Here is a 62,404-nt window from a genome sequence, read left to right on the forward strand (position 1 = left end):
ACATTCGCGACCGATCCGAGTCTTTTGAACGGCTCTTTCGTATGAACGAAGGGATCCGAGTCGTGCTCGAGAGCCATTCATTTTATCGTTGCACCCAAATTTCGCTGCATGCCTTTAGTTCAGTCCGTATAGCATAGTGGGGGTTGCTGGCTTGACCCCTGCTGAGAGAGAGAGAGATTTTCCCCCTCCGATTATTTAATGGTGTTGTAAAGCACAAATACACAATGACATCAGATCTGGCAATACGAGTATCATTATACGATATGATTATTTTGCAGATAAATGTAGCAATCCCCACCCCCTAAAGGAATGATGAGCCCCCTTTCTCCCCCCCAACAGCTCTCGGAAAGGAACAGAGCCATAAGATCCAGCTCCCTTCAAAGAGCCATTACTCCCATCACTACCAGCTGTATTTAGTCAGGCCTCAATCAGTCAGGTGTGGCTCATTATCCAATCAACTGGTTCCCTTACAAATTGCCAACAGGTGCACATAATTAACCAACTATTGACACACAATTGACAATGAGTTGCCCAATTAACAATTTACAATTGGCATTTAGTCCTTAGGGAGAGGTGGTGAAGGCTCTCCTTCACACAGTGACTAAGAGATTTGTGTTGTGTTTGTCACCTCTGACCATTTACCTTTTCAGATACACATTTCCTGATGACACACAGGCACCTCTGACAGCCTGTGGGGCCATTTACACCTGTTAACTGCATGTTCTGCATACTTAGTGGGCAGGGCAGTGATAATGAGTCATGTTAAAGGGCACTTAGAGGAAAAAAATGACCTGGAATTTATCTACAGTTATCATTTCTTATGTATACATAATCTAAACCTGATTTTAAATGTCAGTAAAAAGTACAGCTGTTGGAAAAAAACAGTATTGAAAATGAACCCCGAGGGACATTTTAAGAAGCATGTATTGATCCAGGCACAAGTCAATGTCTCTCTCATGGCCGATTTCTAAACACTTCATCTGTCCAGTCAAGACATGGACCCTGGATTGTATTTCCTCTAACAGCAGCCCTAGGGTGGCTTTTAAATTGTGCCTCAGATTAGATATTCTGTGTGTAGAGTCTAAGGGGACAAACAGATCACAAGCCATCTCACACAATTACGGGTTCCACACGTATATTGCCAACAGTCCATTACAAGGAAGCACTTCCAAGTGAACGTATATTTTCGCTGAGAGGCATTTCAAACCAGCCCTGTCCTCAGGCAAATTGTTGAAACATCCGCTGAGAGTGTAACGACACCAAAAACCAACCCAAAAGCCCGCTTAAAAAGAGAAATAGCAGCCTTCCGAGATGGGAAGTTTCTTTGCAATTCAGTAGTGGAAGAGGGGGAGGGAGATTGGGTGGGTGCTGTGATGTCATCATCCATTTGGGTGGCCAATCAAGCCAGAGAAAAAACATCCTTTTAACTGGGCATTTTGCGAGGTGCATCGCAGGTCGTCCGCTGCCTTTGATGAGCACCCATTGTGTTCTTGCCTACCTCTCCACCCAGGGCAGAGTGTGATTAGGGAGATGTCCTCCTCAGACAGATGATTGCGACCAGGTCTCCAGAGAGCCCAGTCACGGGGTGCAGGCAGTGTCACTGATGACCCAAAACGCAAGACAGGATCTGTGACTTGATTTGCAGCCTGTTCACTGAAAAAGCATATCTGGCTGGCTGTGAATAAGGACAATTTCAGATCAGTGTATGAGATGCTCTGATCAACTATATATATATATTTTAATCTGTGAAATGATAGCCAGTGTTTTAAAGCTCATGCATGTGACTTACACAGATGGAAAAAAAAAAAACTTCAGCAATATATCACTTCACAAAACTCTTGTAACATTTCTTGAAAATGTACTACTCTCTGAGCATTTCCACATTGAAGCGCAGCAGATATTTTTGACTGCCAAAGAATAGCATTCACTGTGCTTGCTTTCCGGTAAAACCTGAGAGATGCATATAAGCGTGATTTATTTCGACTTGTACTCACTGCTCATTTTCTCTCCTTCTTCTGAATCTACAATTCCTTTATCCCTGTGAAGAAAGGACGTTTATCTTTGTGTGACGTGACTTTGGACACCGAAGCAACTAAAGTTCCAGACAACAAACCCAACCCACATTGTTACTCTCAAGTTTGCTCTCTCCAGCAATACATTTTATTTATTAGTAATTTACTTTATTTATTAACAAACACAATAAACAATTTACTTTACTAAATTCCTCATTGTTCATCGGAGTTGATTCCTCTTCTCTAAATGGTTTTCTTGTTTCTGTATAAAGCAATGTTCCTCTCCCCTGTCTCCTGCTCATTTACATTGGACAACAGAAAACTGTGATCCTTTAAAAACGTAATCCCACTTTCTCCCGGTTTCATATTTAACACACTTGCAGTAATATGGCATTTTCTATTTATATTGCAGTAACCTGAATATGGGGTGATTTAGATGGTTTTTTAAGACCTCAGGTTGTAACACCACACAACAGCAGTCTGGGAAACAACCCCACAGCCCTCATTCCACTAGCACAGCTGCGTGAGACTGAACATCATCTGAACTGAACGATGTGGGCACGAGCCTGGCACCGTGGACAGAAGAAGATTTCAGAACAGAGGCGTGCCTCCGCCATTGACAGCTGTCCAGCGGTCCAATCGGAACACAGCAGAGCCACAGCTCCCCGCTGCAAGGTCGCCGCGATTCCACAAATCAAGGGACAGCGTATAGTCAGCCGCTGAACGCTGACAGCAGAACAGAAGGCGGTGTTTACCAAATGCAGCGCGAAGACCGTGGGCGCCTGTTCACAAGCCTTCTCACACCAGAATATCAAAGTGGAGATTAACCGCAGGTCAGACGGGAGAGACCGTCCACGGCAACCGGGTCTGGCATGGACCAGTCGCAAGTCTGAAACGATGGGGGTCGATGTTTTCCACCTTGCGTATTTAAAAATGAACATGCTGACGCAGTATACATTAAACACAACAATATAGATGACAAAAAATTATTCTGAAAGGATCACTGAATGTCCTAAATACAATCACACTGTGTTGGCAAGTCATTCAACAAACTAAGCACCTTTAACAGATATCCTGTCCTTCCCATTCTGAACAAAAACAGCACATTAACATCGAGGTGAAAGAAAAAACACAATTCCTTTCACCACTCCTGGCAGAACTAATTACTCACTAATGCATGGCTCTACAAATCAGGCTCCGATAATGCAGGTCTCCATAACTCAAGGAGCTCCAGACTCATAAGTGCATTTTCTCCTAGCAGTGCAAAACAACACAGGCCATTCAGTGAAAAACCGTCTGCTAATGAGAAAATAATCTGTTGATTTTACAAATAAATCAAATAGCTTTACTCTCTAATAGCGTTCTCATACTTAACAGCGCAAGACCTCTTACAATCTAACTTTAACGCTAAGGAACAAATTTTGGAAAGGCCTGGTTTTATTTTTTTTTTTTTCATTCATTGCAGATTTTTTTTCCTTTTTAGTTTGTGACCCCAAAATGAAAAATATTGTATACAGCAAGAAATGTGAAAAGAGGTCACATGTATTACTGAAAGAGATAAAGACAAAGCACATTCTAGTTACACTGAACCAAGGCATTAGTTAAAACTGGGGTGAGGAATGTCTAGTCCTGTTTGGTTTCATGGCTCAATGCCACAGGAGGGACTCTTTCTATCATGTCATCCACCCTGTCCTTCCCACATACCATTTAAAGGCTACATCCTTTACCACCTTTACGTTTAGCATCTCTTCCTACCAGCACTAGGCTGCCACCCAACTTTACACTACCTAGTAAGTAGCCTCTGACACACAAAATGGACAAAAAGGAGGCTTCTCCGTTACCTTTTTTAATTACCCACAGCAAAAATATGTTCTTTTAAAAAACTACTTTACCAGCTTCACCCTGATTTTTTGTTCGTGTCCAGTGTATACTTCATGTGGATCAGCTGCAAAACGTGACTCAGTGCCCCAAGCGCCTCTCTGACCAGACTCTCGGAATAATAGGTCATTCTGATTACCGTGCTCATCAGGTCCATTCGACGCCAGAGGGAGGTGGCAAAAAGACTGAGCAATCTGTGGGATAAATGGCCAAGAAAAGGGCCTTCCATTTATTCCATTATTGTGGATGAGGAGGACAATTACGGTCAGACTTTCCCTCAGTCAGAGTATTACGCATCACCTGCCTTGTGTTTTGATGTCCACAGCGCCGCTTTGACAGGCCGGAATGGGTTTCATGACTGATACCCCTCTCTCACAGTCTCCATGTTAACAGGCAGCCGCCAGTCCACTCCATTCAGTTACAAGTGGGCAGTGAGGTAAGGCAAGGGTGCCCTCTTTCACCTTTGTTATATTTACATCCTCAGCCCCCGGGAGCCAATGTGTAGGCTATTAGGCAAAGCAGAGTAATCACCTTAATTACAATACTTTGATCTGAGCACGACACAGATTATGTCCTTGTCTTTTCCTCTAATGCAGTTATTAGTGTATACATGAGAAAATCAGTAAATCAACAATGCTTTCATGCACATACATCAAACATAGTTGACCTGAAGTCTAGCTCTTCCAGACTGTCTCTGTGTTACAGCAAAAAGGGTTCCATATAAACTACCTGCTGGCATTTGTAAAGTTCTCAGCACATGTGGTTATGAACGCAAAGAGTAAATATGTGTGAAGAATAAATATGCGAGGCAGAAACAAATAATATGGATGGTATATTAATTAAATAATTTATTTTTGTATTTCTGTCTTCAATATGATGATGCAGTAGGGTGGTCTTACGAACCATTGCTTTATCATACACGCAACGGTATGCTTGATCACACATTGAATTGCTTTGGAGTGGCAACTGGCTAAGGCACACATTATGCAAACAGTCACTAAAGACTTGTGTTTTTTAGGGAAGGTAGCAGAGAACCATGTAACCAGTGACTACATCCTATTTGACATGGAGAGCTTCATATAAGATTAAGGGCAGTTGTTGAGATGGATGTTATTGGGGAAAAATACAACAGCCGCACAGATTACAAAAGGCAAACTTTCAAAAGTCAGAAGTGAATACACGTAGAAGTATGGAAATAAATTCACCAAATGGTTTATTCATTTAGTTCCATGTTTGTTCTCAAGATTAATTTATTCATTCATTTATTCTCAACACTTAAGAATTTGTTTATTTTAAAATGTCAACTTTCATCCTACATAGCTTCCATACCTTTTGTCTTTTTTAATTTGTAGTGTAGTTTTTCTCTGTTTTATGTTACATTTTGCTAAATTGTTATTGTTCTGTGTAACTCCTGTATACATCTTTCACAGGTAGACTCAAACCAGAGATGAGCTAATTTAGGACTGAACAAAAAAACAAGGTTTGCAGCACAAAATTCAGCTGTTCAGGAACACAGCAAGCTCACTGAAACAAGCCATTCAAAATGCTATAATAGACGTTTAAAATGATATGTTGGCAAAAACACTATGTTTGAAACATAAATCACCTACTAGAGGAACAGTTACAGCTACTGATGTAGCAGGCAGCAGTCAGTCAGAATGTCAGCAGAGGAACTTACGGTGATTATACTGCTGCTAAAACCTTTTCAATACTCCTGGCTCGCTGAGGGTCAGGTAACTGAGAGACTGAGGTAAACTACTTTGGGATAAACAGACTTTTTGGAGAGCAGGGGCTACGTTTTTAAAGAGCTAGCAGTAGTTATGGTTGGGTGTTTGTCATTGAAAATATTGCCAAAAGTCACGGAACAGTCACAGAATTTTGCAGAAAATCACAGAAATCAAAGCAAAAATGGGCAAAAGTCAGAATATTGTATCAAAGGGGTGTAATAACCTGTTCTAGGTTAAACAATTATCATATTTGTGAGTTATGTCGGTGGGTCTGGCAGCTAGCTAGCCAGCCAGCAAACTGGAGTGGTTTTAGTTATACTGCAACTACTGTATTAACCACAGATCTGCCTTGCCAGCAAACTATTAAATAAGTTGTACAACCACAGATGACTATTTAAATAACCCGGTGGTTTTTATCTACACACTTATTTCTAAATTAATAAAGATAGTGTTTAATACAGTTTCCTGTTCTTTTTTTTTGACACATGGAACAGTGTCAATACGGAATGTTTACATTAAATACTTAAGTACTGAGTCAAGCTATTGCATTGGACTCCTGGGTATTACCTGGCAATTTGTTATGTTGGTTGACGAAACTCAATCAGAGTAGGGGAGGAAAGGACTGAGTATGAAAAGAAATGCTTATTTAAATACATTGCCTGTTGGATTTGTAGCATCAAATTAACAGCTAAATAGATATGTGTCCGGAATGGCCTTGCTGTCACACCTGCTCGGATTACATGAAGGGGGGCACCTGTGGAAAATCCACACTTTCTGTTCTTGTGTGTGTCTTGTAGCAACAGGACAAGGAAACAAAGGACTGGAAAGAGGCATCAGACTACCCACAATTCTGTGCAATTTACACAGGTGCATCAGAGCACTGGGAGGCAAATGCTGAGAAAAAAATGAATGCAAAAAAGTACAAAACTAAGAAGCATGTCTTTGCATAATGTATAATTCCAGCGTCTTTATTTATCCATTGAAAATTTTCAGTAGGTTTTATGGCTTATTTTCAGTCTACACTTTCTTTCACCATTTGGCTTGGGTACTTCTGCGTAAACTGCAAAGAGTTGTGGGTAGTGTGATCTCACTACCCATTCCATCTTAGTGGCAGAGGCAGACCTGACACCTCCTTGCATGATGGGTATCTGTTTCACTGACAACTCACTGCCTTGTTTCTTAAGTGTTTATTATCATAGCAGTGAACCATTGCTATTATTAATGAAGTGAGGATTTATTCATTGAAACTCATTTATTTGCCTACCAAATAGCCTTTCCCAAGATGGCTTAAAGAGCATACATTTTTTAACATATTATACACTTATGCAGCTGACTTTTTTACTATAACAAATACACATGGGATTAATTACTCAGACCTTCTACTTCCCAAACCACTGTATCATGTCTCTATTGATAATCTAAAACTGAGGAGTTCACCCCAATCCAACAGTAAAAGCAGATGAACATTTATACCTCACCATGATGACTCACTGGCCAGTGCAACTCCTCAGTTCCGGTCATGTTTTGCTTACCAAATTATCTAATCAATCATTGAACTGAGTTGGAAATCATGATTTGAACCTAGGCTTGAAATTCCACCTTTGCAAACGACAAGCTACATGTATTGTTTAAACAGTCAGTGATGTACAGTCACCACTTTAGTATCAGGGAGACTTAGGCAGCCTTTGAAAAAGGTGGTTGACAACATAATTCATTCTGTAGATTCATTCATTCATGTGCATCTGGATTTTTTTCACTGTTTCTGAACATAGCCCTTCCCAAGCAATACTGTGAATTGTGAAGAAAGCTGACATCAAACACAAAGGGCCAGACCAATTACATTGCAATGCCAGGTCCACAGGGCAATGGACCACAGCGGCAGGCCTGGAGTGACGAGCACAAAAGCCATGTCATTCAAAATGGAAACCGTACTCCATATAACACTGCCTTAAATTAAATGCTCTGCATGGTAGGTATGGAACTGGACGAAGTTGCAGTCTAATTTCACTTCATCAATGGAACAGGATCCCACATTTGTATTAGACAGATCAATGAGCCCCTTTTGAGTTTGCAGAGCAATTCAACACAGAGCACATCACAACCAATTGCATGGTGATACACAGCCTGAGTCAGGCTTCCAGCAACAGGTGGGATGCTTTTTCTTGCATCGCCTTAGATGTAAGAAGAGTGCTGTAATTCCAGCCCTGAAAAAAACTTCATTGATCTGCCTGAAATTCAGGGAAATAGAGGAACAAAGAATGAAAATAAAATGTCACTAATGATAGATTTAGCCCTGGCAATGCAATATCCCCGTTTGCACTGAGGTTTTAAGGGTCGGAGGCCCACAGGTAACACAGACTAGCTCACTGGGGTCTTATATTCTTTACAGCAAATATTAGTGGGAGCTCAAAGGTTATGTCCCATTTTTGTGAAGTGGGTCTTTTCTGAGACCCAGCTATTTTAGTGAAAATATAACTCATCACACCATTGTGGTCTTGCAGCAATTTGAAGGAGTTGTTACAATGGTTTATATGATAAGAGCAGTGAAATTTCAGGGCAGATGTTTCCCTTATGCTCTCTATATGTCTTTTCAGTAGTAAATTCTGTGATGTATACAGTAGAGCAGACACAAGTAGAAGAAATTACGAATACTAGTTAGTTTATTACAGTTCCAAGACTTCCTCTATGTTTCTTCATTTTACTGTGGTTCACTTTTCGCATGTTCGACAGTATACTAAAACAAATTTAATAGCTTTAATAGCATTCAGACACTGCAGGTGGGGCTTTGTCTTCACATAGGATGATTGTAGAAATTAAGTTAATTTCTGCATTGTTTCCTGGTGTATTGTGTGGTGTAACTGACCATACTCCTAGAAATATGAACAATATAGCTTGGACAAATGCTCTTAGATCTGAAGGTCTACAGTTTAATTCTTTTTTCTTTTTTTTTTTTTTGGTATTTCTTCGTGTAAAAGAAGAAGAGGCTTTCGGATGAGATTTTAAACTGAGCTCTTGGATCAAGATAATCCAATATCATATCCTGGAAAGAACAAGTCTTTTACTAGGTGTTCTTGTTTAACTTTCAGTCTGTCTCTATCAAAACTGGCCCACTGCTCACCTGTTAGATAAACATGAAACCATGACTCTTGCCTTAAACAGCAATAAACATTATATGAGGTGAGGATCTGTGTGCGAAATGACTGATGGGGCAGTATGTTGGTAGTGAATGAGCGGAGTTATCCTTTTTATTGTCAGGTGCTTGGAAGTTTCCTGTACACCATTTACAGACAGAGAGTTTATCAGAGTAACATACTTTCCTCAAAGGTTCCACAACAGGGTTTCAGATTCGTGGTTCTCCGATCGAATGTTCCAGTCAAATCTATTCAATACCCAAATCGAGGACAGACAGCACAGACTCTGCATTAGACAAGAGAGCGGTAATAACAAGAATAATAATATACAGCAATATTCGCTCAGCCGAGGGACGGACAACAAGGAGGAGATAGCGCACGGAAATCAAACAAACCATTAAAATCCCGCAACTCATAAGACGTGCGGTCGAATGACAGTCGGATGAGTAACATAGTGTTAATAAAGTAACAACCCGGAATCGACTGAGAGAACCGTCAGGTGGTGTTTACCTTGACCCTCATTAATCATTTCATAACCAAAACTCGTGTCTGAGTGATTCTAAGAAGAAGAGAGCCTAGGGAAGAAAGGAGGGGGCTCAGATAATGGGAGGAGATCGGGGGCTGCCTGTCTATAAATACGGCTCGGACTTGGTGGAGGCTACCAACAAGAATACACCGGTAAATCGAGAAATTAACGTCAAGTCCATTTTCTGTACCGATTCATATGCATTTTTTTCTGCTAAGCTGATTCAGCTATTTATACATTATTTGAACTTATTTGAGTTACGACGATATTGTCAGTACAATACTTCTAACTGTCAAACAGAGATGGAAATTAAACTATTGGTTTTAGTAGTTGTTCTCCTCGTGCAAGTTTACTGCGCTCTGGGATCGTCCGTGAGCGATGATCGGGAATACTGGCCATCCGAAAGCTGGCAGGTATAGTCCTTTTTTAAAGCAATCTGCAGTCAGAGATTCTTTATTAACTGATTACAAGAGTACAGGGAATAAATGAACGGCATATTTTATGTAGCATTTCAGCACCAAGGAGAGCATATGTGTTAGCTGGAGTCTTTATTAAAGATAACGTAAACTACATGTTAGGTGCCATCAGAAGCATGCCAAAACGAGAACAGTTTACGTAAGTCGAGTTGTATCATTGGATGCGTTTGCAAATGTGTTGGATAAACTGTAAAAAAGAGTTTTAGAATGGTCCGTAAACAAAGGCAAAAGGAGTGACAAATGCTGCTTGCTGTTGCAGGACGAATCTTTGGAGAACAGCTTGGCAAATCGGGTGGCAGATCTGATGAAACGATCGAAATCACAACAGTTCCATGCGCTGATGGGCAGACGTTCAGGTAAGACGGAAAAGGCTTCTCTTGAAAAGTGAAAAAGAGAGCACTGAATGACGTTTGGCTCTAAGTACTAGACACAGGCTATCGGTGTCATCTTCTATCTAGGTCTATCATCATGGATTTTTAAATCAAAGCGCTGCTTAAACACGCACGCGCCCATGCACACATGATTAGATTCGATGACTGGAATAGTGAAATATACAAATGATAAATTTTAAAATAATTTTGATTAGAGTTTTTTCAGATCAATGGATATTTCTGTGCACTGTTAGACTGTATTACGAGGCAAATGCACCATAACATTAAAGGACAAATCAGATGTCATAAATCCATTACGCGTGCGCTACTTAAGTCATTATTAATGGACATCAGAGTGGAAATGTCTTGCTAAAATGATAATACTGTTTAGTGTATCTGCCGTTTTTTACCTATTCTTCACCATACATTTGACCGTATCTGCCGTTTGTCTTTTTCAGGAGTTCCTCAGCCTGTGCGACTTGGTCGAAAAAGTAAGTACGGAAAGAATATACTTTTCTGTCAGGAAAAATACACAGTTTGACCCAGGGTTCGATAGTTGTAAAAATGATATCAAAAGTTAGTGTGCATTATAGTTTTATGGATACGAATTTGGCGTTGAAAGCGTACGAAGAAGTCTTGTTGTAGATAGACAAATCATTGAAACCCTTGCTTGTGGTGTGCGTTTATTTATTCTTTCTCTATGAGCAAAGTGTAACTTTTTGACTTCAACAGGAAACAAGGGTGAGATGTTTGTTGGACTCATGGGAAGACGGTCATCAAGTGGAGGTATAACCCCGCCTTTTAGTTTTATTTCTTGTTAGTTGAGCAGCGGTGTAGCATAGTGCTTAGGAGGATTTGATTCCCCACTGGGACACTCTGCTGTACCCTTGGGAAAGGTACTTAACCCACAGTTGCTTCAGTGAATATCCAGCAACATAAATGGATACCATGTAATAACTGTAACCTATGTGAATTGCTCACATCCGATCATCTGCTATAAGTCAATATACTTTTCTGTTTGACAGAGCTGCAAGAGGAATGGGACAAACCCGACTTTTATTAAAGACAACATGAATAAACGTCTGAATGTTTATAATCACCTTCTGCAATTTTTTTTTCTGTCTCTGTTAGAAAATAACTGCAGGACTCTCTACAGCCATAAATGTCCTCTATGTCTTTTCACACATTCGTTTTCTGTTTGTGGATACACGCCACGCCAAACACCAGCTAAACTTCAAACTGAAGAACAGACATTCTGTTCAGCAGCGAGTGTGCTACATTGCATTGTTTTGTTAAGCCTGCTCATTACTCTCGTATGCATTTTGGAAGTATTCCAGTTCAGATACATATGAGCTGCAAACTGAGGAATATTTTACCTGGTACTTGAAAACAGAGTGTTTTCCTCTGCCTGCATTGCATTGTAGCAATCACAGGAATTGATTCCCCTGCTATACTGCTGTCAGTGTGGAAACAGAAGAATTTTTTGTAAAGAAATTCATCCGCAACCATTTGAATACCATCCAACTGAAAGGCACAGCTAAATGCAGGAGAGAAAGCCTCCATTACGGGCAACAGTATGGAGTAGTGGGCTTGCAACCCAAGGGTCGAAATTTTGAATCCAGACAGGGGCACTGCTGTTGTAGCAATGTTTCAGGATTTGTTACCCAAAAGCAGTTTATATACTTGCACCTAGGTTAGCTGTTGCTACAAACAATCACTGTTGTAATAAAATGACTGTAAGAATATAAAGTTTTTGTTCCAATTGATTTTGTTTGACCTATGGTTATTCTGCCATTTTAGGTGTGTTGTTTCACACACACAAACACACACACACACACACACACACACATATCACACACACCATCATAAAGGGCAATAAACCCGTTATTCAGTCTGGTATAAATGGGAGATGATCAGCCATGACACTGAAGATTGCATTGCCCCATATGACTGACAGTACAGATAGCTGAATTGCCTCTCCAGTCAGAGGATAACCCCATCCCCATGTTCCATTCCAGCTGCACTGTGATCCTTTGGGATTTGTATTTGTCATTAGAAACATGCAATCTCCAGTGAACAGTCTGCTATAACACCAATGGGATATCATGATTCCTGTGTTGACACTGATGACTGTATTTGGTAGCTGCTCCCTAAACCCTGACGAGATTGCCTCTGAGCCATGTCTCCCTGGGACGATTACTCTTCGTTGTATTACTGCTGGGCTGTCACACCCGCTGGCTGACATTGGCTAGCTTGTCTTTCAAAGGTGATTATTTGTTGAATGAGTTGTACAGTGTTTCTCAATCCTACTCCTGGAGCCCCCCTGTCCTGCATATCTTCTATCTATCTTTGCTCCAAACACACCTGATTGAAATGACTAACATGCTCTTGATTAAATCAGGTGAGCTCAGCTAATCAAAAGTGCCACTGTTGAGTTCAGTCAGGTAGGTAGAGCAGGGAAAGATGGAAAACGTGCAGGGCAGGGGGGCCCCAGGAGCAGGATCGAGAATCAGTGAGTTAGAGCAATTCACTTTTCAGCATTCAAACCTAACTCAAATTAAATCAACACCAAATCAAATTAAATTAGTTGAATGTTCACCTGGAAAAAACCAACATCTATGGGGAGTTGCCAGGAGGTTAGGCCCAATATCCCTAGTTGAAAAGAAATATATTCTCATTTCCAAAAGCAGAAATTCACTCATGCAGCTAATGATTGGGTCCAAATTGCATCCTGATTAATTGCAAATGACAGCAATGAGGTCCACTCCCAAGTCCTGGAGATCTATAGTCCTGATGGTTTCAGAGATGCTTGTTAACCAGTGGCTGACTTGACCGCAGGAACAGCATCCAGTCAAATGAATGGCTAATATTGATCCATTAAGAAACCAATGGGAATGAAGGCCAGGACCATGTGGACCATTTCTGCCAAGAGCTAAATAAAGGTTCAATTTAAAATAAGTAAATAAATATATTGAATATATAAAATGAAAGCTTAAGGGTGTAGGGCTAAAAGCAAGCTTGACTATGAGACTGAGTCTGATGGTATGAATGTAAGTGTGATGCACTATGTTCTACACTACGTTTTCCAAAGGAAAAAAACAACAGTGGAGGAATCATGCTGCATTGAAAAATGTAAATAAATGACATACATAAAACCTCCTTTTCAAAAAGTGGTGCCTGAGCGAAAGTCTGGGTTTTCCTAGATGACTTTAGCAACTGGTGGAAAGAAACATTACAAGCTTGTCATATTTTGCCATTGCAACAAGTGGACAAATTAACTGGTAGACTTGCACCTATGGAAACAAGGGTCAGAAACCCCGAATATGTGTTCTAATGTGACAGAAGGAATCAGGATTTAGCTTTCCATCAACACCACACCAACAGCCACTCGCCTACACACACACACCTACATGTACACGTGGGTGTGTGTGATATTACGTGTTTTGTGAGAGTACTTATCGTTTTTGTTAATACTGTGTGTTCTTCCTATATCAACAATGTTTACGAATTAGAGGAGATCATGCCTTTATGTTTCTTCACACACTTTTCATAAATGTGCAATGTCCAGTATATTTGCCTGGTGGCTAAGCTGTTACTCATCCATTACATGCAGGTAAATGAGATGACATATTGACATAGAATTTATCAATGCTTAAAATGTGTATGTTGTAAATAATTAATTGACTGTGTTCAAGGGATGCAATTATTCTTGGTGCCTCTAGAATGTCACAGTGCCATAGGGAATTCAAATGGCCCCCATATCTGCATTCAGAACAGATACGGGAGCACTCCAAAAACTGGTATGTTTTCTGCAGAACCAGAAAACAAATTGACATTTACTGCTGTAAAAATGGATGCATGCTTTGTGTAATGTTAAAAAGTGGTTATACATTTAAGTTGTTAATTGTGTCAGAATTGTCTTCACATTGAAAATCTCAGTGGTAACTGTTGGATGCAATTTTTGGATGGCCTGTGTGTACTGTTTAAATAGTTATTGTTACTGACATAAAATACTTTTTTCCCCTTTAATAAGCTGATGGAGGCCAGACAGCAAAAGTAATGCAAAAATATTCCATATGACAACATCTCTTAACCAAATCACAATAATGTAATTTCACACAGAATGTTTTAGAACAGTCACAACTCTATTGTCTTAGCTGCAAGTATGTTCCACACAACACTGGAGGAATTCTGTCTTAAACGAGGTAGCAAACTCTAAGTATTACTGTTAAAGTGCAAATCACATACATGTACTGACAGATTTTAGTATGTTTAAATTTCCAGCTACCTCACCTGCTTGTTACAATAAAGTCACTGAGATCAATCTGTATTTATTAGGGTTTTCAGTTTTTCTTCCTGGTTTCATGCTCTTACTGTATGTAGTGTATTCGACAGGCAAAAACAATTTCCACTCCATTCATTTAGTATGTGGTTTATTTCTGCTCGTTCTGTTAGCATCCAGGAGGAAAATTCACAACGTCCAAGTTTTTATTGTGCCAAGAGACAACACTACCTTCAGATACAGTTTAAATGTCCTAAGCTCACAAATGAGTGCTTCTGCACACTACATAGCCACCGGGAAGGAGAGGAACATCCAGCACAAAGGCAAATAGCATCAAGTCTCAGTACAAAGGAACAAATGAATCCTCAGTCAACATAACCAAATACATTTGGGGAAAGTCAATAATTACGTCGTATTATGTCGTGTAGGGCAGTACAACAGAAGCGTGAGACGGGGCTTCTTCCACAGCCCTGGGTACCACACTGTTCCATTCAGCGCACTCCTAATGCGCTTCACAGACCCAACAATTCAGCATTTTCCAAACACTGTCATCACTCACAAAAGTCTTCTGCCTAAAAATAGCAACAGAAAGAGAGGTGCTGGCCAACAGTGGCATACACTATTTTGCAAGGAACAGAGGGGGTGCAATCCTAATAGACGAGAGACAGCACAGAGCCAGGCTTGAGGAAGAGCAGGGAAGGTCTGAGTCAGCTCTTCCAAATGCAAATAGGTTCCACACCGTAAGTACTTCAGCCTGATATTGGGTTAATGAGGCGAAAAGCCTCTGATGAACGAGATCTTTAAAAAATGTATGACGTTTCTCAGAGCATAATCTTCTAATCAATACAAATGGAAACGTGCCCTACTCCCTTGAGTGCAAGCCTACAAGCAATCAATATCCATTGAGAAAAACTCAGTGGTAAACTTGTGTCATGTATTTTAATGGGGGGAAAAATGGAATAAAGGTTCTTTAAGATCAATGGTATTATTAGTCTTATCTGAAATGTCACACCATTCACCTACTTCGACCGGATACATTCCCTATCTACCATCTTTTATAACACAGTTCTCTCAGGCAGATTGTCTTTTACATATTTCTATGTATCCTTTCTCTTCACTGATGAAAAGTATTTTGCAACCAGCACAGGTTATGTATGCAGGTTAGGTATTTTGGGCTGAGTGATGAGGCTGGTGAGGATGACTTCATTAGTGGCATATTGCAACTCAGACTGTGTGCCTTAATCTACCAGCTGCGACCTAGTGACGAGTCACACAGCACAAACTAAACACTGGCAAAAGTATCGCCTGATGACATGGGGGGGTCACAACACAAGAAGAGTGCTATCCTTCGAACAAATAAAAATACAACTGCCACCTCAGTCTCGGTCTTAGATGTCTGAAATCTGTCAAAGTACTTGCCTCATATTTGTCTGTTTCATAACACTGACAAAGAAAATTAACATTTCCATGTTAGCTTAAAAGTAATTGAAAATTAAACAAGTCCAATCAGGTCAAATAAACATGCACGAACAACAATTAAGGGTCAGGGGTACGACCCAAAAACTCATCTTGTCAATGTCAGAGGCATTCATCAAGATGTGATAAAATAAATTCAGTCTAAAAACATCCATTTCCCTTAAATGGCTGAAAATTAGTCCTTTCCGATTCATGAAGTGCTCCTCCAGGTTAAGGGTTCTGATTTATTGTGCCCTGGCAGCTCTTTGATATTTCAGTTAATCTAGAAAAATGTTTCAAGGCCAAAACAGGTACCTTGTACGGTTATGTATATTTAGCTTGCACACAGGAGAGAAGAAACAGGTGTAGAACACAGGGAATTTTATCTTACTTCTCCTTGTTAGGGGAGGAATAATTTGAATTTTAAACTCGCAAAACTGGCAATCTTAAAAACGGTTTTAAAAAATCTGAAACGCAACTAAGTGAAATGGGTAACCGAGAAACAAAAGCAACTGAGGAAAAATAGACTGTGGAAGGTTACATATTAAAAAAAGGTAAAATAATAAGTCTTACAATCCACAGAAAGACAGGAAGAAACAAACAAAAACAAGAGAGATCCCACTCCCTTGGTCACGCCCCTAGTGACCGGTGCGGTCGTCTTGGAGATGTCCCTCCCTCCCGGTGGCTGCGGTGGCTCTATATCTACTACTGACAGGATTGCAAGCGGAATAACACTGTTTCATTGAGGTGTTCTGCACGGGGGAACCTGGCGGCTGGGGGTCTATGTGCCTTTGGGCGGGGTCCATTTTAGAGAGGTGGGGTCGATGGTCTTGCTGCTGCCTCGCTTGGCCTCCTTAGCTTTCCAGTCATCGATCAGGTCCTAGACACAACAGCACATTTGCTTTAGTGAACATCTTCTCACAGACGGATTTCAAAGTAAATTTTCAATCCAAAAAATAACAGCCTTTACTGTTAGCGCTGCTGAGTGAATTCAGTTATGCACCCAAAGCTTAAATGTGTTTTTACTGATTAATGTCTACTGGCCAATAATAAAGCTAAGAGGAAACGTGTGCAATTCTGTTGTCTACATTCTGGTGAAAAAACAACAACCACATTTATGATGCAAATGAATCTTGTCAAGCTATGCGGTACCTGTCTCTTTAAGACCAGGTGCTTCCCCTTCCAGTACTTGAGCATCTGGAGGGACTGCAGGGTGCTGACAATGTCGACCGGGTTCACTGCCGTCTCCTGGCTGATCTCTGTTGAAGGAGATGGCACCACTTGTTACTAAGGCACTTTGTTCAGGAACTGAGGGAATTGAGGGCAATTGAGGCCTCTCTGTGTAATGAGTGAATGAATGGATTAATTAATGTCATACAGCACTTAACACTCCTTTCAAGGATCTCCATGCACTTTATAGTGAAAGCAGGGTGAGTCACCTGAACTGCGATCAATCGGCAGCAATCACCGAGCATCAATTGACAAGGAGAGGAAAGGTATTATTTTGCTGATTCAGGTGTAGGATAATTAGCTGGCCAGATTGGGACATTAGGGAACTGCATCTCTTTGACGTTAGTACCATGCTGTCAGGACCACAGCGTAACCCTGAATCCAGGCAAAAATGTTTCTTACAGTGCAGCATCCCCATCACTGCGCTCAGGACACTGGTTTTTCTGCTCAGTGCAGAGGAAATATTGCAACCCACTTGCCCAACAATTCCACTTGAAGCAGCAACCTGGCATTGCCACGCGATCTCGATCCAAGTGCTAACAAAGCCCAGCCAAACTTAGCTTCACGGAAAGGCTGGGTGCGCAGGAAAAGGCTGCAGCTAGCCTGGGAGTGCGTGCACGTGGGCACGCTCACCTTTGATGGAGATCTCTTTGCCCTGGAAGTTGTGCAGGTAGCGCAGCAACACTTCCTTCCAGTAGCTCCTGTAGCTGATGAGGCCCAGGTCAGAGAGGGGCCGCTCAGGGGAGCCCACTTTCTCCTCCACCTTGGACAGCAGGTAACCTGGGGAGAAAAACCCAAGACAGAGGGTCACACCACATCCTGAAGGAGAGAATTATCCCACTGAAACTGGCCTGATGAGAAGGAATTAAACACAACAGCAACTCTATAACTTTGATCTTTTGTTAAAAAGGTGTGTCACAACTCTCAAAATTAATAAAAAAAAAACTAATTCCAGATGGAAACCCACAGAGAGTAACAGATTTTAACATCTTTTTGCAGATTTCAGCCCATAGTAACAGACTATGCATTGTAACAGAAGTCCATAAATCATTACAAAATCTGGCCATGGCTCGTTTATGGCATCACAATCTACTGTCAACCACTGCTATAGAGAAAACTTAATTGAACTTTTACATTTACATAAACAATTCACACAAGCAACTGACAATGTGAAAAACATGCAAAATTGCTGAGCCCGATTCAGCACTCCACTGACACACAACTACACACAGCATGACACATACCCCCCCCCCCCCCCCACACACACACACACACACACACACACACACAGGGCCCCCCAATGGGAGGCACAGCAGCAGAACTCACTGAAGTCGATCAGCATCTTGCCGTAGCCCTGCCTCATGTACTGAGGCATGGTCAGGATGCAGGAGACATTGTAGTTCAGGAAGGAGTTCTTCTCCTGCAAGGAGAAGAAGAAAGAAGAAAAACATTACTGTACACCATTCAAACTGGCTAAAATGCACAACAGATTTGAGTGTTCATTTTCACATCATAGTAACAGCAGGCTTTTATGCACCTGACAACCAGCAGGGTATCAAACTATTTAAATTGTCAACTCCCCGCCAACTTAAGACATTTCAAATAAAATCTGCCCCTAAAAAGTGCACTACATTAAGGTATGGGACCTGCAGGCCCCCTGAGGTACAACTAAACCCCCTTTCCTAGCATAGCATTTAAAGACAGCAGGCATGAGCCTTTACAGTCCAGCCACTAATCATAAAAGCCACTTTACACTTGACTGGCAGATGATGGGAGCTCAGAATATACTTATAAAAAAGGGTCTACTGTACTGGTAATAAACAGATGAAGTACATAAATGAATAGTTTTGTCTGATGCAGAGTGAAAGTATGAACATTAATTTCGCTGAATGTGCCATTTGGAAATAAAGGAATCTTGTTCAATACTTGCACATTGCAAAGTGTTAATTAATGTTCATGTAATTAAAGTCAGTTGAATAATTTGGTCTGTTTGCATTCAAGCATGCATGGTCCATTATGGAAAATGTTTTAAAGTGACATCACTTCCATTAGACTACACTGTATTGTTGTGGCCCACCCAGTGCACTGCAAGATCATGTCTGGGATCTCAAAACTCATACAAAAGCTTTTCCTCAAGTGGGTATAACCTGCTGTTGTTTCTCATTACCTTGGAAAAGTAACCAACAAGATGGCAGCCCGTGTTGTCCGCTTCGGTCATGACATAGAAGAGGAAGGGCTCCACATCGTAGTAGAGTGTCTTGTGATCGAGGAACAGCTTGGCTAGCAGGCACAGGTTCTGGCAATAGATCTGCAGGGAGAAGAAAATAAATCTCTTGGAGACAACAGAACCCTGCCAGCCAAGCTGCTCTTTGCTGCCATCTGCTGGGTAAGAGGCAGCCCTGCATATTTGTTTATGTGCATGCAGTACTCATGCGCTATTCTCCTATTCTCAAGGTTCACATAACACAAGATACCATGTACAATGATGATGATACAATCACAGGCAACAATGACAACAAAAAAAATGTATTATCACTTTAAAATGGTAAGCGTTCAATCCATGATTTATATCCTACAGTCTGTTTCTTGCTAGATGGTTGTGGTGTAAATGCTACTTTTTAAGAAAAAATATGGACATGGAATCTTCAAAGAGGAAATGTTTAAATGCAACATTTCTCACTACTACAACACAGTTGTCGTCATCCAATTTGACCGCATATGGTGAAATAAAACTCCTCTGGCCTTGGGCCTAACACTGCCCCTCCCCTGCAGCCTTCAGGAGACTGGATTAGGCAGAGCCACTCGTTTCCCACCTTATTCTTCTTCCCATCCACCTCAAAGACAGAGATGGCTCCCTTTCGGTAGATCTCGTCCCCAGGAGGGTGCTTCCACACACACTTCGCCTGAAAGAGACAGGAACACAAGTGCCAGTGAGGGCCGTGCTTCACTGGGTCACTGCTGCCTGTGTGAAACTACCATACCAGGGGGTTTTGGGATTTCAAATCTGCAGTTATGCTGGTCCTTCCCTTCAGCTGCCCCTGAAAACCCAGCTGTATAAAACGTGTCTCCATGAATAAAAGGCACAAAGTAGTGCAGTACTGTGCAAGAGCAAAAAAGTTCCAGTGTCTTCCTTGGCAAAGTGGCGAAAACACACATACGATGTATGCAATTACAATATGCTTCATAAGAAGACTGGATATCAACAGCCTGAAAAAACCACAGAGAGAAAGATTTTAAACTCGTGTGTGGCGATAAACTGTTGTTTCAAAACTGTAAGAAAGAATGTTTCTTTCAAGTTTTGGAATGTTTAACATTTGAATGAAGACTATCAAAAACATGAATCTATTTAAGTAGTAATTTGCTTTAACTGAAGAAAAAAAAACGAAATGAAACGTCATCCAATCCTGATTCACTTGTGTGCTTTATCACTTTGCTTTCCAATTTTAAAAAGGAGGAGGTTTGCAGGAAGCAGACTTGTATGTTTTACGTCAAAATCCCACAAAGCTGGAAATGTGAGAAATGAAAGTGTCTGTACAGAACGCATGATGAGAATGGCAGCATTTCCTGCAGGAATGAGCCTAGTTAGGTACCGGGGAGGTGAGATTAACCTTGCGTAAGAGGTGAGGCACAGATGACACAAAAAATTACTGTTACACAAAGTAGTTGCATGTTTTAACAGTTAAATCTGTTCCAAATTTTTTGCATCTCACAATGTTCAGCCTTAATTTCAAGCGATTCATCATTAACCATCTGGAGCTGCATATCCTTTCGTGAGATTTTTTTTTTTTGCTCTCTGAAGGAATGACTTGACATATAATGTTCAACTACATGCGCGGGGGGGGAATCAAACAAACCTCAACAAGGTGTTCCAACATTAAGAAACAGAAGTACCTTAACAATAACACTGAAGAACCTGATTGATTTTTAAAGCAACCACATTACTACAATAGCACCAGCAAAAGCCAGACAAAAATTTGAGGACAATTCTGTCCTAGTACTGTACTGTCCAAAACAATACTTACTAACTACATTTACATTTAACTGCTTTGACTATTTCCCGCTAAGCCCATTTCATTGCAGGGGAGCAGCAGCAGGGGGCGCTCTCACCATGTGCCGGCGCAGGATGGTCTGGCTCTTCATGTACTTGAGGCAGAACTCGCACATGTAGAGGCGGCCCAGGCGGGCGTACTCCTCCGGGTAGGGCGAGTGGTACCAGGTGTCCAGCTCGTAGCGGCCGAACAGGATGGTCTTGATCATGTTGCTGCCTTCCGTGATCTGGCCCTGGAGACGCAGTTTCTCCTGCGCGGCGATGAGACAGGAGGAGAGATGGACTTGAACACAGTGGCAATGGCAAACGGCTGGGACGGACTGAGATCCGCTAGCTGGAAACAACGGCGCAAGAGCCGTGATATTCGCCTACTGGGCTTGGCACTCCTAGCTACTTCGGCTGCTGCTTTTGGTGTTCTTTCAGAAATTTATGGGAAATTCATGAGATGAAGGAATGCTTGCATACAAACTCAAAAAGACCCACTCTGATTTCTAGGGGGACCTTCAAAAACCGTACAACATAAAAACAAACGCTTGATTTCTTTTTAGTTGTTCAGATGCTTGGAAGGAAAAAGTAATGCCACCAGCGATGTCATACGTGTAGCCGCTGTGCAGTGATGTGGGCAGACAGTTTGCCCAGAATGCTCAAGAGTCTGGTGGTCCCCTTCACAAATGACATGAAAGGGAGGCAGTGCTTCGGCGTGGGCCAGCCGGCTCACCCTGAGCAGTCACTACAAGCTTAAGGCAAGAGAAAGGAGGAAATGGGAGAAATGGCAATGAGTTTTCTCTCTTACAAGATCATCCGAAGCACGTGCCTGGGCTTTTCGAAAGAGCTCCAGGTCATAATCACTTGTGATGTTTTCCAGCAGGGGCTCTCGCGTGTTGCCATGGATCTGCCGATGCTCCTGGAAGAAAAGAGAGAGAGAGAGAGAGAGAGACAGAGAGAGAGAGAGAGAGAGAGAGAGGGAGAGAGAGAGAGAGAGAGAGGTCACGTGAGAGCAGGGGTAATTCAGAAGTCACTCACTTCAGAACAATTCTGTCACTGAGATGGAAAAAGAACCCCTGCCGCTACAACACGACTCTGAGGCCCAACAGGCCATTGAGAGTACAGTCCCAGAACCTGCTGCCTTTGACAGAACTCTGAATTACCATATACTTCTCCTTCTGCTCCTTCAGCAGCCCGGCGTTCCTCTTCTTCCTCATTTCAGTCACCTTCTCCTTGTACCTCATCTGTCTCTCTGTTGGGGCCTGGAGGGGGTGGGATGGTGGTACACAGAGTGAGGGGTAATGCAACAGCACAAATCATAGCTGGCAGTGTTCTACCCAGGACCATGGGGAATGTACACACGCCTCAAACCTCCATTAAACTGGACTTAAAGAGTGACATTCAGCTGTGTTCCCCCCCCAAAAAAACATATCAATGAACTACCTTACTATTAACATTTTAGGTATCCAACTGGAGAGGTAAGGTAAGATCTTGGGGGGGGAAAACACTTATAAATTAAACTTTGGGAACATGTAAGGTTTAACCAATCAAACACGTTTTATGACCTTTATTTACACAATGAACCTTTCAATGGTTATAAAAGCCCATAACAATTACCATCCTCCTAGTATCCCATTTCCCTGCACAATACAGACTACAACATGGCAGTAGTGACCACACGTTAGTCAGTAAAGGAAGGCACTGACCACACGTTAAATGCAATTAAGTTCCCAATGTTGTTAAGGGTAAAGTACACCTGTGACCTATTACGCTGATAGGATACCTGGTGGCGAGTGGCATGTCTGTTTTCGTCCTGTCGGTGAGACAGTGTCCGCTCTTCCACCTGCTTGTCACGTGAGGTGGCTCTCACCTACAGAAAGACGGGATAATACCAATGGGAGTTAGTGGAATGCCACTGCGTCTGCCTTATTCAAATGAAGTCATATGCCAAAGCCTTCCATACTTACCTTGCACTCATCTGCAGAGAGATTATGGTAGAGGGGACAGCCAGATATGGAGAAGTGCCTCTCGTGCTTCCCTGTAAGATGACCTGGGGGGAAAAGATGTAGCATGCAGGTAAAGAATGAAGCCAAGGTAGTCCTCTAACCACTCCTCTAACCATTAGTTCTGATTCACTAAACTTACATTCTCACAATTCTCTACTGCAGTACGGTGTATTTAAGCTAAGTATACACAGAAAAGAGGCCGAGTCGTAAACAGAAGCCTGTTGAGGCTGACGGACTGGCCTCTCTGCAGTGGGACGGGAGGGACAGTTACCCAGGGAGTTGCAGCCTGGCGTAGGGCACTTCATATTGAAGTTGTAGCTCTCGTGGAAGCGGCGGCGCTTCGGCCGGTGGGAGAGGTCGCTGCCGGAGTCCTTGAGCGACAGGTCCTTGGCCAGGCTCTCGTCGTGCGAGGCGTTGGGGCTGGAGATGTCGATGTCCGATTCCGACGAGGGGGCGTTCCCCGTGGGAGTGCGGGGCGGAGACTCGTCCTGGTCCACCGCGTTCTTCAGATCTGCATGCACGGTGGGCGCAACAATGAGATTAGGGTGTCGTCTGACAGCCAATGCAATGGACAGACCCCAGGCACTCAAAAGACTTTTGTCTTTCAAAGTATAAGGTGCAGATGGGGCACTTTGTCCTCCCTCTGCCCTGTACTGCCTTTGGCAGACATGACATATACACAATCACAAACAGCAGGACTGCTCGGTCTTTCCTGGTCAGTGCAGTTTACACTAAAGTCAAGTTTTAAAAAGAAAAAAGTGGCCAAAACAATCTTGTAGATATTTTGATCCCACGCCTAATATAGAGCACTGTTATCTATATTCCTAAAATATACTGAAATATTATTAATGGGTTTTGAGCTATGATATGCATAGTCAATAGGACTTTAAGTTTCCTCTTCAAGGTAATAAGATGCTTATCTTAGTGGAGCACTGGCACATATGGGTAAACCTCCAATTGTTTAATGCTTAAGTCACACTGACAAAGCCACTACATGCCCTCACCATTTGATGTGGTCCTCTGACTACCTAAAAGAGTGAAGTTAGGAATAATTTCTGTTCTCCTGTCATGTAATGCCATGGGGTCTCCACATGCATTCAGGCCTACTTAAACACATTTTAAAACAACAGGACCCCTCCATCACAGACACACACACATGCATACACACCCATCCCCCCTTCCACTTCAAGGTACACACCACCAGACAAGGGCATGACAAGACATAAGAACTGTTCTCACATTTCAAGGCCAGCATAAAACAATGCAATACAGCCACAACTGAGGGACAGAACACAACAAAAAAACAGCAGAATTATGGAGAACAGGGACAAAACAACACATCACAAATTGACAAAGGCAGCGTCATATGCAAGTGGGAGATGGGCCGAGTGCACTGTTGACTGACCACTGCCAAATTTAGAACCTACATAGAACAGTACAGGCAGTCAGAGACCAGTGCTGGTGGTCTCAGAGTAAAGAGCCCAAGGCTGGGAGAAGGGAGGCATTCTTCAGCTTGGCCAAGTTTCTTGCAGGCAGTGACAAGACAGTTTAGTGATTAAAACAAGCAAAATACAAGCAAGCTACTTCTTAAAAAAATACTACACACAGCAAAGCCACAAAAGCCATTTCCTGAAGTGTGAGGATAGGGTAGAATTATCAGTCCAATTGATTAAATAAAAAAAGCAAAATCATGTTAAAGGCTATAGTGTGAGCAACTTCCAAAAATTTCTGCCGTCTGAATATCAGGTAGCATGTTAACTACAAAGCAATGCTGGCTGCAGACCGAAATTCTTTGACATTTTTTGGAGGCATTTCTATAGATTATGTCAGGGCTTCTTTGTTCTTGCTTCTCTATATTTTCAGCCAGCATCACATTTTTTGTTGTCCACAAACCAATGGATGTAAATCATAGCTACCATACGCTTACCTAGCACCTGTATTTTTTTTACATTTATACATGGCTGCCTCTCCCAGAATGAACATCTCATTAATATACATCTTAAGCCATGTCACATGAACATTTATTATTACATGGATCATTGCCTTTTTGGTGGACACCCTTGTGAGGAAATACTTAAGATAGGGTGTTAAGATATCCAACAAACTGGTTCAGATGTATATCATTCTCAACACATACAGTCTTTGGATTTGATACTAACTGTACCAGTAGGCAGACAAAACAAAAGGTAATAATTCTACTCATCACAATCTTTCATAAACAATGAGCCCCAAAAAGCAGCATATTCCTGTAACTACATCCAGGTAGTGACACTCACATCCGATTTGGGGAAAATCCCTCTTTAGTCCTCTTTAAATCCTAAAGATGTGTTTTGTCAAGTGACAAACAATACTACAGCAACACACTTTCTTTATGTAAAATGGTCACAAAAGATTCCAATCCCCTAATTCACAATGCAATATAATACATTGTCGTCAACTCCTGGCGAGGCAGTTGTGCCAGATTCCACAGTCATCGTATACAAGATTGAACAGGCTCAGTTTCTGACCCCCCCCCCCCCCCTCCCACCCCCATTTTACACAGCCTTCCCTTACCAGCAAGGAACCCTCTGAGGTCCTGAGGCCAGTGGATTTCTCATGAGTCACTCCTCTTGGGACAGATACCAAGAAGGAGCATTTTGCAGCCATACTACATTGAATCACTAATTTGCAGAACCAAGCCAGCAAGCCTTTTAGGTTTCAATCAAATTTACAAAAAGTGGCACTAGAGTGATGATGAATGACCTTTCACAGCTTTGGCACAAATCTTGAAACTGCAAACAATGAGTGATAGAAGTGAAGATGCAAATCTTCAGCTTTGGACCAAACACTTATACCATAACCTAACATAAAGTGATCATGCAGAGGTCACTACACTAAAATTTAATACAAGAAACAAATAGCACTTTTAGTTTAAATGTAGTTTGGTTTATTAAAACTAAAGTCCTATGGATCTTCTCTGCATGTTGGGCTGGTACACAGAACTTTCCCCTTAAAATTTGTTCCTACTCTTTCAATCAGAACTGGATGCCCATCACAATGACTACAAAAACGTCACATAAAACTAAGTGAGCTGGCCAGTTTTGGGTGCAGAGAGCTGAGTTTTAGGAGGAAGGAGCTGAGGAAACGGGAGCAAGGAGAGGACTGGACTGGGGTGAGGTGGGGGGAGAACGAGTGGCACTGTGGCTGCCTCGTCACGCACACGCTGAAGCCCCATGTCCTACCCCGGTCCGAGAAGTCCACCGCCTGCTCCGTGTCCGACCCGGACGAGCGACTCTGCCGCAGGGGGTATTTCTTGGGGGTGACCGTCGCCCCCTGCTGCTGGCTACGGGTCACTCGCCTGGTGGAAAAGGCAACCTCTTCCGGGCCCAGGGCCGGCGGGTCCCGCACCGGGCTGGAATCTAAAAAGAGAGCCTTCACATTTTAAGCAAGCCCTCCCTGATTCTGAAATGGGGTCTTAAGAGCTAAGACATAGAAAGGTGGGGGGGCAGTTGTCAAAGTACCGGTACTGCTTACATGGTATGCCACGAGTTTCCCCTTGAAGGATTTGGTGTTTTCTGGGATTCTGAATGGCTATTCTCACCTCGGCATTGATGGCCAAAGCTTTTTCTAAACCAACAAGAGCTTTTTTTTATAAACTGTACAGGTCTTACATCAATGATGTGCAAGACAAATCTTAAAGCCGCTGTCATCTTCACAAGAATCATGGAACATAAAAAGCTAAAGTACTCTGTCAGCTAGGAATAAAATAGAAAACAGTAAGGAAAAAGAGCCTGTATGACGTAAAACTACACTTTCCCTGCACAGGTAAAATTATTCTCAATTTCTGAATGTACTGATGGTTGACTCAGTTTGGATAAAAATGTGCATCAAACTAATAAACCTAAAACAATTTGGACATTACACTGAGAGCCACTCTATCATTATTCTCAGCATGGGACTGAGTAATGTTACCGTATCACAAAGTACTGACCTAAGACAGCTAGGGCTATCCTGCTAAGCACAGTGCAGCATGGCATTTTAAAACAAGCCTGTGTGAAAAAGGATGAAGAATTTTTCCTGGAGCTAGTTAACAAACCAAGTTAGAAACACTGTTCTACAATGGAAAAACTGAAACAAGCCAACTGTCAAAGGAAATCGTGCTCACATGCACAATGTGGAGTGACCTTCAAACTGCTAAAGAATTTTTTTTTTCCAGAGTTCTTATTTCAGGGGAAACCCTTCAAGGTTTTATTATGAGAAACTCAAAAGTACAGGGGGGAAAACATGTAATTTTTTTTGCAAACACACTGCAGTCCAACAACTGTCCCTCTTAAACAAAGGAAGAGAAAGATTACAGGGTTCAATTGAAATGTCACCATAAAGACTAATAAGGAGGTCAGCCAGAATGCCTTTCTCTTGGCTATTCTCATTCCCATTTTATGACCCTCAGTGCCCATGAACAATGGACATTGTTTCCAACAGGAGATCTAGGGCCCAGTGACCCCTTGAGGTCACTGGCTTATACAACATGAAGTGGCCCACAAAACATGTGAATAACATACAGAAATTCGGACCACAGTAAACTGGCCAAGGAGATCTGCACTGATGTCATATATAAGTTGTCACGGTGGTCACTGCATTTAAAACTGCTAAATCAAATTCTGCGTCAAACCACTGCTAGTTTACACGTCACGAACAACATAACTCAGACAATGTTTATGTGTGCCTTTTCTCACAGACCTGCTACTTGATCGAGTGCATCAGTTTAGAGTTGCGCCCATGCACAGATGCGCATATGTTTTGGTTGGGCCGGTGGGGGACAAATAAAGAATTTACGACGATTATCAGCGCCTGCACCGAGCTGACGCTCGCGAACACACAACTGCTTTCGTTATCTTTCCGGAGCCTAGTTCACTCCAAGATTAAAACAAACATCACGTCACGGTTAACATAATCTTCACCGTTTCGTTATACATGTATTTTCGTGTAAACAGGAAAGACTACTTTACCTTGAGAGCTTTGGCTGAGGCGCACCGAGGCGCGGGTGAGCCGCGTGTTCCGCCGTGTGTTCGCGTCGCTCTCGGAGCTGTCGGTGTGCTCGAGATCAGCAGAGAAGTCTGAGTCTTCAGTCCCATCAGAACTGCTCCCGGCGTTCCTCTAATGGATAAAGAGGCATTTTAAAAGTCAGGAAGCCCTTTGTTTGCTTTAGCTATCCGTCGTTTGCAAAATAAATGAATAAATAAAGAAAGAAATAAATAAAAGAAAAAACAATACCCTTTTATCCAGCTAGAACCGAGAATAGAATGTCATCGAACATTTTTGATCTCAGCTATCTAGCAAGTAAGCCACTGCTACTAGGAAAAGGCTAGCTAGCAACCTGGACTCTAGCCAGCGATTCAAACAACAAAACCACGTGTTCCTACAAACACTTCTGGTGGCACAGTTGAAGACAGTACTAACTATGTAATACTAAACGCAATCCAGTAGTTAATTCTGTAGAACAGCAACTTCGTGCACATTAGCCAGTAGGTCTATTTAGAACATACGGCTGGATAACCTGAAGTTAGCAAACTAGAAGCAAACTTTGCTTGCTTAGAAATACAAAGTTAAAAACATAAAAACTAACACCAAAGTAAACAAAGAATGAAATGAAAGGGGGAGCTGATGATCAAAAATTACCTATGCCAATAGACGTGGTCCAAACCTATTTTCTCATCTTAGCGTCTGCTTTTGTAGGAACAATGAGTGTTTGCTGTGCATTAATTCAGACATTCTTCCGCCCTCCCCCCTCCACGGTTCAGTGCAAGCTAGCTAGTTAGCAAGTTAGCTAGCTAGCTACTGCATTTATCATCGCAGTTGGACAAGGGTGTTTTTGTTGACAAAGCCCACATGCAGACGATCGGCGCATACGCCATTTTCAGCCTCACATCTAATACAATGCACACATGAATGCTGTTTTGATTTTTAATGAAGCTAAATCTATCTATTTAGCTTGCTACGTTGAACACAGGCTCGTTTTAACGTACTAGTTGTGTTCTGTAAAAGAGGAGCCAATAATGGCGCTCCGAATAAACTAACCAATAGTTGGATGAGGAGGGTGAGCTACACACGTAACGACCAGTCGGTTTCACCAATTAACATCGCTTTTCATCACGCTACCAGCCAATCATGGCGCAGTCTACAAAGATCTCATTTCCAAGGCCGCAGCCTGCAGTTCTAGTGTGTTCTCCAACCGGGCATCAACGGCTTGTACCCCGCAGACGCAGCAATGGCACCGTCTGCTGATGGGCGTGTTATTTAGGTGCATTTCAACTGAAATTTTGCACATAGAAGAACAAATATTAAAAGTGCCTGCCTGAAACTACCCACGCAAATAATAATTACGCGGATTATCGTCATGGGCCGACTGTTCATGGTTTCAAATCATAACTAAGATGACGTGCAACCGCAAACATGTATAGCCGTTTTTATTTAGGTGAGCAAGACAGCAAAATAGGTAGAGGCATTAAGTTCTTACCTTTCTCCGCGGCATGCTTATTTTTTTTCTCCTGGGAAATGGAATATTCAGCTGTTATATCTGGAAGATGAAATGTTTATTTCAGAATGCGGAATCGGTAAACGAGATGTAATTCTTTAGTTGAGGCGCAATGGCTTGAAAACAATTCATGTGTACACAGACAGGCTATGACTCGCGCCACAGTCCGACCGTGTTTTCCATTCGTTATGCGCGCTTCCGGTAAACTGAAGGAAGGGGGCAGTGTTTCTCATTATGCTTTCACTCAATGATTTGCGCACTCGCGAAAGCGAGCCTTCGTGTTTTGTAGCTGGTCATTGGTGATCACCGCCTGTGTGGCACGAGCATGTAGGAAATCGCACGTCAGGCCTTTTCAGCTACTTCTTGTATATGAACAAGGCTGTATAAAGTTATATGTAATGATGAAAGCGGCAAAAATGTTTTGTTTCGCTCCCAGATTTATAGCACAATTTTGGAATACGTGCTGTGTGTATACAACGCAGACTCTTTAAATGTACATTGCTACTATTTGTCGTAGTCATCAGTCAGTAAAGCGTCATCAGACATGTTTTGGTGTCGCGTGTGGAAAATTATGAATGTAAAAGAGGTAGTCTAAAATCCAACTGGATACATTAAACAATACTAGAAACATTAATGTCCGCAATCAATAACGATTAACGTTATCGTAGCAGAGCTAAAAGTAGTATCTGCGTAAAGCCGCTAAGGCAGGGCGTAGCGCTCTCAGAGGTGACGTCACTCCCGAGACAGCGTTGTTGCCTACGGAGCTAGGGGCAAGTTGCATTTAGCTCAACTGCAAGCAATTATTAAAAAGGAAAAAAGAGATTTAACACACATCCATTGTGTGCACAACATGTACAGATTTTCTCCCTTTGTCTTTTTCTTTGTTTCCCTGCAACCTGTTGTGAGGAGCCTACCACCTCATTCATTTTCATCACAAGAGACCTTTTGTTTGGCCAGAGCTCCGTTTCTTGCTCTGCTGTTTCATATCATTTTGATCAAGTACTGTTTTTTGTTGGAAGAAGAATCACTGAGGAAAACGAAAACATATGCACATGCAAGAATTAATGCAGCTGCAGGGTAAATAAAACAGAACAAGGAAAGAGAAAAAGAAGGGATCTGCACACTATTTAAAGGCTCTCGGGTGATTTATTGCAAAAACAGTCTTCATCAAATTCCTGCAATAAAACAATGAAAATAAACCAGGCAGTTACCATATGTACAGATGTGGAAAAAAATGCTTGAAAATGACAAACAACAGGCACATCATATAAAAGCGAAAAAGGCATCATATAAAGCAAAACAAATACATTAGCCCAGACACAATAAAATCATTGAAGTGTGACCCTTTGGCTCAATTATTTGTCCTGTTCTTTATCTGGTCTGTTATGTGTGCTACACATATATAATAGACCAAATAATTTTTTCCAACTAGTATTTATATATAGTCATGCAATACAGATCTTTGTTGTATCACACTGTATATCTCACCCTAGTTATTCAGATTTTCTGAATATGTTTGATAGCGCCTCAGTTATTTATTTATTTACATTTATCATGCATGTAACTTTATCAAGAGCATGTAAGTGTAACCACAACCAGCATGTGGTTGCTCTTCTCAAACAACAAGTTCTTCTTTAATACCAAAGCTGTCCTTATAACCTAATACATATTAATTGTGAAGCACATTCTGCAAAAGAACACTTACAGTATATTGATGGAGTTTGTGTTTGTGTATGAGAGCAACACAAGGTGGTGCTAATGAGTTTAAATTCTCACGCAAGCGAAAAGTGCTATGGCGGACATGGTTTGCCGGGGCACACGCCTGCCCAGGAAAAAGATATGTCTCAGGCGGAAAGTTATGGGGCAGATGTAATGGCAAGCATGTTATATAAAACTGTAATAATTATCATGTTTTCCTGTATTAATCCTATAACAACACTTTTTCAGAATGATGCTTACATAAACCGTTGTCTTTCCGTTTTACTTTTTCAGTTCCACTTTGTGAATTAATTATTGGGTTATCTTTTTTTCATTGAAGGTTATAATGAAGCATGCATGTCGTTTCAGCATTGTACTGGCAATGAATAATGTTTTGAAGAAAAAATAATAAAAAAAATGGCTTTGTGAGTATAAGTTAAAAAAAAAAAGGTAGGGTTTGAAACATGGCTGTTGTTGAGTGGGTCTAAAAATAAGGTTAACCTTGGGCTGCTTCTTCTCCATTGAGAGAGACAGGGACTTGGCACTGCAGAGCAGGAGAAATGTGGCGCCCATGCCTAACTTTATATGTCTGGGATCGGGGTGCAATGATTTTTCAGAACAAGGGGGGGTGGGGGTTTTGGGGGGTTGGTGCCGGATTCACTGTGGAGTGGGGTGGAACTGGGGCTTGGGCTTGGCACAGACATGATACTATACTCCCACAGGAAATAGGCTTATGGGTTACATGATTTCAAGTGCCTCAAGAAAAACAACGGTGGTTGATTTCCTGTTGTTTCAAGGTGGGTGGCTTTGAGGTTAGTGTGCCGCCCTTTTGCGTGTGAATACTGCTGGTTCATTTCTCAATGGGAGGCTTTTAATATTATAACATTTCCTTCAATGGGTCACCCTCAGTTTGTACTGACAAGGGGTCATGCTTTTCCATCTAGTGGTTTTGCAGCACAGAAGCTAGGACAAGGTTTACTCTGTGGACACTGCACGTGGGAACACAGTTCAAACCCTGTTCACTCGTGTACTCAGCAAGTAAATGATGCTGCAGTGGGGAGCGTCAGTTTCAATGTTCTTTGGCCTTTTGGGTAATGATGACATTACATTTTTTTGTAGTACAGGCATCTTTTCACTTATAGATTTATTCCTTGTCATTGTAACAGAAGGACAGTACAGTGGCTTCCTATTCTGTGTGTCAATGTTTTGTCCATGGATGTGTCAAAATCATTAACATATCTGGTCCTGGATGTTTTCCAATTCCCTTAACCTCAAAATCACACTTTTAATGTTTATTTCCTCACTCCTAGGACTCCCATCCGTGGAGACTGCACTTAGGTTTTATATTTTTATTTAAAGATTTTTTATTTAAACTGAACATACAGAGTGAAGCACTGCTTTATACCTAATGCCCAATATTTAATGCACCATGAAGGCTCTGACAGTTTCATATTAATATTTTTGCATTATATTATTATATTATACTTACATATTCACTGCTGACCAGGCAGTGGATAGAAAACTAGAATGTCTTTAACCAACTTTATCTGCATGGAAGGGCAGTTGTTAAAGACAGACATCAGTGGAAATAATACATTTTAATTTGGTATGCTAATTGCGCAACTTGCGTCCAATCATATTAATACTCCTTGGAGTCAGCATTTATTTGGGGAAAATGGCATACAAAACATCAAGTTTAGAGGGTAGGTATAATGAGGTTTCTAACTGACAAGATGCCAAGTACTGTGCGGTGTTGATGGTCCTCTGAAGGATAGGAAAAGACCACCCCTTGTGACATGGGCAGGGCTTCTGTTTAGGTTGGATGTATGTGACACCTAGTTACAACTGATGAACAAAACCTGCACATGTGCTGACATCGCAACGTCTCCCAGCCAGAAACCCAATGCATGAGGGTACTCCACCAGACAGAACATTTTTCATGCTTTTCTGCTGGAGCCCACATCTCCAGCAGATCTTTCTCACATCTCCGTGCTATCTTTATAATTCTGTGCAGAACTTTGGTTCAAAGATTCAGCTAATGTGGCTGTTTGTTTCAGTTCTGCTTAGCCATGGAAACATCAACATCAGGTCTTTTATCATGCATGTTGAAAGGCATCTGTCATTTTGCGAGTGGCCAAGGTCTCTTCCCCATCCACAAACATTTCATAGTCCAAGTCCTCTGGTTTAGTCAGTGGTTAAAACAATTATGGTTGGATGCAATGCTGATATACCTATGCATCCTTGCTCAGTAAAGGAGAAGGGTGTCACATGTACCATGATAATTGATTCACACATGGAATTAATTCATTAATATATATTTTTTTTTTTCTTTTTTTTTTTTTTTACAATTTTATCATTTTCTGTTTGGATCATGGTGGTGGTGGGAGTGGAGATGGGCTCAGCTTGAATTCAGCTGCTTCCAGTTGTTGTAATACATTTTAATCCATTTTTTAAGTAATAATGATCAATAACATTTTCAGTATGTTTTATTTCATTTTAATCTCAGGGATTTCTTTATTTTTATTTTTGCAGTGCTTACCTTGCTTATGCCTCCATGTTCTGTCTTTGTGTTGTTGTTTTTTTTTGTTTGAACAAAGGAGGCATGTAAATAATACACACACACACACACACACACACACACACACGCACACACACACACACACGCCTAGATCCTTTCATTTATACTGACAAGGCTAAATGGTGAAGGTACCACAGAAAAGAAACAGCTAAAAGAACTTCACAGAAAAAAACTGTGAAGAAAAGGGAAATTTCTCAACAGAGCGGGAATGCTAGGGATGGGAGAGCTGTGTAGGTGTTGAAACGTGTGTAAAGACGGATAGGAGTAGGAATGCCAACCTCAGTGGTGCAAGAAACAGCAAAACCTTCTCTGGTCCTATTATAAAGTTCAAGCAAGAATACGCCTTCTGTCACCTTCAAGGTTTGTTAATGTCCTCAGTCATGTAACCAATTGTTGTACAAAATTATGTCCTCCCCCAAAGTGCTAAAAGGTTTGTAATGCTCACTTCTGACTGAACTTAGGCCAGCCTCCACAACTGTTTACCAGAAGAGGAGAACTTGGGTGCTGGGGTGTGATCTGGCTTTTCCTTCAGCCTTTGTTTGTGCTGAGGACCCTTGACTGACCAGAGGAGATAAAAATAACTTTGTGACAATATTATCACATCCTCTCAGGGCTGAGAACTCCAGTATTTCTGTTTAGAGGCTTGCACCTCTGGCATTAAGGAAACTAGCTTTGAAGGGGGAAGGTACGGATACAGATCCTTACAAAACCTCTTGTCGCTGATGTTTTGTGGGGAAACCTAGTTCATATACACACTAACATTTGAGCCAGTTCCAATATTAAGTGAGCATATATGGTGTTATGTTGTTACACACTCACATGTATTTACAGTGTTGAATTTTTGTAACACTGGATTTGCCCCCAGAAAACTCTTATCAGAAGACTGCAAGACTCAAATTGTCACAGCAGATTAATGCTTGAAATAAAAAAGCTGTCGTTACTTTGCATAATGTTCCATTTGCCTTTTTCACCCCCAGAAAGTCAACATTGTGTTACGTTCTCTATAAATGCAATATTGAACATTTTTCAACATTTTGACAATGAACACACTTTATTTTTAAGATCCACTCCCTTCACCCATCCTACAGCACAAGAGTGGTGCACTTACTTTGTACTTTATTTGGCATGCAAATGAACTGTTAGTTCCTCTCATTTGCTGAGAGAACTCTTCCAGGGGTTTCTCAGTTTCTGCTCCGGAACGTCGGCACACAACACTTTACCACTTACCACTCAGAGTTCTGACTCTGAGACAAGTCAGTATTTTTTTTTTTCTTGAACTAGTTAATGTATTTATATGTACAAGAGTAACATTTTGTAAGATTTCTGTTGAAATGGACAGAGATCCCTTAAACGTTGCCTCTCTCTGCCTTCAGCTTCTCCACTACCCCATTCTGTCTCGTTTGAGCCTCTTCACTCTATTCAAATGAAAAGTGCATTCTGGGGTTTTTGTGACACTTTGATTACCATGCAGTTGGTGAGGAACCCACAAAGGATTTCAAATCAGCTTGTTTTGTTGCTGAGCAAAAAATGAAGTCTCTTTGGTTTGGATTATCTATCATAGTGAAGGTGAAAACAACCCATACTTTCATCAAACTGTGGTTAAAATATACTTTAAATTAAATTGCATTACAGCATGTTATTATTCCTTGAGGAAATGAGGGCAGTGCTGTGTCGCGCTTCGACTTAATTCTTTTACGTTTATTCTCCTGTTTACAAATTATGTATGGCAGAGCTTTGTGTTTATGTCTAACAAAATATTTGCAGGTTCAACATTCCAGTTTTCTCAAACATGGTCCTTTGATGACAGCAGGACAAATACGGTTGATTTTCTTTAAGGAAATGAACACTCAAATGTGAAGAGGGAGACTTGCGTCAAGCATGTCCAAAATGGCTCTCTGTAAACTTAGAAAAACAAATGTGGGTTACTAGTGCCAGTAGAGTATGGTCATGGGCAGCTCCAGACAACAGCAGGGTCTCAGTGTACAGATACCTCAGTTAACGTGAAACTTTGAATGAATCGAGATCATTCAATCGCCAGCCTCTTCCAGATGATGTGGGTTTGCCAGTGAACACTGTGGCAAATTGTCACTCCCTACAGTAAGGGGTGATGTTATAACTGAGAAACATCATTAATTTACTAAGAAATACAGGTACCTGGTGGCCATAAGTCCTCTCCCTTTCTCCATTCACTCCCCCAATAATGAGGTGTTTTTTATGGCTCAAAAAGGTTGTGTGGTCAAAAAATAAGTAGTTAATGTTTTGAAAGTGTACTAATGGTGTTTTTCTGCTACTCAACAATAATAGAGAAAGCACAACAATGTTTTTAATAACTTGTTATTGAACTACCATTCCTGAATGGTAGCGTTTGGCTGTGCGGTTGTAATGTAATCTATCAGGATCACACTAACCCAGGCACATGGGGCAGAACAAGGACGAAGTATGATCCTGGCTGCATTTTCTCTTTTTTTGAATGTGTTTTGGTGGCCCCATAATGGAGATTGTAGGCCAGGGCTGAACCATGGCTTAATGTTATTTAAGGGTAACATTTTAGGCCTTGTGATATATAGCTTGACTGGAAGAACAGCTGTATGTTCATTGGAATGCATTAGATCTATGTGTTATGAATTGCTTGTATTTTAAGAGTTTGAAATGTTCACATTTAATTCACTACAGTGCCTGATTGTCAAAATTCTTCACAGCGTGTATCCAGCAGGAATGCTACTACTGCTATTATCTCTGCCACTAATAATAAACATATTAGCCAATAAGTGGAAAGTATTATTTCCTGGCTCATTCATAGAGGATACAGTTGAAATGTTATGGTAACTTGTCTAAATGTAAGACGCAAAACAAAGACAGCAGTTTTTAAAATGAAAAAAAAGCCTCCTAGTAGGTTTAATGTAATTAGATGGAAGTCCGATGTATCGTGTTTCAGTTGAGGAAATGCCTAGGAAAAAGCCAGAGAAAGCCCTTTGCCCTTTGGGCCCAATGTGCGTGTGTGTTGTTGCTAGAATCAATGTGCGGAGAAAAACATTGAAGGTCGAGTCCCCTTAGGCACTAACTTCACGGTCCCCATGAGGTCCTTAGGCAGCAAGATTCTGGTCTGCCTATGGTGACCTCTGTCAATTTCTTTGCTGCCTCAAGACACATGAGAATAAGAAAGAATACAAATTTAGTCTATGTCCAAACAAGAGATTCTAAACGATGACTAAGTTTTAAGCTGTTTTCTCACTTGTTCTGGAATGTGACAACTGGGACAAATTACAAAGAATTACAGCTGAGATGCTACTGAGCCTTTCCGGTTAACACTGTTCTTGCACTCAATAGCATGAAGTGACTCTTTCATCACTCAAGAGGATATTGTGCTTGCATAAAAATCCAATCATCTACAGAGTGGTGTTGCAGTGTTAGCTATGTTATTGTTAACTTAACTTTTTTCACAGGACTTTTGACTCACTCCCTGGCCTTGGTCTGCAGAAACTGTTGCAAACAGTTCTAAACTTCTAAAACTCTTTTTCAAGAGTGAGCTAACTAACATTACTTTCATATCAATGGAAAACAAAGTAAAATTTAGTTGATTCATTATTTCTTTCAAGAAATGTGTTATGAAGCTAGAGTCACAATCATTTGCTTGTTCACTATCCAACTAGCTTGGTAATCAATTTTTGCTGTTGATTCATTTTGCCTTATTGTGCCTTTTTCCTTTGTAATATCAGTTAGCTAGCTAGATGCAAATATGAATTGTGCCTCAAAACAGATTTTGCTTCTGTTTTTTTTTTCCTCACAGCTAATTTGTTGCATTAGCTAGCTCAATGGCCACCACACATTTGGGCAGCCATCATTTTGCTGTAGTAGGTTCCAATTTGAATTATATGGGGAGGGAACATCACCCTAGTGTGACATATGTACTTTATATGTAAGTAAAAATATTTTGCTGTCAAAACAGCAGAGAATGAACAGGGGGAAGATCAGAAGTTATGAGTTCATACACCTTTTGTCTTAATTACGTGGCTTGCATTTATTTTAAACTATTCTAAGGGGAGACATAATATTTGATCTACCTGGTGATATTCTCTATTATTCATCAGATTCTCGGGAACTGAAAGCATACAGGCCAGTGAACACTTTTGTAAGAATCTGGCACCACAATTTACAGATGCTTTAGCCTCGGCTTCCCAGACTTGCTACCATGTTCCCTCTGAAGCCAGTACTCTGTACTCTGTTCTCCAGTATTGTGAAATGGTTTCACGTGAGATAACTGTTGGGTTGTAGGACTTCAAGGCGCCAGTCGTATTTATCACTGCTAGAGTGTCGGCCAGAGCTCTGCTTAAGGCCAGGATGCACTTTATCGGAGCACACGCACAGGCATGGATTTCACACAGGAAACGGGAATAAAGGGATGGTACAACTTAATTGTATTCAGAATGTGCGTGTGTGTGGTTCTGTAAGCAAACAAAGAAAGCAAAGTAATGAGTAAAAGACTGTTCAAAGTAATGTTACACATACATCGTGCAGCACTCATAGTGTTATCTGAACAGGAATAACATACGTAATTAACATACAAATTACATGAACTTACTTCTATCATTGACGCACAACTTAAGGAGAACAATAAATTGTCCATAGTTTCTAATATCAAAAAGCCGAATAACGAGCACACCACATAAAGGAGCACAATGTGGGTTTCACAGAAAGTCCGTCCGTGATGATGTAAGCGCTGCACTTTGGCCCGAACGCTGTCTCAGTGTATCAACTAAGGAACACAATGGTGCAAGGCAAACTGACATTATTATGTCCGACCTGTGTCAATAAATGAATATTAAATGAAAATAAAGTAAGTTTAGAGCCTTTTGTACAATGGTAGAGCCATGATTGATGTCTCTTTTCATTTTTCTTTGTTCCAGTTTATCAGTCAATGTGCACATTTTCCCAGACACATCTTCCAGTTCGAGAGGCACATTTGGACATCAACACTTTTATTTCTGCTTTTGGGAGCACACCCCTCTCTCTTCTCAGACATCTGACAGCTGAGAGAAAAAACATGTTGGTCACCGCTTCCTCAACTTAGTGAATAAAACTGTTTGAGATTGTGGTTGTGAACACAAATGGCCCTGCTGTTGGCAACTTTGCAAAATACTACACTCAGGATGTGATGCTTACAACTACATGAGACTAGCTCTCATTCAGTCTAATACTTTTCAAATTTAATGGAGAGTTTTTTTTTTTGCGACAGTAGCTGAATTTAATACAAATATTGCAACAGACATATTGTTGAAAAACATAAAATTAAGGGGTTAATGTGTTGCATTTATTCTGAATTTTGTTCTAAGGTCTGCTTTTGAAGTATTTTCAAAATGTGCAGAAAGAGGACAAAGCACAAGACAAATATTTAATAAATATTTAATTTTAGGACAGCTTTCATGCACTCAAATGTTTACACTCAGCAGTTTATGAAAGACAAAAGTCTGTTTATATAAATCAGGGCATTTATATTTATGTAAAATGCTGGAGTGCTGAGGCCACTTGTACTGTGAATCTGCTGTTTGTAATACAACATATTGACTGCTTCCTGTATAGAATTACCACTGCGGTTAGGGTTTCCTCAGGGCATTCATGCTGATGTGATCTGTTGATTATATTTCCTGTTGAATAGCAGCGAATAGCTGTGAATAACAGACTTTGGCTGAGCTAGCAAGTCCGCAGTGAAGGAGATTCTGCTCAGGCGAAGGTTGTTTTAACATTTTTTATAGCAATATCTTGAACAACCCTTCTTCTTGATAAAGGAAAAGAACAGCATGTATCACAGTTGACCTGACGGTGCATGTCGCATAATGCCTGTAATTCAAGAAGGCGTTCCTGAGTTGTCCTACATCCCATTGTGTTGTGACAGGTCACACACAAGGACAGTCGATCTGGATTTATTCAGCACTCCTCCAGTTTCACTGTGATGCATCACAGACAAGCCATGGTGACCGTAGAGAAACATGAATAACTTGGATTCAAACCAACCACTGCAACAAGAGTTCATAGAGTAATGAATCTAGTCTACAGTGACACAGTTAACGCTAGAGCCTCGCAGGTAACACTTAGCTAAAGGCTGTGTTGTGTAGACCTGATTAGCATGTAGTGAATAACTTTTGTTATTAGTAAAGTCTAATTTCCAAAAGCACCCAGAGATGCCAGACTTATTCTTGTGTGCTTGCATTTGCCATAGATGTATACCACTCACAGAATGGGAATCATTTAGCTTGGAAAAGTTTTGATACACAGAGAGAGAAAGGCTGAAATATTAGGGATGAAGTGGTTCTGTCTGTGGGGTCCTGGGGTCAAGCTGTCCTTGGGAAGCATGAAATGGAAAGACCGTGGCAGTGAAGCTCTTTGAAAAGTGGTCAATGGTAAGAGATCCAACTCCCCCCACCACATTCTCTGTGTCCATCCAGCTGAGAACTGCTTCTTGCTGCGTGCATTCAGCGGTCCTGGCGCACAGAATGGGACAATGCTGACTGCAGCCAGGGACACAGTGAAAATCTCCAGTGGGAGGCTTAGGGGTGCTCATACTCATTTTTCTCTCTGTGTCCATGCTGTGCATCAGGTAAGTGAAGGATGAGGTGTCCATGTGAATCCACTCATGCCAGGTGCACCACATATTGTCTTTGTCCACAATCTAGAGCAGGCCCAGCACATTCCGAAGCACAGAGTGAGCGAGAGCTGGAAGAGAGTGGTGTGAACATTCATCCTCAGACTGGCACTGTGGATCCTCTGCACTAACTCACATGCCTCAGACACAGTCACATCAAAGAACAGAAGTGTTTATCTTTCATTGTGGATGGGATAAACATGTGGCTCAGATGTGCACTACAACTCTGATAGTGAAGTTAATTTTTTTCAAAATGAAGTTTTAATGGCTGCTAGGCAAGAGGCTGCAGTTCTTGGAAGTCTGGTCCTGTGTGGGATTGTTATCCCTATCTGTTAAGACTCAGTTGGACTCATTTTGAAAATGTGAGTGACTGCTAACAAGCAAGTCTCTAATAGTTAACTTTAGATTACTGATACTTACTGGAATGGAGCATCTACAGGGAGTTGATGCTGTACGGAGGCCCACCTGGGGAAGTCTCACTAATGTAGGAGGACTTCTCCATGCAGGGATCTGATGAATTCCTGTTGTAGGGCATCTAATGGAAACCACCAGTCAGCTGCTTCCCAAACAAGACCCTGCAGGGAGAACAAACAAAACCAAAGGAATGCCTCAAGTGTGCACACCTGCACCTCCCCCAGACCAGCTCCAAAGCGGAGCTCTGCCACCCCCAGACCATGTGCTTTTAAGAGTGTCGATCACAACTTGAAGACCAGCTTAGGCTAGGCCCCAATCACGGACACGCAGACAGACTTTTAAGGCATATTTGCACAGAGAATGGCATCAGGAAGACAACGAAGGTCAGATACGAGCCCATACGTTGAACGTTTGAGTGTGTTCCGTTCAATATAATGCACCATTGTGACTTAACATACACTATGATTTGTTTGGAACTGTACACATCCTGTCCCCGTACTGTCGCTATACTTGCTGTATGCACTTTTGTAAGTTGCTTTGGATAAAAGCGTCTGCTAAATAAATAAATGTAAATGTAAATGTAAATGTTTGGTGTTTGCAAAATTTCAGCTAAAATTAAACCCTAACCTTAAATAGTTGCCATGGGGAAAAAAACATAAACTTGGTCAGCGAGCCATGGCATTATAATTCATTGGCAGAGTAACGCTACGGGCTTAAAGCACTGTCCGAAGTGACGAAGGACTCCCAAACCACATCCCCTCTGATGCTGCACATGCTCTTAGATGACGGTTTGTTTGGATTTTGCTGTGGAGGTGAGCAGTCTGTTTGGGCTTATAAGGCGCAGAGGTTGCTGCCAAAGACATGTCGGAGCACATGGGGCCACAGGGGAAAAACAGATAAATCATGGAAGGAGAGCATTTTGGGTGAGGGTCTATGTCTGTCTTTAGAGGCTGTGAAACAGCTATCTGGCTATTTGTATCCATCTTACTACTGTGTGCATGCATATGAACTGAACTGTTAAACCTATTCACAACTTGTGATTAAACACGTGAAGCTCAATTTTATTTATATAGCACTTCATACAAAGGACATTGTCACAGATCAGCTTTACAGAGATTGCAATCCTGAACCCCCAAGATCAAACCTTAGGTGATAATGGCAAGGATGAATTCCCCCTGAGTGAAAGGAAGAAAAACTTGAGGCTCAGAACCAGGCTCAAAGGGGGAACCCATCTACAACTGGCAGCACTGAGCAGTTGAATTAGATTGTGTAAGAACCACAATGTGTATGTATAGAGTAGTTACTTTGGACATCCACAGCACTACAGTGCCTACTGCGTGTAGGTACACTGGTATTAAGGTCCATTGATGTAAAGTGGGTTCTTTATTTGAAAGGCATAATCCCTTATCCTGGATAGCTTCTGAATACTGTGCATGTTGTAACATGTTTACACAGCTGGAATTGCTATTCTATTTTCAGTTGTAAAACAGAAACTTCCCATCAGGCATTTGATGGGACCCACAACCCACAAAGGTCCACAGACAAATGCTCTAACTTCAAAAACATATGCCGTCATTATTCCCAGCTGGGATGTGAAATTCAGTGTAATATATCAAGCACCAGACAGTAACTTTTTACAGCTATGGGGTGCATTTTCAGTGTGTGTTCGAGAACCTTTCTGAATACCCCTTAATCCTGCATCCTGGTCATGCTGCCATTAAAAGAGTCTAAAATTGATTTTTATCAAAGACGCATATTTAACATAAACAACTCAGAATGCAGTAACCCTCCGATGTCAGTTGACTAGGAAGGGACATCTTTTATAATTCGCACAAAACAGTCCTGTTTATTTTTTTCATACACACACTTTTCAGTGTTTTCACACTGAACCAGGTCTAGGCTTCCTGTAATTTACTCAGCTCTGCTTCGTTCTTATCCAGTCATTGAAAACAATTTCCATCCGTTTATTAAAAAAAGCAGTAAAAAAACATCAAAGCATTGTTTGATGTTTCATTGTTCTTGTTTGATGCTATCAGAATTTACAAACTCTTGGTTCTGAACAGTATTGTCCTACAGTGACTTTACGCAACAGACTTGCCCGTGAAATGTTTCAGTCAGTCGAAATCCTCGAAACTCTAGCTACAAGTTCCCAGGCAGCTCCCGACATGATACCCTGTGGTCATTTAAGTTCACTGTCTTGTTGAATAATGTTGTTTGCATAGTTATAATTATCCTCTTGTGTGTGAACTCTTCCTCTTCCCTTCTAATGTATGGAGAAGGAGTAAACCTTTTTAATGATCTGCCTTATTTTAGACTAATATTATCCTTGTCATTGCCTATAACTATATAAATCAAGTGTATGTATTATGTATACAATGTCTATGATGGCTGTATGTTTATATTACGTTCAAACATATGTTTTACAGCATTATATTTATGTGCAACTGCTTGTACTTGTCCCAACATAAGACAGCTGGTGACCTATTTGCACATTATAACCAGGATAGGTAATGGTTAATTCAGAACATTGTACTTCTTTTTTTCCACATACCTTTGTTCAGAAGATGATACAGTGTGCTTTGGCTGTTGCTAACACAGCAGTGTAATGGCATGAATACAGGTGAGAGGTAAACATCAGTGTAATAAAATCGTCTTTGTCCATCTTACACAGGTTGTTACACACACAGGTTACATATGAATCTTTCTCTCGTTTATATATCTATTTACTGATTAAGAATGAGGTCCTCACAACACTTAATAAACATCTTATAACGTTAACATTTATAATGCATGGACATCAGCAAACTATTTCCCACAAGAAAAGTTGTCTCTTGTTAAGGGTAAATTCCACAGATGTGTGGAGTAGTGACTCTTCTGGACTGAAAGTGATAGTTTGTTAGTTTTGTTAGTATCATGCCTGCCTCCCACAGTGTGAATGCTGTAGTTGTAAATTGTTGAAAGGTTTAAAGGATAGAAAGAACAGTCCAAATATTTACAGCTACCCAGCTACACTGACTATTAGTAATCACCAGTTATCAGTAACACAGTGCACAATTCAACTGAATGAGTGATTGGTTGTTTGGTCATTTCTGTGCCAATAGCAGTTGGGAAGATGGCTTCCTGTGATGTGGTTTTCCTGATATCTGCGCTTTCTGCTGTTATGAATAATGATGGGTATAATTCTCTAACAACAATTCTGGAAAAATCTTACTTGAATGTACTTAACGTTAATCAAAGAATTCTTCTCAATCAGCTCCTTTTCTATGGTTAATCACTGAGTTGTAAACCAATCTGCAAGAGTTCTCTTGGAATCCTAACCCTGGACTTTTTATTAGGGATTTAACCAAGCAAATACATTTGCAGACTGTGCAAGATAGAATGTTGCAGCAGGGAATTATACATGCTCTTTAAAAGCAGTGACGCTGAGACTGTAATGGGGCTTTGAGCTGGTCAGCTGTGTTGAAAAGAGGCCTTTTGCTGCTCGTCTTCTGTAAGGCAGCCACTCTGCTGCACAGCCAATTCTTCACTCTGAAACTTGTGTACTTCGGCATGTTATTCGGGCAGTGCTTTCCTGAGAAAGAGAGTTTTTTTATCATTTCTATCAGATTTACTGCACATTTGTCTGCATCTGTTTTTGCGTTCATGCGCTTTCGGCGGCAGTGCTCGACCAGCACACACTGCTGGGGCAGGCTGGGGGGGGGGGGGTTCTCTGTTTTGTTCCAGGGTCAGCCACTGCATCCGGCTCCAGAAAGGCAGGGTTGGATTGCGTGAGAGAGCAGAGCCATGGGGAACCCCTAAACAAGAATCAGCTGGCCCGTTAATGCTTGGATGACCTGTGCAGTAACAGCCACGGGTCTTCATTTCACAAGATCTCACGAGGAAAAAAAAAAACACTGCCTGTTTTGCAGAGAGGAGAGTTAACCCCCTGTGTCATTGTCAAACACTCTGTGATCTCTGGAACAAAAGCAGCATAAAAAGCAAGTCATTATAACCGGTTCAAAGTCAGAGTATGCCTTATGGTGCCCCCTTGAAGGCTGTAGACTTGTCTCTCTGGGGACTTGTACATCACAGTCAAAGCAAGCTAACTGCTCCTTAATAGAATGCACAAGTTCCTCCACACTGTACCTTTGGGGCAATTTCATTGAGACAGAACGTTAAGGATAAGACAACCTGGATTAAACTCTGGTTTTCCTCTGCAGAGCACAGAGAGTTTTCAAATGGGGAAAATGGATTGACCAAACCGCTGATTGAGTGGGAACATTGTACTGTAATGACACAGCGTGATTGTGGTGTGGTTGTAGACTAGCAGTGGAACAGCTGTGTGAGAATCAGAATATACTGATAACAGCGTACAGAGCAATGCAGACATTGTGGGAAACAGATCTTCACGGGCTCCAGGAAAAAACAACGACAGCTCACTAACAGGCAGGTTATTAAGCCATCTATTTTTTCCGTTTCTTTATCCAGAACCGGTGTCTCTTGCCCTCCTTTCTGATATGACAGTCAATGTGACAAAATGCTGGCCAAGTTGAAGTAAACATGTTTATCGTGAGGTTGTGTAAGGTATCAAGATGTTCTTATTCACAGGTCTCCCATAAATAAAAAATCTTTGCTTTTTGTTTTTATCATGTTTTATTAAGAAACATTATAAACACAGAGAAACACATAGAACATAACTTTTAGTAGCAGAGAGTATTTTTTTTATTATTTGAGTCCTATTATAATGAATAACATATCCCAGACCACATGAGAATGCATGTCCCAGTAATGTTGTATTTCATCAAGCTGACCTCAAGTAACTTCATGGACTGCTAGTGCATTTGGACAAATTAGCATTTTAGTGTCCTTCAGCATATTGTCTGCGTAAGAAAAAAAAGTGACTTTTAAAAGCATGTGTCACTTCCTATCATTTATGAATGGTAGACAAAAGCAAATGTAATTACCTGTAACTGCTATGTAATTACCACAAACTTGGCTTTGTTTTGCCAAGCAGTGGACATGGTTATTCTGTTTAAATAAGCAGTTTGGCATGCTGTACCACAGTGCTCTACCAGCTCCCCTCTCAGTCATCCACAACTCTGTCATTCTCATTTTTCACAAAACAAATGCCAACAAGTCAAACTAAGGACTTGTTGAGGCAAGTACTTAAACACAGCACTGTTTTGTGCTTCTGTTGCCACACCCACCTACATTCCATACCACCCCCCACCACCCATTATACAGATATTATTGGTACCTCACATGTCACTTGCATTTCAGATTGACTTAGAGATGCCAGATGATTGTTCTGGAGTTGTGCAGGGAGAATCTTAGCAAATCTCTTAATCCCCCCACTCACCTCCAGTAAGTTACTCATGATTTTATTGCATCTAACTTATACCAGCAGTTTTTTAGTTTCCATGTTATTTTTCCGCAACTGTAAAAAGCACTCACTCACAAAAATCCTTGTGCTCTGTCACGCTGTAACAGCTATATTGACTGGCATAATGACTTGTCACCCAGGTTTCATGAATCCAAGGTCTGGAAGGTGGTGGAGGATGGTTGAGGAGTTGGACTTGTAACTCAAAGGTTGCAAGAAATATGTAAAAATGTAATGTCTACCTGCACCTGTATACTGTACATGCAGAACATGGTTTACATGACTATTTTCGTTTCTCAACATGTGCACCAGCTGCATGCATATTTCTGCTGGCCCAGTGAGCAGTGGAGCTGTGAGGAGGTTTTTTAGGGTCATTAGTATAAGTCTGTAGGCATTGACAAGGGCATTGGCAAACTTAACAGGGGAGTAACTGAGAATGTTAAATGGAATGAATGGACTCCACGGAGAAATTTCCTGCCAGGAGATTGCTACCTGCTGTGCTAAGGAATTTTTTTCAGGAAATGAGGTTTTTTGTTTACTCCCATTTTATTTCTAAGCTTTGTGTTCTCCAGTGGTCAAAGTGAACAATGATTAATGCCCTGTCAACATACAAACCTTACAGCTAACCCTCACCCACCTGGTAGCATGTTTATCCCCTTCCCCTTTTATCAAATTTGAACCCGCTTTCTCCTTTGGGGTGTGGCTCTACAGAGAGTGAGGAAGAGTGGTGAGAGAACACAGAGTGATTTACACAGCACAGCTGGATTCAGGATGTGTGTGTGCGTGTGTTTGTGTGTGTGTGTGTGTGTGTGTGTGTGTGTGTGTGTGTGTGTGTGTGTGTGTGTGTGTGTGTGTCAGTGCTCCCGCCCCCTAGCTGTGGTGTTTTTGTTTTTCCCTGTCCGTGTGCTTTTGTTTTCCTTGTGTTCTAGCCCTGCCCTGCTCCCCGCCCGGTTCTCCACCCGCCTGATTGCTCATCGCCTTCACCTGCCTGCCTGCACACCTGCTTCCCATCCCCTTGTCATCCCTGCCCTATATCTTCCCTGCATGTCCCTGTCCTGTTGCTAGTTCGTAGCAGTGTATTTCTAACTGTTTCGTCCCCGCCGGTTTTTCCTGTCTGTTTGCTGTTTCCCTTTTTCGACCTGATTTCTGCCTGCCGCTCTGCATTGTTCACCCGATTTCTCTGCCTGCCCGTTGTTCGACCCTGCCTGTTCCGGTTTACCTGTACCTGGATTTTCCCTCGGACTGCCTCTCTGGTTTTGACCCTGCTTGTGAACTGTTTATCGATCTGCTTACGATATCATTAAATCTGCCCGGAAACCGACGCACTTGTGGTCTGCGACTGAGTCCTTGCCTGAGCCCTGACAGTGTGTGTGTGTGTGTGTGTGTGTGTGTGTGTGTGTGTGAGACAGTGGGGGGCTGTGTGTATGATTATCACTCTGAAGCTGAAAATTTTTCAACAACTCCAACAAGCTTTACAGTGGCCTGTCAGTACTGCAACTGTGGGGCAATAGTGGAAATGGCAGTGGTAGAATGAACTCCCCACAGAGGTTAGGACAGCAGAATCAATCTTCCAACATAGACTGAAGACCCACATCTTCAGAATACATCTTGGTTCCACCTCAATCCCTGTCCCCTAAGACCTGCTACTTCTAGTATTTGATATATGTTTTACTTGTAGTATTGCGATGTATTTTGATTGCTGTTTTCTAGAGACTGATGTATCGTAGTATACTTGGCTTCAATTGCCTAGTCAGGCTGCACAAGTTACCTTGTGGTGGGCTTCAGTGGTGTTATGCTCACTCTCACTGGTCTGGGAGTGTTGTTAGCTTGGTCTGACACTGTTGCTCATTTAACTTGAATGGATACACTTATGTTCTATTGTGTTGGATGTAGATCTGGAAAAGAATGTCTGCTAAATGTATGTAATGTAATGTAACGTGATGTAGGCAGCACTGTAGATATTGCAAGTTGCCAAGTCGTTGTTTTATAGTGTGGAAAATGTATGATTAAACACTTTTAAGTGACTAATCACCGTAGGTCAAGGGTCATACAATGTCCAGCTGGAGGTTAGCGTCCTTTATCACCCTCTTTGTGTTGCATGGTAGAAACTGCTACTCTCACACAACCCTACAATACAGCACACATGACATATCAATGACTTCGTAAGCATACGTGCTGAGACCAGTAGGCTTATGAACACCAACAGTTGTTATAGACCGGGGGTGTGGTGCGCTGCTCGAAGGATCTTGGGGTTGATTCCAATGCGAGTTGCTACCGTTGTCATCTCGGGAAAGGTGCTTTGGTTGAGCTGCTTCGTGGAATATCAGCTGAATCCACCTGTTGCACAACATAAGAGGTGTGGATGTAAGGTCGGGAGCTTCTGACTATGTATGTTATCAGTGGTTTTGAGTGCCCCTGCTGTTTGGCTTTGGTTCACAGGTAGTTCACACATGTCTAGGCATTGTTGTGTCTCATGAGTTTGCTGTTGGTTGATAGGGTGAAAATGGAGAATGGTGCTCATTCAATGTATAGATCGCGGTAAGCAACTTTGTTCCTGGCCTGACAGAGCTGCTTTTGGTTTTTGTTCCATCAGGACTCTTAATCCCATAATAGGATTAATTATTATACTAAACTGATGTAGGCAGCCCTGTGCTCAGCATTTCATCACTCAGACCACCATTCATTTAGCATAATAACTGATACAATAATGTAATTAAGAGCTCAGATTTAACAAAAATCAGAAATGTCCCCAGCACCTTCTGACATGGGTTGCCTATCCCCGGCATAGACAGAGAACATCAACATATGGATGGATGAATATACTGTACTGAATATACTCTGGATATGTACAAAATAAATAGGCCTTCTTATTTCCAGTTGTAGGACTAGGAAATTTCCTCATGATTATTTTCATAGTCTTTAAAATTCTGGTCACGCCACAATTTCAGTCAGAATCTTGTGTCAAATTATGTATGTATTCTTCTTGCAATACTCGCATTGTGCTGTACCAATAGGCCAATATTGCTTCTTCATTGCCTAAGCAATGATGAGAAATGGCAGCATGCATTTATGTTTAAACACACAGCAATGTTTTTTTTTTCTGGAAAGCACTAGGTCAAATGAATGTCCTGTTTTCAGTGGGAAGAGGGATGCAATGAACACAGGAGGGGTGTGTAAGGCACCGACAAGCACAGCAACAATTCATTCTCCCAAAACTTGGCCTACAACCTGTATCCTGTCCTCAACACCCACCTCAGCCTCCAGCTACATTAAATATTTACTGGGTTGACCAGACGTGCGCTGTTAATGTGACATTTTAATGGCCTGAGGCTGCCCCACAGTTGCTACACTAACATCTGTAAGGGGGCAGAAGAGAGAGGCCTCAGGTCAGAATGCATGATGTGATTGCATTGCCCTGTTACTGTGATTTCACAGCAATGTCACAGGGAAGCTGCACATTAGGCAGGGCTGTGAGCTTTTCCCCAGCAACATGGAATGTCCGGAGAAAGGGTGTTGCCTTGGCACACACGCAACCGCAACACGGTCTATGGGAAGGAAACAGTTTGTTCATGAAACACAAAGAGCGCAAGTAAAAAAACTCACCACAGTCACTTTTGATTCAAAAAATCAAAATAGCTGGTAAAACATTTATTTAACCTTTAAAATCTGCATAGTCACACAATAGCATTTGCTTTAAAAACTAGATTAGTTTTAGTGTTCCAGTGCCTTATAGTATGAGGATTAGTTCACATTGACGGCTAAGCTTGGTAAAGAGTAGAGCAAAACAAGCAAATCATTCTTTGCCTATTGAAGATCGCGCATCGTGTTTATAAAGCTGAGCAAAGAGCATAAAAAGATAAGTAAACAGAATGCATATTCCCCAGAACATATCCACAGCATACAAATATTTTGTACGCTTATTTGTATACTTGCTCAGATAATTCTGATCTAGTTCACAGATGCAGGTGCAGCTGACAAACTGCAGTAGGAAGTAGGGTTTTAGAGTCCACATTCCAAAAAACTGAACATTTCTAACGTGAGTAGTGGTATAACCTGGTTTAAAAAAAGTTCCCCCTTCAAAAAAGCACATCGGATAAATGTCAGGCTGACACTCAGAGCAGCCGGGGTGGTCTTTCTACAGGAGGTCATTCTTCAAATTTCATGACCTCCTCGAAGCCGTGAAAGGTGAAAGGGGGAAGGGTGGCGCTGCAGGTCTCCTGGTCGAGGCAGGCTAGCCTGTTCTTGTCGCAGCTCCTCGGAGATTCCGGGTGGATGTAGGCGGCGTCCGGGGAGTGGATCGAAGGATCCTCGCTGAAGTAGTTGTGTGGCCTCAGAATGACCCCGCCCCCATTACCCACAGTCACCGTGTTCGGAATGTCCTCTGCATGAGGGATGTGGAGGAACCCAGTGGTTACCCAGGCAACCAGATCCTGAAGATTAAGTGAAGCAGAAAAAAAAAAACATTCTGGTTCTAATAGTCATACTGCACACAAACAATTTAATGATACAAACTTTTTTTTCTGGCATGCCATTTCCTTTGTATAATGAGCTAATGACCTGAAAACATTGGCCACAGATGGGACCACACACCCAAACCCAATGAGGGAGCAGTGCAACAAGGGTCATTAGCATTAGGGTGCCTTATGAGCTGACAGAACCAAGCTACGAAGGCTAAAAGCTGCAGGGCATATCCGTTCCAATTTATCAGGTGGAACTGCTGTCTGAACTCGAACCTGCAACCTCACGACTGTGAGGTTCAGCCAAGGTATAAACTGAGTGTGGATCAGCCCACAGGCTACCCCCACAAGAGTACAGTGTACACACAGGGGCAACCACTGACCTCATTCTCAATGCTCTCGTCATCATCAATGAATTGGCTGAAGTCCACAGCTGGGGACCACATGTTATTTTGACTATACAGACTGCTGCTTGTCAGTTCTTCTTCTTTATACTTTGTGATGGCCACTTTATACCTATTCCCCAAAGAGAGCAAAAAGAGTTATCATGCATTCCGTTCCCACAAAAAGCAAGAGAGAGAAAGAAAGAAGGGAGTGAAAGAGCACTACTACAGACAGAGCTCACTATTTTGACCATTTGCAACTACGCTGTTTATAAATGTTTAATTTTTACTTTATGTGAAGTACGTTCACATACACTCCTTGTGAATCTCTACTGAAGTACAGATAAATTGTGTTAAACTCTAAATCAGCTCTGACTCACAGAATCAGATATACAATAAATGAGTGACAATATGAATGACTGTGCGTATAATTTATTTAGTTTGCCATATTGACCAGCCCAGTCCTGTCCAGTCATTTTCCATCACAAAGGCACCCCTGTAGGGGGCACTGTGCCACTCACCGGGCCCAGGACATGGACTTCTCCTCAGGCTCACTCTCGGGTAGATGTTCCCCAGTGAAGCTGACCACCTGGAGTCTGTAGGAGCGCTGGTGACCCCAGCGGTTGGTCTGGTTACTGGCGATGTGGAGGTAGCGTGGAATTTTGGTGCCATAACGCAGTGCTGCTTCTTTTTCCGTCTTCAGTTGCCCCTCCACCAGACGCGGCACCTTCGCTTTCCTCCCGGTTAACCACGGCAAAGACACCTCCTCAAATGTCATATCTTTGGTCTGGAACACGTTCTTCACACCTTTGACACAGATGAGCTGTTTTACTTGTGTTTTTCCTTTTTTTTTCCAATATCCACAGTTGTGTCCCCTCCTAGTCTAGTACACACATATTAGCCTGTGTTTCCTCCAGCACTACAAAAGGATGACTGGCCCCCATGGCTAGAAATGGCAACCATTATACCTACAGAATCATATGTATTCCACTTGCTTTGGGATTACCAGTTAAAAGCAGCCTGTGGCTAACCTGGGTACAAATGGGCGACTTAACAGTGAGCTAGCAAAGGTAATGAATCCTTGTTTTTTGATAATGGATTGCACTTTATAGCAGTTTTCAAGGACCACTTTGTAATGAATGGGGCTGACTCAGCTCAGCCATCACCAATATGTAGCACCCACCTGGTGATGCACAACAGCCATTTTTACATCAGAATGCCCACTACGCATCAGCTGATGTTAAGTGGGAGGGAATTATTTAAACAATTCAACTGAGGAATTTAATAGGCTAGGAGAAACTAATTGGAAATTTGGCCAGTGCATTGAGGAAGCCCCTATAGCTTGCAATGAGTGCCATTAGATCTTTAATGACCTCAGTGAGTCAGGACCTCAGTTTAACATCTTATTGGAAAGACAGTGTCTCCTGCAGCACAGTGTCCCTGTAACTGGTCTGCTGTCTGGTCCACAGTGAAAACTGCTCTTAGGGTTCTCCTACCCAGGTACTAACCAAGCCAAGCCCTGTTTACTCTCAGCCATCACGCAGGAGAAAGTTGCTAGGTGACATAGGATAGTCAGAGACAGCTCAAACCACAGGTTTGTAGTCATTGGCTTGAACTTCTGGAAAAACTCAAGCCAAAAGCATGGCCTACAATTTGCACTGGAAACTGTAGTACTGCCAGGGTATCAGCTAATGTTGGTTCACACAATGATCAGCAAGTATCCTCATAACATCCTGTCTGGGTGCTGCTTCCCAGGACTGCTACCAGATGTCCTCACTATATTCAGTTCTAAAATATAAAACTTGATTTCTACTAGGAAAATATTTCAACCCTGATTAGGTTAATTTCTTTAACATCCAAAATATTCATTTTCATGTCTAATTACTAAAATGCCTAGTAATCTCAACACACTTACCTAACACATCCAAGTCAACTTTGAAGTTGATGAAGTGAGTGTGAATGTTGCCGATGGTGTTTTCTGCCACCTGGTGACCGTATTTCAGACTGCCGTCAATTTTGAAAGATGAAGATATGTATCCTGTAGCGTGCACTTTTGCCTCTACTGACCCGCTCTGGTAGAAGATGAAGTCCCACAGGTAATCATAGTTACCGATGGCTGTAATGGTTCTGATAACCAAGGCACTGTTTGGCATTCCTCCATAGCTATTATGGAAAAAGTCAGCAAAGTGCCTTCTAAGTGGACGGCCTGTGTCATGCTCGAAAATACAAATCGAGTTCCTAAATCTCTGTGCTGCGTTTGCGTCAATGTAACGGAAAGTGTCCACATAAACAGCAGCATACGGACAGTCGATGCCACGAACCAGCTCATGAGCAAATCGCCCTATCCCGATGCTCGAGTCCAGAAACTTTGTAAGCATCATCCCTGGAGTGACCGAACCATAGACTGACATGGCCTCTTGGACACTTAACTCGTAAACGATTCTCTCCCCTTTAAAGCGAATGTCGAAAACTCGCATGCCCGTTAGGGAGCTGAGGCCAAACGCAAAGCTCCAGTCTAAATACAATACCTGGTTGTTCTTAACGCTGAAGCGCTGACCTTGAATATAATGCTGCTGAGGGCCTAAACCAGTTGGTTTTACCCGAGGCTCCAATGATGCATAATTTAGGATGCTTTTATAAACAATCTTATTAACACTGCCAGCCTCGTATTTTCCTTTAAATTCCTCAACACTCTGAAAGTATTGCCCGTTGTATAACAGCTTTTCTATAGTCCATGCAGATGAATTTGTACTTCTGTGATTGATCAAAACCTCAAATCCCACAGGATGAATATACATGCCACTGAAATCACGAAAGAAAGAAATCCACGTCTGTCTGTCTCCCGACTGGACACCTCTGGGCATACCCTCAAATGGCATAAGCCTCTTGTTGTCAGTGACACCAAAGCTCTCTTCAAGAACTTTTCTTAGTTTCAGATATACCTCCTCGTAAAGGAATTTGAAAAGTAGAGCATATTCCCCAATGGTGACGGGCCGGGCCGTGATTGGCAGATCAGTTTTGTACTTTTTTAGAGTGATGTCCTCGTGGTGGGTCGGATTCGGAAGAGGTCCCACCGCATACTCCTTAATATGCGCCAGGGAGCCGTAGAAAACCACCACTACGGCTTTACGCATGGGTTGCTGTCCTCCCTCATCCAAGAAGCGCAGTACATCTGCCTTCTTAGGCAGCAGCAGGTCGATTAAAAAGATGAAGTTTTCTGACGGCGCCGCCAGCGCGCTGCGGGAAATCTTCAGATCAGGCTGATTCCACATATAGTCGCGGACCTGTCGATATTCCTGCTCAGTCAGGTCAGCGAACACCAGGCTGCTGTTGTCGTGTTTTCGTCTGAGAGCGTCATGCAACTGAGACGAGCATTTTGTCATCTTCTTCGAGTTCAAGCATATGAAGACAACATTGACTATCACAGAGGCAGTACAGAGGACTATCAACAGACATTTCACAAGTGTATTCATTGTTCAGTGCGCTAGACTGTCTCAAGGAGTAGAGAACAGACTATGGAAGATGTGGGGTAGGGGGAGTTTCGATATGCAGTAAAGCGCAGTGCCAGATGTCGAGTGATCAAGATCAGGGGTAACCGCCTACTTTTCCAGTAGTGAGAGAAGCCTCTTAAGCGCTGAAAACACTTCATGCACAATCACATTATAATCCAAGTTGTTGTCAATGGAAATGTTGGAGGAAATCGCTCTTCCACATGCGTAAAGTGTCTCCAATTTTCACAATAGTTCTAATCTAAGAAAGTCCAGTTATAGTCCTGATGACAAATACATAATCAATGCAAGCAAGTCCACAAGGCGACACCGGTATTTGTACTGCAATAAATTAAATAGCCCAATTAACTACTTCATAAAATAAGGCAATGTATATGGGAAATTGACGTAACCTGGTATAAACTGCGTAATACTGTAAACCTTTAAATATAATGGCATCGACAGACTTGTTTACAGTGTAAAAATGTACTTTTTTCAAATTATGGCATGCATCAGTATATCAAGGCGTATGTATAATTTGTAAATCGCAATAGGCTACTCGTGAACAACAACAGGAAACGCTCGTGTGTCTTATTACGACGTCCCAATTATTCTTCACAGTCCATTTTTCTTCGTTCTTCCTGGCCTTTTGTGAGAACTGTATTGCTTGCCGGCGCGGAGCCAACATTCTTCCCACGAAATATCCATCCCTGTGTACACAGATACTTTCGACCTTTGGCAGACCTCTTAAATCTTAATAGTAAATCGCCCTTTGTACGTGCGGTGTTGCAAGGCTCACCGCTGAAGTTTCACTAAATCTCACTTCACGCAAATTTAAATACTCTGCGTTAAAGTATCCTAATTCGCGTTTCAGGCAATGCAAACCGTGTTATCTCGACTGCAACACGTTTGTGTTGAAGTCAGCACCAAAATCACAAAGGAAACAAAAGTCCTTAATGAAATGATATTGTCGCGAAACCGTTATGTTTTAAATGTGTCATCGGAATTCCACAAAACAAAAACCCCAAGTTACATACACCTGTTAAGTACTTACTCCACCTGGAACCAATAATATCATTTGCACAGATATGTCTGCCATTAAAATTTTGATTGCAGACTGAAGTGAAGTTACGCTGAACAATTTAGGCGACATTACCTCACGCGAACAGCGCAAGTACTTTCCCAAAGCAAAAAAAAAAAAAAAAAAAAAAAAAATCCAATTCCTTAGTGCAAATCTGTCTTGTGTTTTTTATGTTAATACCTCGTCCATCAAAATTTAAAGTGCTCACATTTTCGACGGCGAGAATCTATTTAGAACATTGAAAACAGCCTCACGTCTTCATTCGAAATCAAATCAGCAGACTCCAAAGGTGTGATGCGGGAGACACAACCACTCCGTGGTGAAAGATGCAACAGGCACAGCTCTCAGTTTGATTGTGAACTTACTAATCATTACCTAGTCGGTAGACCAAGGCTACTTAAGTACGTTTTTCTACTAGATGGCAACGTGGTAACACAATCTAATCACGCATGACTGTACCTAACTAGCTAACGTTTCAGTCACGTGCTGCAGATTACGTTGCTGGACGACGTCGCCGTTTCTTCTGCTTGTGTTAGAGCTAAATATACATTCATTTGCTCCACGTTACGAAACAGTTTTTGCTGTGGTTTGATGCATAGCTAGTAGCCTATTCACCTCAGCTAGCTTATCACTTTTAGCTGTTGGGAACCTGTTCATGTATCTGTCAAAACAGTAATGTTCAACCAGAAGTACCAGCAGTTAACTATGAAAAGGATCTCCATACCTTCTCCTCTTCACATTTGTTCAATTTCCCCTGCATTGATACAAGACAGATATGCAGCTATTTAGTCTGATAAATACATGACAAACTTCTAATCAGGAGTAGGCAGACTATAATGCGCAGGAGCAAGGTCACTAATTCATTTACGGAATCATGTGTGTTGTAATGTGGTGGTAATGTGTGAGATAATCTGTATTTGCCTTAATTATAGTTATCACGTTAACTGCAGTATCCTTAAAAAATTTGATTACACTTTTAATGTTTGGATCACTATTTGAACATTCAGATGCCACCATACATGTATGGCGTAACTCCCTGGGGAATTTGTAATGCAGAGCATGTATGCCAATATCCCCAAAGAGCAAAGGACACAGCTTCTAAAATACAGTGTCATGCAATGTTAAACTTCCAGTGTTTAATCAAAATCCAAGCAGCAAGTTTAGAATTTCACTGAATAAAGGGACATTTATCTCAGCCACATGAAACATATCGCTACTTCGCCTGTCCTTTCCATGCCAAACCAAGATGGATGCCATATGTTTCTTGCCACGGGCAGCACGTGACATACAATTGGCTACAATGAGAAGATGTTGTAAGTGGAAAAATATAGGGAGAACACCTTGGTGGGAAGTGTTTATTGGTGGCCTGGATGATGATGATGTAGTGTGGCAGATGAAGGACAGTGTGAAAAAGGCACACAAATTTGGGTATTTATTGTGTGGCTAAATGAGATTATGTGAAAATTCTGCATGTTAATATTAAATAACATGGCACAGAAATAAATGTTTGTCATTAGTCACACCTTGGGGTCATTATAGTTATTTCTTTTTTTACACTATTCCCCTTTATGCAAATCTAATTAGGAATCACTAGTTGTACATAATGTTTGTCTCACCCTGACAAGCTATGCTCACACACAGGAGTGCTAAGGTGAGACAAATGTAACCCTCCGATACACTTGCGCACAGATAATGGCTATTTTTCACACTACAAGTCACACAGTGTGCCACAATGAGGTAGGTGCTCACTGCAGGATAGGTGCCTCTCCACTGACCTCATCCAAGCCACTTGCAGAGGGGAGCTGGGGAGGTGAGGAAATCCTTATTAACCTGTCCATCCTACCCCTGGTAGAACAAGGGCCATTTGTTTTGCTCCTGTTGGATTTGGTTTTTGTTTGGCAAATGACATTGCTGGTTTTGAACCAAGGACACATGGTTCAGACAGAGCTCAAAATAAATGCTGTGCTGGATTCCAAATTGTGGCTATTTCCCAGGTTTCTGTGCTGTATAGGTATCTTGGTGTGGAGCATTCTCCCAACACCCGTAACAACAAAATACTTCACTAGACAAGCTTGCCAGCTACTGTAACAAGATATCAAGCTATTGTAACTAGCATCGCTACCATGCCGTTGTGGCCATTTATCCATATATATAGCTATTTATCTGTTTATTTATCTTCACTACCCAGCATGCTAGCTATGCCTTTGGATAACTTACCAATTATACCTTCCTTGCAAAAAAATAGATGTAAGTGGTTGAAGGTTTGAATATTCAATCTTGTTAGCAACAGATATCACATTCTATGAAAGACACACAGCTTCATGAATGTCGGCTATACATTAAGATAAAGATTGGAAAAAAAAACCCCAAAAGCACTAATGTAAGTAGTTGTTATCATTTCAGATGAAAAACATTTATGTATATTAAGTGATTTAGTATGTGACTGAGATATTTAAATGCATAAGTAGACATCTTTCTAGCAGAAAATTCTGGACAGTAACGTTTCTAGACCTCACATTACCACACCTATCCAAAATCCTAAAGCAAAACATCACTAAGTTTACACCAGTTTTCAGACTTCTTCACTGTCCTGTCCATTCCACCCGTAAAGTCATGCTTTGGTTAAACATATGCTCCTTACTGATCATTTAATGAAATAAGATTTCGATTTTCACTTCAATGTTGGAAGATTATAGGAAGATGTTACAAATCTATTCAAAAACAATAATATAATGTGTGTAACATTATTACACAGTTGTATTGTCAGATACAATGGACTCCAGATGTATTTATACCCCCGTCTAAACAGGGCCAAATATGCCATAAAAATGTAATGGATAACTGTTTTTCTTTTTTCAATATGTTTTTTCTTAATCTGGTATGTGCCTTCTGTGTATCATTTAAAGCCTTTGTTGTTGTTGTTTGTTTGCTAGTTGGTAAGCAGTATTAATTAAGTATGGAGGTCACGGTATATTTCTGTATTCCAAAAAGATGCGATGTCAAGTCTGATGATTAATATAAGTAATCGGTACGCCTATAACACACTTACCTAACACATCCAAGTCAACTTTGAAGTTGATGAAGTGAGTGTGAATGTTGCCGATGGTGTTTTCTGCCACCTGGTGACCGTATTTCAGACTGCCGTCAATTTTGAAAGATGAAGATATGTATCCTGTAGCGTGCACTTTTGCCTCTACTGACCCGCTCTGGTAGAAGATGAAGTCCCACAGGTAATCATAGTTACTGATGGCTGTAATGGTTCTGATGACCAAGGCACTGTTTGGCATTCCTCCATAGCCACTATGTAAAAAGTCAGCAAAGTGCCTTCTGAGTGGATGGCCCGTGTCATGCTCGAAAATTCAAATTGAGTTCTTGAAACTCCGTGGTGCGTTTACGTCAATGTAACGGAAAGTGTCCACATAAACAGCAGCATAAGGACAGTCGATGCCACGAACCAGCTCATGAGCAAATCGCCCTATCCCGATGCTCGAGTCTAGAAACCTGGTAAGCATCCCTGGAGTGACCGAACCATAGACTGACATGGCCTCTTGGACACTTAACTCGTAAGCGATTCTCTCCCCTTTAAAGCGAATGTCGAAAACCCGCATGCCCGTTAGGGAGCTGAGGCCAAACGCAAAGCTCCAGTCTAAATACAATACCTGGTTGTTCTTAACGCTGAAGCGCTGACCTTGAATATAATGCTGCTGAGGGCCTAAACCAGCTGGTTTTACCCGAGGCTCCAATGATGCATAATTTGGGATGCTTTTATAAACAATTTTATTAACATTGCCAGCCTCGTATTTTGCTTTAAGTTCCTCAACACTCTGAAAGTATTGCCCGTTGTATAACAGCTTTTCTACAGTCCATGCAGATGAATTTGTACTTCTGTGATTGATCAAAACCTCAAATCCCACGGGATGAATATACGTGCCACTGAAATCACGAAAGAAAGAAATCCACGTCTGTCTGTCTCCCGACTGGACACCTCTGGGCATACCCTCAAATGGCATAAGCCTCTTGTTGTCAGTGACACCAAAGCTCTCTTCAAGAACTTTTCTTAGTTTCAGATATACCTCCTCGTAAAGGAATTTGAAAAGTAGAGCATATTCCCCAGTTGTCACAGGCCGGTCCGTGAATGGTGGTTCCTTTTTGTACTTTTTTAGAGTGATGTCCTCGTGGTGGGTCGGATTCGGAAGAGGTCCCACCGCATACTCCTTAATATGCGCCAGGGAGCCGTAGAAAACCACCACTACGGCTTTACGCATGGGTTGCTGTCCTCCCTCATCCAAGAAGCGCAGTACATCTGCCTTCTTAGGCAGCAGCAGTTCGATTAAAAAGATGAAGTTTTCTGACGGCGTCGCCAGCGCGCTGCGGGAAATCTTCAGATCAGGCTGATTCCACATATAGTCGCGGACCTGTCGGATTTCCCCAGCTGTCAGGTCAGCGAACACCAGGCTGCTGTTGTCGTGTTTTCCTTTGAGAGCGTCATGCAACTGAGACGAGCATTTTGGCATCTTCTTCGATTTCAAGCATATGAAGACAACATTGACTATCACAGAGATAGTACAGGGAACTAAAAAGAAATATATTAGAAGTTTATTCATTGTTTTGGTGGTGTTTATGGAAGATTTGGATGTACAGGGTGAGCACTGAATAAGCAATAGGCTATTGTCTAGCGAAATGTCTACTAAGATCATTAGGCAAACCCGCCTACTCTGCAAATTTTTACAGAAGCTTTTTTGGCCATTAACGTATTCCACACACTATCAAGTAAGAATTGAATTGCAAATTAATTTCTTGTCAGTGAGCTTTTAGCTGGTGTGAGAGCTGAGTGTCTTCTGCCTGATCATTTTGTACTCTTTCTTTCTACCTGCATGTATAAAAGTTACACAAATATGTTATTCTTCACAAAGTGCTCTGTGTGCGCTGCTGAAATGAAGGATGTTGTATCTTTCCTAAGAAGAGCAGATTATTTGCTCCACAGCCTTCACTGATTTCTGGCCTGTGTGGGTCTAAGGAGAACACAGGCAATTCCTGGTCAGCAATAGATATAGTTTCACCTGTTTAAATTTTAAAAGAATGTTTTTAGGGAGTTTTCCATTTTTAATTAACAGCTAACCACAGAATGTTTCAAAACACAATTATAAATTTTCTTCCTGAATACTGCGTAGAAAAGACGTATGAGTCCATTTTGAGAGTTGCACGCCTTATTGCTCTGACTTCTCTCTGTGAGTTGTTGGATGAATTTTCTCCTGGGAGCTTTCAGAATAAATACGGAATTGTGTCATGTGGCACTCTGACTCTTGTCTCATCACTGAAGTTTCTTTCTAGAAGGTAAGACTCCATGGCAGTGGCTAAGTCCTAAATAAAATTATCCAACTGCAAAATGGTCATTTTGCAAATATGTTATTTAAAAAAAAATACATCAGATCATCCCCTAACTTCAGCTCCCAGCTCAGTTGCCTCCTCACATGATCATCAGGTAGAATCCATATATTATCTGCAACTGTCAGTACAGGAATGTTATTAAAGGTTAAACATTTTAAGCATAGACGCCCGGTCCTTCCACCTGGAAAATGCACCAGACTTGATTACAATAGTTGCGAATTATGCTCCAAGTAGTGTCGGTACATCCACTAATAAAGGTTCCAATCTTCCAATTTATCAACACGTATCAACACGAGTACCTGGTCTGCATTTCAGGAAGGTCACATCATTTCTTGGGTTCCTAGCATTTGATCATTTCCAGACTCTCCATAGTGTTGATACCTGTTGTTGATACTGATCAGTTCATTGTCATTGTCATTGTTCATAGATTCGTTAAAGTATGCTACTATATATAAATTAATCCAGCAGAACACAACTAGCCTTCATTTTAAAGGAGAATTTGTCTGCAGCCTTAGAGCATGTGCAAGTTAGTCTTTAACATACCAAACACACCATATATAATCACATTGTTGCAGAGCATTTCATTGTGGCCATTTTACAGAGTGAATCAAAGGGGGGGGGGGGGGGGGGGGGGGGGCAGGAGTGCTGTGGCCCTTTAAGGTGAGGGTTATTACACAAACTCATGGGTAAGTAACCCAGCATTGCCCCAATAAATATCCAGCTGCATAAATAGGTAACATTAACAGAAATTAACATATAAGTTGCTCTCAATAAGAGTGTCTGCTAAATGCCAATAATATTATGTAATAATGTAGTATAAGTGAGTGTGCAGGTTATTCATTATGTAAGTTCATTTGTGTGCATCTCAGATCAGACCCCAATGGTGCAGACATGAGAGCAGATGCAACAGAGTTAGCAAACAGACATGAATAACTCAACAGAGGGAACAATACAAGGTTATAGGCAGGGCAGTACATTACGGTTACCAAGATGGCCAGCTACAGTGGTAAGGGACACCGTAGAGATGGGGATTGGGGAATGTTTCTGCCGTAGGTGCAGAGGTGATATACCTCCCTGGACTGGTTTTGGAGAATTAAGTGTTGGTTATGAAAGTTCTTGAATGGGGTCCAGAACAGTGTAAAAGAAGATCCCAAAGGCTTGGATGAGGGTGTATTGTGTTTAGGTTGATCTGTAGCTAGCTACAGGCAATGAAACTAGTGTGTCCCTGTTTGTTAGATAAATTAGCTTGGTAGCTGGCAAGGCTGGATTAGTCGTACAGC

At 41.6% G+C, this 62,404-nt stretch overlaps 2 protein-coding genes and 1 pseudogene across 4 annotated transcripts; all 3 read right to left on the minus strand.

Annotated features, from left to right (window-relative positions):
• Positions 1-14,557: 14,557 nt before the first annotated feature.
• On the minus strand, positions 14,558-29,832 carry kat7b (K(lysine) acetyltransferase 7b). Of its 3 annotated transcripts, none has more exons than XM_036552564.1 (15): positions 29,624-29,832; positions 28,116-28,263; positions 26,349-26,525; positions 23,399-23,638; positions 23,089-23,171; positions 22,905-22,991; positions 22,285-22,383; positions 21,951-22,040; positions 21,196-21,387; positions 19,902-19,991; positions 19,256-19,396; positions 18,415-18,508; positions 17,722-17,868; positions 17,011-17,117; positions 14,558-16,738 (listed from the first exon to the last, which is right to left on the minus strand). In XM_036552564.1, exons 1-15 carry the CDS (start codon positions 29,636-29,638, stop codon positions 16,640-16,642), a joined length of 1,809 nt encoding a protein of 602 aa, XP_036408457.1. In that variant the 5' UTR covers positions 29,639-29,832; the 3' UTR covers positions 14,558-16,639. The 3 variants fall into 3 exon arrangements, with proteins under 3 accessions (XP_036408457.1, XP_036408456.1, XP_036408458.1); XM_036552563.1 differs by having other exon boundaries at positions 21,930-22,040; XM_036552565.1 differs by lacking the exon at positions 26,349-26,525 and having other exon boundaries at positions 21,930-22,040.
• A 20,137-nt stretch (positions 29,833-49,969) lies between these two features.
• Positions 49,970-54,784, minus strand: LOC118794733 (primary amine oxidase, liver isozyme-like). Its single transcript, XM_036552994.1, has 4 exons — positions 53,083-54,784; positions 51,689-51,974; positions 51,168-51,300; positions 49,970-50,757 (listed from the first exon to the last, which is right to left on the minus strand). The coding sequence occupies exons 1-4, from the start codon at positions 54,638-54,640 to the stop codon at positions 50,473-50,475; spliced, it is 2,262 nt and encodes a 753-aa protein (XP_036408887.1). The 5' UTR covers positions 54,641-54,784; the 3' UTR covers positions 49,970-50,472.
• Positions 54,785-57,512: 2,728 nt separating this feature from the next.
• Positions 57,513-60,340, minus strand: LOC118794660 (annotated as a pseudogene).
• Between the last annotated feature and the right edge of the window lie 2,064 nt (positions 60,341-62,404).

This window comes from Megalops cyprinoides, chromosome 19, assembly GCF_013368585.1.
Source record: "Megalops cyprinoides isolate fMegCyp1 chromosome 19, fMegCyp1.pri, whole genome shotgun sequence".
In the NCBI taxonomy this organism is placed as follows: domain Eukaryota; kingdom Metazoa; phylum Chordata; class Actinopteri; order Elopiformes; family Megalopidae; genus Megalops; species Megalops cyprinoides.

Bases quoted from the DNA above. Each gene is read 5' to 3' on its own strand.
- kat7b (XM_036552563.1), bottom strand. The intron at 22,041-22,284 runs GTAATTCAGAGT...CTTTTCTTCCAG, and splicing joins AGCAGAAGGAGAAGTATATG to GAGCATCGGCAGATCCATGG. The intron at 21,388-21,929 runs GTAAGAGAGAAA...ATCGCCGCGCAG, and splicing joins CACGTGCTTCGGATGATCTT to GAGAAACTGCGTCTCCAGGG.
- LOC118794733 (XM_036552994.1), bottom strand. From the start codon at position 54,640: ATGAATACACTTGTGAAATGTCTGTTGATAGTCCTCTGTACTGCCTCT. The intron at 51,975-53,082 runs GTAAGTGTGTTG...TCTGTGTCAAAG, and splicing joins AGTTGACTTGGATGTGTTAG to GTGTGAAGAACGTGTTCCAG. The intron at 51,301-51,688 runs GTGAGTGGCACA...TTTGGGGAATAG, and splicing joins AAGTCCATGTCCTGGGCCCG to GTATAAAGTGGCCATCACAA.